The 61,374-nt window shown below is 36.0% G+C and overlaps 2 long non-coding RNA genes across 5 annotated transcripts; one reads left to right on the top strand and one right to left on the bottom strand.

Moving 5' to 3' along the window:
• Positions 1 to 13,827: 13,827 nt before the first annotated feature.
• Positions 13,828 to 47,276, top strand: LOC149786513 (uncharacterized). 4 transcript variants are annotated; one of them, XR_016424945.1, is made up of 6 exons: positions 13,828 to 13,936; positions 16,691 to 16,870; positions 18,703 to 19,238; positions 21,251 to 21,362; positions 22,438 to 22,515; positions 44,557 to 44,772. It is a non-coding gene; the product is annotated as an uncharacterized LOC149786513 (long non-coding RNA). The 4 variants fall into 4 exon arrangements; XR_016424944.1 differs by having other exon boundaries at positions 22,438 to 22,520; XR_016424946.1 differs by lacking the exon at positions 44,557 to 44,772 and having other exon boundaries at positions 22,438 to 22,521.
• On the bottom strand, positions 20,013 to 23,343 carry LOC149786514 (uncharacterized). The gene is made up of 2 exons (XR_016424948.1): positions 23,105 to 23,343; positions 20,013 to 20,439 (listed from the first exon to the last, which is right to left on the bottom strand). It is a non-coding gene; the product is annotated as an uncharacterized LOC149786514 (long non-coding RNA).
• Positions 47,277 to 61,374: the final 14,098 nt, after the last annotated feature.

Below are 61,374 nucleotides of genomic sequence, written 5' to 3'. Positions count from 1 at the left end.
GAAAGAGTTGGGAGGAGAATATAGTCTGAGTACGACATCCAGAATAGAAACCTCAAGCAGAAAGTGCAAGACAATTGGTGCTAGGGGGCGAATAACAACATACCTACACACCTCCACTTCAGACTCTTTCAAGCAAATTAACACACACACACACACACACACACACACACACATATATATATATATATATATATATATATATATATATATATATATATATATATATATATATATATATATATATATATATATATATATATGGTTGTGTCATCATTCTTTATTTTTACAGATCAAATCATGTTTCATTTTCAGTGTAAGTCGCTCCGGAAGAAACCACTTTTATGCATTCCATCTTTCTTTCCTCCTTTCATAGAAAAATATGTCATTAAATTCCCTCAAGATCCTCCCCATGTCCCTATCTACACACTTTCTCAATCTCATTATCCAAGTATTAAATGCCATTTCGTATTCAAGTTTTGATATGGTGTACATAAACTAGACTACTGCTCTTGTGAGTGTTTCAAATCGTGTTCCTCTCAACTAATTTTGATGGACACGATTCAACCAAACGTCAGTTGGAACTGCATCAGAGCTGTATGTATTGATGTGGCAAAGTTTGGATGCAATACACTCACGGGAAGTCTGTCACGATGGCGGATTTATGCACCAGTGCATTGTCATAGATTATATGGATTCTTCATGAGGTCCGGTAGTGTTCAATATCTTTCCGCAACACTTTGGAGTCATAAAAATATCCCGTAACACTTGCAGAGTCAGGCACAGGTACGGACCTTTTGCATCGAAAACTGATTCGTGTCAACCTTCATGCATAGTCCGACTACGCCCAGCGATTTAAGGTTTCGGCTTGTTTTGTCAGATGTAAACTTTGTTTTTTTCTTTTGAGTCGGTCCAATAAAATAAAGACTTGTTTCAGCACCGATGAAAATCTCATTCAAATGTCTCTTTGTAACAAAAACGGCACCCATCTTGTACAAGCCGTTATGAGGGTCAAATTATTCTTCAGCATATAAAAATACGGCTGACGTGTTAATAACTATCAATGTCTCTTCATCAATTGCACTCTTCACATCAGCCACTTTCCGCTCGCTAATCGCAGAAAATGGGCTTTAAACATAGTTTATATTCCATGGATTTGCAGTTGTCTTTCAAACGAAACAACCACCTCAAAAGTGTAGGATACGACAGAAACTTTACATCCAAAAACTTTGTCCAAGTGGTTCTTGAAAATATTTGGATAGAACCCAAATGAGAGAGCCTATTTTACAATATGCTCTTTGATCAGTAGCAGATTTGTTCGTCTTCTATGACATCTTTACATTACAGTTATTTTCCCAATTATAATTTGAGAAATCTTGCAAATTTGGTTCGGCATCAAATCTTTATTGACAAATTCTACTATGCACTCTACCACTCTAGTGGTCTAAGTGGTTAGAGAGTCCGCATCGTATGCAGGAGGTCGCATGATCAAACCACGAGCGAGTCCAAAGAAAGTCTTATAAAAATGTTATTAGCAGCTGCATCGTTTGGCGCTTAGCATTAAAAGGCTAGTTTTAGGACTTGTCGGCCTGGTGTCAGGGTAATGTGACTGGTTGGGACATGAAACATTATTTCAGCGGTATGATGCCCTAATGTCAGACATCGTAGCGATAAGACTCAGATTGTTAAAAAACACGCAGACTCAGAGACCCAGACCCTTTCTCAGACACACACACACACACACACACACACACACACACACACACACACACACTGCTTTGCACTCTACACCAAAACATTGGAATAGTCTTTCCCTGAAATAAGGAATTACCAATTCGACCAAGCAACTTTGTGTAGATCCTTTTTATCTTCTCGTGCTAGTTGGTTTAAAGCTTATCGTCTCTATTCCAATTATACAGTCACTTCTTAGGCATTGAAAAGACGTCGATGACGGATCCTTCAATTTGAGTGAAATGCTTTTGACAGAAATAAAAATATGTTCAAGAGATTTGTATTGGAATTTGTGACGGGAAGTTATATGTTCATATATGTTTACGTTTTTTCCTCGAGTTGGAGTATTTTCAGACCAGAAGGACTATAAAACCGAATTGTAATGAATGCACGTTTCATAATTTCGCATCTGTGGGAACCAGACAGCCAAAGTCTTGTTTGTATGAGACAATCAGCAAAAGCAGACTTAAATGTATTCCATTGGCTGCTCATATATCAAATTGCGGATATATTTATGGTTGTCAACCGGAGTTAACTGTAAACTTTAATTCTTTTTTATTTATTAATGACAGGTGTTACTTGAGGAAAATTGGCAAGCGCAATCAAAGAGAGAGAGAGAGAGAGTGATATGGATTTTCAACGTAGCTTTAACAATTTTCCAGTCATAATGCTACAATGTCTGCAGTGTGCTAGTTTATAGTGATGTCTAGCTTATGCCGCAGACATGTAGCATGATGTCCCACCCAGTCACATTATCCTGACACCACGCCGACCAGTCCTAACACTAACCTCTTAATGCTGAGCGCCAAGCGAGGCAGCTGTTAGTACCATTTTTATATGTCTTTGATATGATTCGGCCGGGGTTCAAACCCATGACCTCCCGCATCCGATGCGGAAGCTCTAACCACTAGGCCACCGCAGCGGTAGAGAGAGAGAGAGAGAGAGAGACAGAGACAGAGACAGAGTTGTTGATGTAACTAAATATCTTTATTATTAATTACTATTTATACATTTTCACGAGGACAATGTTTGACTTTTTACTATTCTAACATATTGCAAGTTTCGCTGTGCATACGAATGTGGAAGTCAGCTTAAATTGTGAAATATTTCAGCATCAGATGTCATCTACGACGGAACTTTATTGTGGATCTGTACGCATGGGCGAGAGATTTGGTTTGTGACGATACATTTGTGGGATAGAATCCATTTTAGTACATCATTTGATTTTTTATTCCATTATATATATATATATATATATATATATATATATATATATATATATATATAATATAATATAATATAATATAATGTATACATTTTTATGTTTGTAACAGGATTAGCTGGATTTGTATTGGATTTAGCAAGACACTGAAAGCAATGTCGTGAATAAGATGTTAATTTATAATGTACTTTGAGGATTAATGATCCTGATAACATACTCGCAACATAAAGTCCATCAATGGTTTTAAAAGAAACTGATATAAGCAAATGATATCGTTCCTAACAGGAACTAATCAGAACACGCAGCTTGAATGGGTAATCAAACATGAATCGACAAATTTGTTCTTGTTGTAGGGTTTAACGCTATTTTTCAGCACACGATAGGGCTATACATGGCGGCCAGTATTAATGGTGGAGGAAGAACCCGTGAAAACACCGGAAAGAACCACCGACCCACGAGAAGCTACTGGCAAGCTTTCTCACATACCCACATTAGCCGAATCCGAGACTTGAACCCACGCAGACAGAGGTGAGATGGCAGTGATCCGTAACGGAGAGCGCTTTAGACCACTCGGCCACTCGGGGCACAGAATCGACAAAAACAACTTCTAAACAAATATGATCAATATTTAGAATTTAAAACACAAAGATGAAAACTTTATGATCTCTCGCCATGGGTATCAACGTGTGGGATTTATATACAACTACGAACAAGATATGATTTCGTTACCAATGGTGATCAAAGCAACGAATATATAAAAAAACATGTGAAATAATGTCTCATCTACAAGAATGATATATGTTTTGTTGATTTTCGCTCGTATAATGATACAGAACTGTTGATTTCACTCATATGGTGATATTAAATTGTTATGTATATTTACTTTAATTGTTTGTTTGTAAGTTTTAGATTTATTTTATTATTCCATTTTATGTTATTGCAATGTAACATTGTATGCTGGACTTGACCTTGTCCAAAACTGAGTTCGTTTCTTCTTAACCTAATTGTCTTTTTTATTTTTTAAAATTTATTTCATTTATATAAACAACTTATAATAGTTTGATTATTCTCTATGTGTATGAGCTTATTATCAGGATTATTATTCAGGTAAACAAAGAAGGAGTAAATACGTTGATCAAGGTCAGAGTTTTGGAGATTCCCAGGTGAATGTGGTGATATTGTGTTGTAAATAAACAATGCTCATTAGATCATTCTAGAAGGTTATTTTCCATTAGGAAATGGTTGATTTTAGAAAATGCTAATTGTGATCTAAGGTCAAGCAGAGAACTATATTATCTTGTAACAGTGTAGATTTCACCAGCCGTGTTTTAATATCTACCACTTTAAGTCGTATTATGTTGTGACCGGTTTGGGATGAATTTTATTTTCTTCAAATTGTTGAAATCAAGTGATTACTTTCTCTGGATATAAATAAAATGCTCTGATAAAACTCTTGGATAAAGACATTCACTGGAATTTATGCTGAATTCAAGCCTGTAACTCTATTGCTGTGATTCAACAAGAAACTGCTGAAATATTAGTACTTCGTAGACTATAATAGACACATCATCGCCGCCTTCAATCCTTCAATTTTGGATCTTCTCGGGACTTGAAATGAGTTTCATTCAGGACTTTTTATTAATAGGACTTGCGTCTTTAATTCTTGGTTCATTTTTGGATTTAATTCACAATGCCGTAAGTTCTTTTTTCTCATTGTTCACTTTGTATTCTAGAGAAATAAATTATTTGTTACATTTTACAAAGATTGTAGTCTTCACTATTTTCTGTTACTTATTTTCAGAGCAAAGACTCGTAGCAGAATATTGATCAAAATCCAAACATGTGCACGTCATGGCATCTTTTGACGATAACGATGCATTTCCGGTTCCAAAGCTTTCGTCGAATGGCCAAGGAGCCACAAAGCATTACCCACCTATCCAGTTTGCTGAAGGATCCCTCAAGAGCCTAAATGTTCCATGCACATCTGTTCGTCAAGAACCTATGGTCATAAACTGCGAGTACACCAAAACCTTCCTTCGAGCCAATGCCACCATGGACAGCAGCATATACGAAATTCAAGAGTTCTGTAACTCCCCATACGAAATTAGCTATAATATAATGAATAGAGCCGCGTAGTACACGATGCACGGTTAGGTACTAATGCAACAACCTACGTTACACATACACGCACACGAATTTGTTTCGTGATCATTTCATCAGAATTACCTCATGAGATTAGCATTGTAATAACCATGGACGTACATTAATCTGTATCCGACAAGAACAATATCACTGAATTATAAGATCTCGAACATTACTTACCCTTTAATAATGCAACATATAACTGAATTCAATTTAGCTGTTCATGTGTAAAATGGCTAACTGTAAACATCCTATAGTCTCGCTGATAGCATAACGTTTTATGCATAGGTTGAACTATTTAAAATTTGTAAGAAACACTGGACCATCCAAGTATCAAATAATTCTATCACACGGATAGCGAAAAAGAATGTAATTTAATATGTCACATTACCGCTACAGCTGACGATTGCGCACGTAAAGGCTATTGGTGTATGTCTTTATCAACATACCATCAATACCTGGTAAGGTTGGGCACATGCCACTGGAAGGTCTTTTGCCATACTGGCTTTTTGTTGGTCATGAAGCCATCCATAAAGGTTATTGGTGTGTGTAATTTTCAACATACCATCAATACCTGGTATGGCTTTGCAGATCTTGCTGTTATATATTTTGCCTTACAGGTTTTTTGTTTTTTTTCTCATGAATCGATCAATAAAGGTTATTGGGATATATATTTCTCAACATACAAAATAATACCCGGCTTGTCTAGGCAGAGCCCGCTGTAAGGTATTTTGTATTACAGGCTTTTTGTGGAGATAGCCAGAACATGAAGAACATATAATCTCCTGTTTTGCTCATGACCTGGCTGAAGGAATTAAGCGCTGACACATGAACATTGTTTTGGATGTCAAAACGATCACCCCAGTCAGATTGAACACGATAAATGTATGATGATGACTCAAGAAGAAAAAATTAGAAGAGTATATGGATGACGCTTATGACCTCATCTCCGATACGAAGGTGTTGTGACCATTCTTTCCATCCATTGACTTTTATGGATATCCAACAAATCGATGCTCCCTTGTCAAAGAGTAAGGAAACGAAGCGTAGAGCAACTTTACATAAATTTTCAAGGAAAAAGCTAGATGTGAATTGATGACACATTATTACATGTGAAATAAGAAGGGATACATGGGAACGTCACTACCTTCTGACTCACATGCCGTACACAAGCTTCTTGAAATCCTGTTATTTACGATTCCACGTCATATGCGACCTGGAGTCCAGCTTCCCTCCATCAGCCAATTTAGTCACCCTGCCTCCCTGAGAGAGTGCGCATAGGTGGACCCTGCTTTGGCTGTGAAAGCAAGCCCCGCCACTACTACGTTGTACCATAAGGTGGCAAGTTTGGTTATGCGCAATGCAACTTAGTAAGAGGCCAACAAAACTTTACACCAAATTAACATGTACAACTCAACACAATTCTATGCATCCTATACATCACCATGAAATTCTAACCTATATCAAATATTTACCTAAGCTCCGAAAGTCATGCTTCAGACTTTTCCCCTACATTGCTTGGTGCAGTCCCCAAAATTAGACCAAAGATTCATAAATTAGGCATAGGATATGAGCACCCAAATATAAATACTATAAGCTGGTCAAAGCCCAAGACCATCAGCCCCAGCTGCACAATGCCGCACCTAACACATAGCTGATAAAGGAGTAGGCTCCCATATTAACCAAAATATAAGGTGGTAAAGCCCAATATCATCAGTCTCGCGCACAATGCGGAAAACAAACTTAAAACGTAAATAACACAACCTTGGAACCGATCAATTGGTATAAGTCATGACCTTAAAATTAGTCTAATTTAAGTTGGCTAACGCAAAAACCATCAGGCCCGGTTGCATATGCAGCAACATTGGTACAAATTAAAATTGAAAATAAATAGGAAAGATGGTTGATATCGATGCAGAACTAATAATATGGGACTGAGCCAATTCTAGTCTGCCGACAAATCACAGAGATTCCGTTTTCCAAATTCATGCAGGAATAATGTTTTTTTTTTCTTATGTCAGCCTCATCAATCAAAATTTACCCATGGATATCGGAGGCCTTCAAGCGTCGGGGTGCCTCCCGTGCTCCCCTTCCCTGCTTTCACCGGCCGGATATGGTAATACAGAGGAGGCTTGGATTCCCATCCTCATGATAAAGTGAAGAAAAAAAAAACGGTGTGGGTATTAACTAGTCGCTTATGCAGAAAGGGGCGCATGCGACCTTAAATTCAAAAGAAGAAAGAAAAGTCTGGGAAATTTGCGTGGAGTAGAGCCAGCGAGCACGTTGCGATGGAAGCATGAACCTCAAGACACTGCATGGCACCAGTATAGCTGTCATCTCTTACTGTGATACCTACCCCTGCAATTCGGGCCATTGAACCTTCTCGACATTACAAGAGTTAGAGAGCGTGCCCAAGAATAAGCTTAAGTCATGGCTATGGCAGAAGCAGAAGCACAATCTCCAGCTCAACAACGGACAGGTGAGACAGAAAATATAGTTGAGGATAACGAAACTGACCGGCAACGACTTATCGATTTTGGCTTAGAATAAGCACTTGATGACTACAAGAAGGCCAACCACTTCGTAAGTTCAGTGATGTACCTAGCCTGGATGCAATTAAACAAGTAAGCCAAGACCTCAACAATGACAATTTGGGATATGTATCATCACGCAGTACTATTAAGAGGTGTACCAAGAATATTCCTTGACCCCTAAATGAAGCCGTAGAACAGGTGACTCATCAAAGTCTCAGAACAGCTGACTCATTTTTACGTATTCGATGCTTTACCGAAACAGCGGTTCACCGAACCACGGAGAGCACCGTAGATTAAAGAAGAAGAAGACCGCCGCCAAAGGGCTACAATTAACCATGTTTCTTGTTATTAAAGGGTTCAGTTTGGCTTGGAAGCCCTACTTGACTATACCACCAGATACAAATTTGATCTCATAAAATATTAACTAAGGAAAATCAGCTAAAATTGTCATTATCACCGCAAAAATGAGTACATCGAAGCGTTATTGCTTATCATAAAACATGAAATCAAATGCCAAACAAGTTCAGACAAATATCAAAGCAATCGGCGAAAAACTATCTAACTCTTCTCCAAAAATCCCAGGTGCAAATAAAGAAAAAATCAAATAAAGTAGATAAACACATTGAAGGGATGAGCACTACTTTCAACTACTCTATTAAATTCCAAAATCACTGGAACAAGGTAGAACGAATATCTTCCCGTCTGTTCGCTTATCATATACCACAAACATATCCTTTAAACATAGATTTCACTATGTATAAGTGGAGAAAGGCACTCAACACGAAAATAAACTTCTCCAGAAAGAGGATAAATTGGAATATGAAATCTATAAGATTCTTTCTAAAAGAAATTGAACTGGTGATATTAGGCATGCTAAATGCAATCTGGAAATCGGAAACATATACATATAATAAATTGGCAGTATATCATAGTTATTCCTGTCCCAAAACCTGAAAAGGATCTTGCAGACTTAAACTCATACTGACCAATTTCACTAACACATAACAAGATTACGGAGGCACTGATTAACAATAGACTAAAGCATCATTTAGAAAGTAATTACTTATTATCCGAAAACCAAAGAGGCTTCCGCAATCAAAGCTCAGCACTAGATCAACTAGTAAAGTTTGAATCAAGCATTACATTGACATTCAATCTAAAGAGGAAATGTGACTTTAAACTAATCGCGGTTTTGTTCGACCTTGAGAAAGCCTATTATCTAATACGGACAGTGTGCCTGATTGCGAAATTAAACCACTATGGATTAAATGACCGCATACACAGATGGATAACCAACTTTCCAATTGGTCGTAAATCAAAACAAAAGTGGGAAATCAATTATCGGACATATTCGATCTGGAAAATGGTACACTCCAAGGGAAGTTTACTGAGTCTCATCTTGCTTAACATCTAGGTCGATGCCCTTGAACGAACCTACATGCATTAACATACGGGACCAAATAAGTACTACCACTGGTAATGAGGACAAAAATTCTCTAAGAGATAGACTTGAGGTATAATTGATTTATCAAAATATTTACAGGTGGCTACAAGTTATCTAACTCAAGGAGAACTGCAGTAATTCCGGTGGCAAGACCCTCCGATGACTGCTTCATACATACTATGCAATTTTCGGTAATCCATGAATCCCTAAAATGGATTCAACCACAAAAGCAACAAAACATCGAATATCAGCAATTCCCTCAGTGTACTACACTCTCCGCAACCTGGTAATTCCAACGGTAGAGAAAAGCTCGTAAACAGTAAACGTTTCTCTCAGAAACATTTTAATCCAGCAATTGCACAATACAAATCATGTTGGTTCCCTCCCTTGTAGATTTTATGGAAATCAAAGGGCGCAAAAGGAAGGAAAATACAGAATTGAAGAACCTAACCTAGTCCAATTAGATTATAGCATCCAGGAAATATATAGCACAATTAAACCAAACATTCACGAAAAATTGTAAAGAGATTATCATTGTCAAGATTCCTTCGCCATTATAATTTTTTTTCTCTCGCTCTGGCACTAGAATGATTGCACATAGATCATTCATCTTCGTGTGGAGGTATCTTGTTACATATACTGGTCGAGATTACTGTTTAGACTACCAGTGGTAGGTAGTTTATTGGATAGTGTGATGATAACAGAGCTTGATTTAGATTGCTCGGTTTTAGTCGACCAAACACCCTTCGTCATATGACTGTAATTCAACAAGTACAGTTAAAACTTGACCAAGCACTTCAGTTACTAACTCTCATCTACCACTGTTCTCTGAAAAAATCGTGTACATTTAAAACCTTAATCTTACGAAGAATATCTCATCCACCACTATCTATAAACATCTGTAAGCAGGTTACAAACCCAAATGATCAGACCCAGTAACGCAAGGTGACAAAGGCTGATTTATAAATAATAATAAATATTTTTCATAATTATATTAACAATCCAGTAATCTTATATCACTAAGGTAGTCCAAAACCCTAACCATCATATCCAACAGCACAAGGTGGCAACGATTACCAAGAACAAATTACATTTACACGATTAGTTCCTTAAATTTGGAAATTATTTGGTGGTCAAAACTTTAGACCATCAGGGCCCTCCGCACAATACGGAGCAATATTAACCACATATTGGAAAGTGTGAACCCAGCTGATTGTATCAACAAAAATTAGCCCATCAAAATTAGCATGTATGAGGTGGTTCAAGCCCAATACCATCAGGTCCAGCCGCACACGGGTCGTCGATTTCATAAATAATGCCTAAGTATACTTACCCATTAAAAACAAATCCTTCATTCTCTTATTCTCCATCTATGCACTAACATAGGCACAGAAATTCAAGCCTATTCAATGTTGCAGTAAGACAACACCTTCATATCGGGCCAATAGGGATCAAAATTATACCCTTGGATTAAGGCCTGCCTTAGGTTGACGTCGGTACAGCTCTCTTGCTCCCTTTGATTCCGTGAGGGTTTGGGTTGCTCTTGACCCATATAGGCAAGTTTATTTATTCCTTTCCTTTGAGCGGTCGATATGTTTGTACTATACAAAATATTCAGGCCCCACATGATCCCATATTTTAATTTATTTAATTTACCTGTTAAATTTTTTTATGTGAATTGTCCAATAAACAATCAATGACATTATCCATTTCGCCTATGTGTAATAAATTTATAAGCTTCGACTGTGGTCAAAATATCTCACCTCCCTTTTAAGGTCGCGATAAGTCTGATGGTTAAATCTAACTGAGCTCTCATATCATCTAATTTGCTAATAATGATCTTCAAATATAGACCAATGTCATATATAATTCATGCAAATCTTACTACTGACACAGATAATGCAACACGTATTGACATTTGCGTCAAATAAATTATATAAGCCTTATTAGCAGTCTGGCTAAACGTGAAGCAAATGATCTACTAATTGTACCTTAAATGAACAGAATGTGTTTTTGTTTTTGTTTTTAGATCACATTATTTTATTAAGGTTTCAAATGGACACAGATGTGTGCTAGTGCATATAATAATGAGTTAGAATCTGTGGACACTGTAGTTTAGTGCTGTCGAATTCCTATATATAAGTGGTTGTTTTTTGTTACGCTAGTGCACTAAATATTTTGGATTTTTGTTTTCTGGTGCAATGGTATCCCCGTTTATTTCCTACTTACATATCTTGGGGAATTGAATTCAATTGTGTGATTATGAATTAATTTAGAAACTTGCAAATGATGATGAGATTGTTCCCATATACTTGTTTATGCAAAGTAGTCTTCTCGTCTGTTTAAATAATTGTTTTACGCGTTGGAATTTTTCGGACTTTTCCGGTATCAACCTACTCATAACCATTTAAGCCGCCATCCGATTCTCCAAGAATGCATCATCAAATGTGTTTGTACTTGGTGTACATTCAACCTAAAATAGTACTTGTTCACAGTCAGCCTAATATAGTTTCATTACATATGACTAAATGTGTTAAGAACAAACATGGTTTAAGGGATATTAGTGTTTTGATTCACAGTAAAGTTGTCACTTGAATAAAACCCCACAACTCCAGTAACAATTACAATACATCAACCATTTAAACAATTGATAGGACTAGATCAATTAAATTGTCCAACCAAACAAAACACTAACCAATCAACAAACAAACGAACTAACAAGAAAGAAAACGAAAAGGAAGAATAGAAACGAAAAACCAAGGTTTCCGAGGCATATCTGTATATTTTAAGGAATAAAAATAAAATGTTTTAAAATTGTGTGTTACGATTAAAAGCAAATTGTAAGACACCTGAACAGGTAGTATATGACTTTCGTATATAATTCATTGATTTGTTCTAGTCAGTGTTATTATGTTTGTCTAATGTTGGAGAAAACAAACACTGGACATGAAACTGGCTAGCCTAATTAAATGGATGGAATTCCAAAACGTTTATTGTAAAGGTACTTTAAAGTTGCTTATATGATATTAAACTATTTCCGGTTTCTCAGATTGAAATCGGAAGCCTCAATAGTTCCTTTGGTAGAACGTCGCACGTTCGATACCTTCCTTGGACAGCCAGGGTCTGCTTCATCGAAGTGTCCTCGGGGAAGGCACTTATAGCCAATACTGTGCTCAAAGTGACCTCTCTAAACAAAACATTGAATTTCAAGATTTATATTAAGTTATATCAAAATATTTTCGTTTCAGAAGCATGCAAAGCCGTAAATCAAACTGAAAGTCGGGATTGTAAATATTGCATTTAATTACAATATTCCTGAAACCATCTTCCTTCACCCACTTCATTATGTTGTCATATCTGTAATTGTGTCTGATGCATGCAAGCATTAGATGATTATTTCAAAGTATCTGTATCACGATAGTATAGTCAAATTAAATCACATATTTAAAACTGACATTTTACGTGATACTAGGAAAATGTCCATGAGAAAGAGAGAATTTCCAGGTTTCATGTGCTGGAAATACGGAGGGAAGGTTTATGTCAGAAAGAAACAAGGATTCGGAGTTCCTATTTGAGGTTTTCTCCACAAAACCCCGTCCTCATAATGCACGCTATGTAATTTAAGGGATATAACTTTATATATTTTCTATCAAGCATGATATTACCTCCCTTGTATGTTAGTGGGTTTTTCCATATTTGCAGCAATTATTAAGGGGTCAGGGGCAGGTTTTTATGCACAAATTTAACGCCGCAATCACCGGCGAGGCATAACAATATCACAAAAAATAAAATACACAAGCGATGTCAAAAATGTCCATATTTTTGGATACCTATATTTAAATAAAGCATAAGAATATTATCCACTTCACCAGAGAAGTGTGTGTGTGTGTGTGTGTGTGTGTGTGTGTGTGTGTGTGTGAAGGTATCAAAGTTTGCAGGGGGCAATGGTCTGAATTTCTAGGTGCGCTGCTAAAGTCAAATGGTCCTCAACACGTGAAACAATACTCACATTATTTACTCATGGATTTTCCCAAATTATATATTTTATATCATGATCTCGTCATCATCTTTATCATCATCATCTTTATTTCCTTCCATGGAAGATTACATGATATAAGAACAAATCATCTGAATACAATCAATAAATATTTATAAAAATATAATTAATATATATATATATATATATATATATATATATATATATATATATATATATATATATATATATATATATATATATATATATATATTAGAATCCAAAATCTTTACACAATATCAGTCAACAAAGTGTTCGTCAACTGCATAAGTTGCAAGTTTCAGTACCTTATTTACAGAAGATAGCTGCACACTGCATGACAAAGTATGCTGCATACAGGACGAATAGCTTGGAGTTTTCTTTGTCGATTACTCCTAGTGGCAACTTTTTATCTAAAAGATGTTGTAGCTGCAGCTCATTTTCTGCATTAAACAACGTGATGTGCAGGCTCAGGGGAAATTTATCAGCTAGGAAATCCCAGAAAGAATTTCTAAAGTTTGACATATAAGGAAAACTAACACAACAATGAAGTATCAAGTCTGCATAAACATTCCCACATCTAACACACATATCAACCTGTGTTTGTCGACTACTCTAAACTGGTCTTAATTTCTTTTGAATAGCTTACATTGATTCGGATTACAAGTGTCTCATTATCACATGATACCACTGCGCAGTAGGAAAGTATTGTGCCGTTTCCCGCACTAGGTGGAAACAAATCTCTGCATGTCCCGCACAGCTGGAAGCAATTGCCAGTTTCTCTTATTCCTTTCAAATGCTATGGAGATCAGTGAAGGTGTACTTCTAGTATGGAACATAAATCTACTTCCGTAAGTTTAATATCTATTGTTCTTAAAGTGTTATATTTACGTCAATACTGTAATATATTAATTTATTTACATAACCCATTTGTTAGTTCCACTAATTTGGTGATCGAGTCATTATGCCTATCAGGAGAGCTTTGCTTACCTGTAAAAATAGCTTCGATAAGCAAACATTAATCACAATCATTTCACCTCTAATTTTCTGTGTGACATATATTTCCAATCATAACAATGTCAATAATGTAAACTAATTAAAATGATTATTTAGTTTATTTATTTTCTAAGGCGATTTTAGTGAGCAATCCACGTGATAGTAATCATTACCAACGTAGTGTTAATGATAATAACAATCATCGGCTTCGTATCCCTAAGACATCGCTATTATTCGCCTCATCTTCATTTCTCTCGTCATCAATAAGCATCATTATCACAATTATTATTGTTGTTATTAGTTCTGATCAATGCCTCACGTGGAAGCTCTATGTAATTTTATATTGTCATTTCGTTTTGACTATTGCCGTGTAAGGGACTATGTTTGCTTCGAGTTATTCACAGTTGTCACTCTGAACAGATAAATAGTGACTTTTTGTTATAAGTGTGGGATGTTTGCTTAAAAAATTGACCTTGTAAGTTAGATAAACAAATAACTTAACTAGGCCTCAAATTAAACCTTATGTGAATATTGTTTGTTAAAATAAATAGGGTTGCGTTGATGGATAAGTCTCGCTTTTTATGAGTTTTTTTATATTTTTATATAGCAAAATAAAAACAAATTAGTTTGCCAAAAACCTTTAACGTTGAGTTGACTTCAACCGTGATGACAACACTGGTGACGGACGACCTCATACATGTTATGTCTTGTTTTCATCTGAAAAAGGAGAGCCATGAAATGTAAGATGTAATATCAGTTGTCTTTTACAAAAGAAATGGCAACATTATGCGGAGGTTTGAATTTCAGGACCTTTTTTGATCTGCTTAGTAAACTTAATTGATTACACAGCTACGGGTGATATGCTAAGATATATACGTGTGACATTCTACCCCACTGAACGAGAAAATCTGATGTCACGTACACTGCTTTCGAGAGGGATACTTACTTACAAAGCACAACATCTATTTTAATATTTTAAAATGCTGCTATAAAGTTTTGCAATATAAAGGGTATTTTAGATGCAGGGCCGTCGTAGGGGCGGGCGACCTTGGGGGTAAGGGTGGGGTGGAGGTAAAGGGGAGAGCAATTTCGCGGAGCTTATGCAAGTTGTTGCAGAATGGAAGGCGCCGTTCGCCCAGCGCAAACTTGTCAAGACCCTGATTAGATGTTTTCGTATGATGGTATTGACCCATTTTGAAACCTGCCTTTATTGAACATTTAAAGGACATGCCTGTTGTTCTCCGTGGACACGAATCTTTTATACACAGCAACTACATGAGTATTTTCTCTTGTCGTGTCTGTTTATTCGTATGGACACAAATCTTGTAAAACTATTATACTCCGGCGTAATGGTTCGTTCCGCTTTAGTCATTAGCGCATCATATTGAAATATAATTAAGCTGTCAACATGTCTTTTTCTCTGCAATTGAATTATTCTAATCAGTATTGTGTAACATGGTTCAGCGATTCATCAGCATTAAACAGTTATATGAAAATTTATGTTAACATTTTAAACATTGTTTATTTTCTCTTTTTAAACCAGTGCCTGCATCTATCCAAATTGTATTTGTATGGTCTCTAAGGATTTCGTGTGGATAGAAAAACAATAACAAAAAACATTAACGATAGGGCGTTTTAACAGTGAAGAGTTTGGTTGCTCTTGACCCATTTAGACAAATATATTTATTATTATCTTTTGAGCAGTCGGTACCTATGTACTATATAAAATATTCAGTCCTGTCATGCACCCATTGTTTACTGTGTCTATTTTTGTTCAAATTTTGTTTGTGACTTGTCCAATAAACGATAAATGACATTATCCATTGCACCTATAGGTCACGTTCTGTGTTCAACATGTATGCATCAGCTTTCTTACCTCCCTGTATTGGTCGTTGAGAGGTCTGATGGTTAAGTCCAATTGAACGTTCACATAAACAAATTGTGACACTTTTGTAAAATAAGTTAAGTAAGGTTTATTTGTATATTAGCGGTATTTGTGAATGTTGGACTTCATTATTTTGTCATGTCTGTTCATGTATCTGATGTTGATTACTTCTGAATTACTTTATCGAACTAGTTTTGCCAAATTAAATCACAGTTCACTTAAAAGAGAAATTTATTTCCTTTTGCCTCTGTGCTAGGAAAATGTTACTAGAGAAAATATGAATGTCATTATTTTTCTTTATATTGAACTGACAGTGTTAAATTAGCGAAAATAACAAAAAATCGCAGAAATTCGTTTGCAAAATTATAAAGGATCTTTAATTTTTGTACAAAGTAATCGAAAGACTGGTATCTATTTTACTGCCACATCTCTTGAGATGCATTAAAATACATTGACAACGGAATTTGAGTGAAAAGCTTTTCACATAAAGGAAATATGTTGAAAGGTCTTGTAGTGGAAATATCGAAGGAAAACCAGTATCGTACAAGAAAATGGAGTTCCTTTGGGCTTTCCGTTATACTCCAGAATCATATAATGCACGCAAGCTAATCAAAGGGATATAACTCCCTTGTTCATGTATTTTCCGGAGTTGAGGCAATTCCAGATGGCAGGACATAAAAACAAAATTGTATTGAAAGCAGGGTGTCAAAATTTGTTATTTCAGGGAACATGACAACCAGAATTTCATGATGGAAGACATTACCGACACAGCTGCATAAAAACAGTTTACGACATTGGCCACTCAGAGACCAATATGCGAATATACACGCCATTATCTGGATATTTGGTTGCAACTGCTATTTTATTTATGTATTTTCTTGTATGTTTTTATTAAAGAGTGCAGGTAAGTCCATCCATCCATCCATATATATATATATATATATATATATATATATATATATATATATATATATATATATATATATATATATATATATATATATATATATATATATATATATATATATATATATATATATATATATATATATATATATATATATATATATATATATATATATATATATATATACACACACATTTGGAAATAGATGCCTCTATGATATTAATATTAATTCCTTTTTATCCTGGTATTAAGTTGCTGGAACTGCTGTAAGGTAAGGCAGCACGTTGCTAATAAAAATATTTCGGCACAAACCATTGAATATTTCAGCAACGGATAATTCAAATGAATACACACACACACACACACACACACACACACACACACACACACACAGAGACACAGACACACATACACATACATAAATAAATACATACATACATATATATATATATATATATATATATATATATATATATATATATATATATATATATATATATATATATATATATATATATAAAGTTTGGTTTTCGACATGAAACTTTTTGGGATATATATACGTTAATATTTCATATGGTGTTTTAATGGCGAGAACAGAATAGTATCCAGGAATTTCATTTTACAAATGGACCAATGACATACACTTCAGGCAGTGTGTTAACATATGGTTAACCATTGGTCAAGCTTCATTTAGTATTGTTACACACAGGTGTAAGATGCCTTTTATGCTTTAATGCTTCCTTCAGTTATATTATTATTATTATTATTATCATTATTATTATTATTATTATTATTATTATTATTACCATCTAGAGCTTTAAATTAGCTATACACCTTCTAGCCTGTCTAGAAAACGATCCCATCACGGTCTTCGGTCGCTCGTGCTTTCCTTTTCAGATTCGCTTGCAAATTTGAGTGTAATTATTATCTATGTCAAATTTATCGATGGTCAAATGTCATTATAATCAATATAATAATAATAATAATAATAATAATAATAATAATAATAATAATAATAATGATGATAATAATATCAGGGGCGTATTAAGGCTCACTGGTGCCCTAAGCACTGACAAATCTTGGTGCCCCCCTCCTTTCCACGTACACCTGGGAAGATAACCCCAGGGTGCACCATGATCAGAACATTATGATCAATTTGCACTAGTTTTATCAATTTTTTTTTACAAATCTTCATTCGTTTTTTTTCTTTTCACTCTTTTCTCAACTTTGTGGTGCCCCCTTTGGCCCTGGTGCCCTAAGCACGTGCTTAATTTGCTTAATGGTTAATAGGGCCCTGAATAATATTAATAATAATTTTCGTCGTCCTTGGTATTCACTGTTATTAATTATTTTCCTCCTGGTCGTGTCGTCATCAGTCGTCAACATTATTATCTTTGCCTTCATGATCATCGTTGAAGATTTTATCTTGATCGTCACCATTGTTTGTGGTACTTTTCTTCCCATATTTGTTATAAAAATCTTCACCTTCTTGATCATTAAAATTTTAGAAAATTGGACTCGAATTTCTGATAATCATAACTTGTCTGGTTAATTTTTCTTTCTTTTATAAATACAAATGTAGTTAAATACTGCAATGTATCACTCCTGTTCAACTTTTATGAGTGGCACTTTATTGCTTTGTAGGCCATCAGACAGTTTTGTGAACTGAAATACCATCCGAACTGTTTTAGATAACTTCATGAAAGTTTATCACTGGGTATTTTGCTCGTACAAACTCTTTGTGGAGATTTTTTGAACATCTTTTCTTTGGATGTTTTATTTCAGTTCGAAATTCTATTCTTTAATTTTTAAAAGTTTATGAATTTCAGGCCAGGACCTGTATCTTCGTGCAAGGTCTGCATTCCACGACAAGTCCCGCATTCCAGACAAGATTCCATATTCCTAGGCAAGTCCCACATTTGAGGCCAGATCCCGTATTCTAGGACAAGTCCCATATTCACTCAACGTTTTGGTAACAAATACAAAAGCTCAAAGTAGAAAAGATACTGACAGTATATACGTGCATTTGAAATTTAGCATATTATCAGACGAACATGAGAGGATCTAAATTTATAAATCTATTGGTCACATGCCAGAAAAATTAATGAGATACCTCCTTGTTCTTCATCGTGCGTCCTTTTCCTCCACTAGAACACGTTTGTTATCGCTACTACTCTTAAACTACTTTGAGGATTAACATGAAATTTTACGAACACATTTACCCCAAGGTCTAGTTGGACCTAAATGGTAATGAGTCTGCTCAGAGATCCAGCATGGTTACCACAAGCAGCCATCTTAGAAAATCTTGTTATCGCTTCTACTCGTGAATGGATGGGTCACGAGGGTTTCACTAAATTAAAAGAAGGTAATAAACTTATCACACTGATAAGAATTGCTGATGAAAATTACTATTAACTTCGGATTGAACTTTTCCAATGAGATTTGTAGACAAGGGACTCAACTCTGTCGTATTTATCAAAGTAAACTCTGTTTACATGATTTTCTAATATTTTATCAACGAGTTTTGTGTTCATTATATAGCTTCTAAAAATATCAATAATTAATTCGAGAGGAAATGCATTTATGTATTTTTCATCAAAGTGAATCTGTTTCGTATCAAGAAAATTCCATGGAGTGGACATATACAAGTGTAAGGAGTTATTCTTGGTTTCAACGAGTCTTCAACACATTTTGGCCTGTATCATGCAGAGTAAATGAGAGAAAGGTGTCTTTGCCAAAGAAACACTAAGTCAGCCAACCTAGGTTGCCTGGACGGCATCGAACCAGCCACCAGTGAATTACGAATCTGACACTCTACCAACTACGTTACCGCGACTCCCTTCATTTTTTAAGGAAATTAATATAAACTAATTTAATCACTTTCATTGCTCTCAGGCTTTTGTATGATTATTCCCAGTCTTTTGCGGGGTCATATTCCGATACTGTCCGTCTGTCGGTCTGTCTTTAACTATAACTATGACTTCTAGACTGCTGGGTGAAAATTCATCAAATTTCGTACACAATGTGCCTATGTAGTAGCGGGAGGTGGGGTGGAGTTTTTTGCAAGAGTGATGTAAAACCACAACAGCCAAAAAAAAAAAAAAAAAACAAACAAAAAAACCACTACAACAACAATACAAAAAGTAACAAGAACATTGGCTTTATTGAAACAAAACGAATAAGTGTTGCGTAGAGTTTGCTTCAGAATGAATTACAGTCATTTAGAAAGCGATGATACCTTACTGACGTGGTCGTAAGACCTATTGAGATTATGGTATGGCATTTCATCAGGAGGGCATCATCTGCTGCTTAAGATCAATTATCAAAAATCATTGGACGGATTTCAACCAAATTTGGCAATGATCATCAGGGCACAGAGGGCTTCCAGGCTGGTACAAATGATGCTGATCCACCTGTCAAACGACAGTCGTTACTAAAAATAGGGCAACCATTAAACGATTTCTTCTCAGAAACCGGTCAACACCCGTTGACCAATCTTGGCAGAAAGCATTCTTGCATATTGGTTTTGAGGATTTGTACAAATGATGCCAAACCGCCCTCAAATACTGAAAATAAAAAATAAAAACGTTTAAACAGTTTCTTTGCAGCAACGGCTTAATAATGATATACAAAATTTAACTGAATGTATAATGATGTGAAGGGCTTTCACATTAGCCAAAACGATATCCATCCAACATCATAATATGACCATCTTTTACCAAAAACAGAAGAAAAGAACTTACAATGATTTCTCTTAAACGGGTCAACGGCATTAGACCAAAATTAGCAGAAATCGTCTTGGTGTCAAGGGGTTTATAATTTATATAAATGATCCATCCTCAAAGATGGCTGTCTTTAACAAAGACGGAGTGAAGTTTAAATAATTTTTTCTAAGAACAAGCAAAACACAAATCGTCGAAATTTGAAGGAAATCATACTGACATAAACGGCATTCAAACGTTTTAGCAAAATACACTGCTTTTAAAATATTTAAAATATTTAAATCAGATTCTTCACAAAACAGCCTAACAAGAACTTGACCGAATTTGATGGTGTGTATTCTGGAATACAGAATTTACAACATTTTACAAATGGTGCGGATCTGTAATCAAATATGGATAACTTTACTAAAAATAGTAAAATGATTAAATTATTTCTTAACACTCAACGAAATTCTGTCAGATTTGACAGAAAACGCCATGGCATAAGGGAAGTTCTATTTTACACAAATGATGTTAATCTGTCAACAAATGTGGTCGCTGTTTTTAAAACTAGAGAAGAAACATTTAATCAATTTCTTTCTGGCACAAAACCCTTTGCTGCTATGCCTTCGAATATAGTTTGGCATGGTTTTGTGTGTTTAACGTCATTTTTCAGCACAGGATGGACTATACATGGCGGCCAGTATACTTGGCGGAGGAAGAATAGGGGAAGACTCCGGAAAGAGCCACTGATGCACTGGAAGATACTGATATGGCTTCAAATATGGGTGAAAATACAAATAAAAGAAAAATTTAGAAATAACTGATTTAAAAACACATGCAATCAATGGCATTTGATGAAATTCGTACTGATTCCTATTGATCCAAATTTCTTGGCCAATTAGCACGTGCATTTGGGTATTAGAGGGATGTCACGCAGTTGAGCAATTTCGGATTCACTTTGACCTCTCGTGTGTGGATATCTGAGCTTATAGTCAAGACAAACTAATTCCCGTCATTATCGAAAGAAAGTATGACATCATAGTATTTTCGTTTGGAGAGAGAGAAATTTTTAAATACTTTGAATTTGTCCCAGTTATAACGTGTGTGTTTGTGTGTGTTGGAATCAGAAACAAATTAGAAACTGTTATGTGACAAATTTACATTTTTAGTCTCTTATATCTGACATTTACAGAGAAAGGCAATTTACTGCGAAGAAGCAATGCATGACACAATTGTAATATCACATCGCTGACATATGAGACTAACAGTTTTTCTTTTACAACGGCTCACAATCGCTACTGTCTGCTTGGAAATTAATGTTTGACTGACTCACGATATGTACAAGGCGCCTATAATTAGCTCTTCTGCTGATTTAGTAGAGTGAAAACAGAATCAAAAGCAATCGGACAAAATATGCATGTGCATGTATGTGTTAAAGGTCATTTAAAGTACGTGTACAAAATGATATATTGCTTTCAGTCCAATAATGTTATTATATTCAGCATGACATCAACGTTCATTGTCATTGTATCTGACGAGAAGGCCACTTAAGTATTTTAATACATCTAAAAATAAATTTAAGTCAAGAAACAGTGACGTTTTTGCAGTTTGCTTATATTTATGTTAGAACAACCACAGTTGCCCTCTAGTTAAATCGCATTTCTGACACAAACTACAAGTGAGAAATCTGCATTGATATATGTAATTGTATTGGTGTGTTACGAAGAACTAGGCTTTAAGACCACTTCTAATGAAGAAAAAAAATCTTGCTCAAGAATACATCACAGATCGCGTTGAAATGATTTACATCTTGCTGCAAATGCGATTTTTCATTCATGTTTATTGTTTTATTTATTTAAGAACCAGGAGGAAAAATGATTACAATCAAACGTGTCCTGCACACTTTTGCGAGACCCGTGATGCAATTCATCAGTCAAGGTCAGGTAGGCATAACTTCTAATCCTATACGTCTTTTATCTTTCTTCAGTGTTGCTTTAATTGTGCCAAAAACGAGTAACAAAATTACTGTACTTCCTTGTATAAATGTTGCAAATTCACGGCAGATATTGGTCATTCTGAATGTGACAATTTATGTCTACAAGTCAGCTTAATCTATCTACTGTTACATATTCGACAGCACATGTAGACCCTACATGAATCAGCATTTAAGAACCCATGTTAGCTTAATTGGTGTATGCATAAATACAAGGATCTCACCTTTTCTCGTTGTTTGACCGTGTCATAACAGTTTCTGCAATATACAACTGTTATATTAGTCTAATATCATCATATTTTGCTTTAAATAACAATTTGTTTTTGATTGCTTCGACAACGGAATAATTGTACGTCTGTCTTGTATTCGACCTCTTTGAAAGTCACACCTTTTCTATAGTATACCTCTGTACCGTGGTACTGCAATCCTTTTGGTATGCAGGTGATAAATTTAGTGGAAGTTAGACACCCATTATGAAATTTGCTTGACTTCCATGTCACTGAAATAATGTAGTTTTAGTCCCAATGCACTCACCCACACCGTTCAGTTAACAGCTCTACAGCCTGTCCACCCATTCATCCTTCTTTCTGCCATCCATCTATCTGATATTGGATGATAGCTCGTTCCAGAACAGTCCTAATGGCTCATAACGAGTCATTTGTAGTATCTAGTTCTATACAGCTTAAACGATTTTATTCGGGTGAATGTCTCTTCGATTCAATGGACATTATATTTATTGCTTTCATTCGGATTGTATAAACAAGTTTACCCAAATCTGTAAGAGATGTTGTAAGTGAAATATTACAATCAGTTAGTCTTTCTCATCAACAAGTAATTCATTGTACAAGGTGTGTTTATAACGACATCTTGGCTCCTTTCAAGGGCATGTCCGTAACATATACATCGTACAAGGTGTGTTTATAACGACGTCTTGGCTCCTTTCATGGATATGTCCGTAACATACACATCAGATTAGTGGTTAGTGCCTATAGGGAGCCATTAGTTTACAACAGAAAAAGAAAAATGTATATTATTCAACACCGTTTTCATGTTTAGTTTTGTGCTTGTATTCTGCAAATGTTCTGAGTAATTTTTAGTTATTTTTATTTTATTTTTGGATTTCGTTAATAACTACTCATATTTGCAGGAATATTTTCAGTGATTACTAGCATAGTATTCTTAACTACTACTGCTAATACTACTACTGGTGCTACTACTACTACTGCTACTACTACTAGTAATACTACTACTGATGTTTCTACTACTACTACGACTTGTACCACTACTGCTACTACTACTATCACAACTATATCTGCTACACCTACTGCTGCAACTACAATTACTACTACTGCTAAGACTACTGCTATTACTACTACTGCTGCTACAGCTACTACTACTGCGACGATTACTACTATTACTGCTGCTACTAATTCTGCTGCTACTACTACTGCTACTACTACTATTATTACTACTACTATTGCTACGACTAATAGTCCTACTGCTACGACTAATACTGCTACTACTGCTACGAATGCTACTAATGCAATGACTACTACTGCTAATACAACAACTACTACTACTAGTACAAATACTACTACTACTACTACCGGCACACTGATTAATGCATATGTCTAGTGACGGATAAGAGTGAATTTAACCGGAGTTCACGTTGAAATGATAGATGTGTGTTTTAGTATGCTACAACCACGACAATGCAATGGCAGAATTATATAGCGTCACACTTGTCCATCCGTTCTTAACACCTTTATTACGTTCAAGTCATTTCAGGCACTGGTGGGGGGTGGGGGTGCATTTACTTCATAAATATATTGAAAGAAATCTGTGAAGGTCGCCAATAGTTACTTGTTTAACCGTATTATGCTTTATCATTTGAACCTCAAATGCAGACTTCCTGTGGGTTTCCCAGCAGGCTAGTCACAGGTGCGTACCATAATGCCTCCATACTTTATTTAGTAACAGGCCGTGTTCTATTAATAAATCCTTGTAATGTTTGTATGTGCATATGTATGAGAGCCACTGCTGTGCTGAACAAAGAATACATTATTTTCAATAAAAGCTAAAAAATGTAATTTTGACGTTTCATATTTGTGGCTGCCATTAGACCAAAACTAGCGTGTTTGCATGTAACGTTCCTTTTACTTTTATTTATGTCATGTATATATAATCTGTTTTTGTGATCTCTCTCTCTCTCTCTCTCTCTCTCTCTCTCTCTCCGGATCTCTTCTCAGAGATCTTCTCAATTGTCTCTTCGCGGCTTACACTACATTGGCAAAACTAGCAAATGCTTGCGTTTGCATTTTCGCCCAGCTGCCTTCCTGTATAGCAAAGTTAAAGTACTTTGTCATTTTACACGCATAAATAACATTATGAGGGTATACCTATCTGTATGTAAATGTATGTACTAGGTATAACCATACGTTAGCACAACCATAGGTATTAAATGAACGTTTAAAAAAAAATTAAAGTGACAATTGCGAAGAGAATCCCTTTCAAAATATATTTAAATATTTAATCCTTCAAGATGAAGCAGAAAAATCTTAAAATAATTGTGCAAAAATAGAAGTTAGTGAGTACAACAATCTTCTCGACATGGCGTTGTTTTGGACTTTTGTTGGTGTTGTTGTGTGGGTTTAATGCTATTTCTCAGCACAAGATAGACTATACATTACAGCTAATATAACTGGTGAACACAAGAAAGGCCCTGTTATGAGCCGCTGACCCAAGGGACGTAGCTTTAACAATTTTTCAGTCATATCGCTACGATGTCTGCAATGTGGCAGTTTATAGTGATGTCTAGCACTGGGGCATCATGCCGCAGACATGTAGCATGATGTCCCACCCAGTCACATTATCCTGACACCAGGCCGACCAGTCCTAACACTAACCTCTTAATGCTTAGCGCCAAGCGAGGCAGCTGTTAGTGCCACTTTTTTAAGTCTTTGGTATGACTCGGTCCGGGATCGAACCCACGACCTCCCGCATCCAAGGCGGACGCTCTAACCACTAGACCACCGGAGCGGTCCCCGATCCAAGGGCAGCTGTGGGCAGTTTTCATACACATATTAGCCAAGCCAGAGACTCGAACACACGCAGACAGATGTGTGGGATGGCAGTGATTGGTAAAGGAGAGAGCTTTAGACTACTCGTTCATCCGGGACCCTTACCTGTTATTAACATACACAAGGTATTTAGTAGTATTTCTGTAATTATCGAGTTTGGGTGATATTAGTAGTAATTACAGTAGTCAGATGGAATCGCACAATTTATAATGCAACAAACTACAAAATTAATGGATAGACAACGTTTGAACAAAATTACAACGCTTCATTAGACCTCAATATTTGATGGAATACTAAACTTTTATTAGCAACATAAAAAAAGACACATTCAGCTATATATTCAATGACTGACGAATCAATGAATATACTGGGCGCAATTACTCGTATATTCATCTTTATAGTTCATGTTTGAATTACAGCTAAATCTAACTTACTTTATAGTTACAGGGAGAACAGTGCAAGTGTATCCTTAAGCACTGCAGTAGGGGATTTACCGTTATGTCTATATTTAGATATTTTAATGTGTTCCTAAAAATAGTCTATTTTTCCTAGGGAATAACCCAGCAAGTCGCAGCTGCTAACTTTTATCACGATTATCACTTACTTTTACCTAACCATAGCTATTATTGCTTAGTAATCTATTCCAGAAAGTTTGGAATTCCGTTTTATTGTTAATGTGTCTATAGGAGGAGTGTTGCTGAGTCGGATTTCCGTCGGTCGCTTTTGGTAAAGATTCCTTGAATACATCAAAAATTGTGTCGATATCCCGGAATAGATAACAGGTAAGTCGCTCTATAAATATACTAGAAATCCCCGCATATCGTGAATGCATAATCAAGTTTCGGGAGTGTCGGGCTAATTTTCATGTGCAATAATCTCTGACTTTTTCCTTACTGCGCTATTGTACCTTAGTTATCAAGAATGTTGGAATGGATTCTTATCGATGTGCATCGTTGATGTGCAGGTTGGGCAAGGTTGCCCAGTCAGATCTGCGTCAGCATTATTTTATTATTATAGAAAATTAAAATTCGAGTAATGCAGCATACATTTTGTCGATAGCTCTAAATAGATAAAAGGTCCAACGATCAGTCTGCTAGTTTCTTGTATGGAAATCTCCGCGTGCCTTGAATGCATTATCCAGTTTCGGGATTTAAACTCTGTAGTTTCGTCTCCTAATGTAAAACTTGCGCCAGCTGTAATACAAAATGGATAAATTTTCAGAACATCTCAACAGAAGAACGCGTTTCATTCATGTCATAGCATGTGGCGTGGACAAAATAAGTCACCATTTACTCAAAGGAACCACCGCATTCATAGTTAAACCATTCAATATGTCCCTTATTTCAAAAGTGTTCCCATCTTAACGGAAAACAGCGAAAGTAATGCCAGTGTATAAAAATGGATGCACGACACTGATCCTTCAAATTACAGGCCTAGTTCATTATTAAATTGTGTTGGGAAAGTAATGGAAAGAAACATTTTTAAGCATCTTTTAGGGATAACAAGCCAAATTTAAAATTTCATCTCAGGTTAATAAATTTGGTATTTTTAAGAAGGTCAAACCATCATAAATAACAAATTAGCAAATAAAGTATACTCCTTTTCATGGTTTTGCTCATAGCAAGTGCAAACAACTTATTTTATTGTTTGCAAAAAAAAAAGAATTCTCCAAAAAGTGAGCATTTATGTACAGTGTATATATTGAAAACAAATCCAGTAATGGAAATAATTTATGGGGTTAATTAATGAAGCAGTAACAAGAGAATATAACCAGACTGTTCTTGAGGCATACTTTACAGATGTAGGTGGTATATAAAATGAATTTTGGGGAAATGTGCCTTGGCCAATCCAGAATTTGCAGCTTTAATTACTCAGAATTTACAATTATTAGTGTATGTCCAATCCAAACGCCTCTTTATGTATAAAGTTTGTTTTTATTCATGTTTTATTCATGTGAAAGTGAAAAAAAGAGATTAGTAATATCTGCCTCCTCACTTTTTAAAAGAAATCTATAAGGACAATGTAACAAGGCAATCTAGGTATTTATTCCTTTTAAATGCCTACCTGTATTAGAATTTGTTTAGACTAATTCATCTAAAAATATTTTTTTTATGACCGAAAGTTTACATAAAATATTTATTTTTCTCTAATATTTCTTGTGAAAAGTTAAATACAGTACTGTATATACTTATTTTTAAATATTTATTTATTTATTTTGCAGTTGCTTTATGGCATAGTTGGTTTGTGCTGGCATTTTTTGTCATAATAATATTAACTTATTTTTTAAACAGTGTAAAATTACAATAAAATCACAGATAAATAAAGATTTGTATGCAGGGGGTATGGATGCAACAACAGCCTGAACTGTGAGTAACATTAAAAACTTCAAAAGTTTCTTTTAAATTATTACATGGTGGGGAGTCTTATTCTTCAAACAGAAAACAATCACATCTCATCTGTGAAGATACAAGTATAAATTTGTATTAATCTTTTTTACTACTATATTAATTTCATATCTAAAGGTATCAAACAGGTTTTATATTATTTTGTAGCAGTAATAATAAAAACAAACTGCTGGTTACAGGTAGCGGTAGCAACGATATTTATATTCATTGAATATATAGTTGCTACCGAAGGAGTCTGACTTTTTGTCGGTAAAGTACCTTACAATAAATCACCTGAATGTACTGTAAATATATGTATATTTATTATACTGATAAGGTGATTTCGTGTTGTCTCAGATGTCGTTGTCCTTTATTGATAAAAGGCCAGAATCTATGGTTGATACCTCTACCAGGTGCTCAAGGGAGAGAACTCACATTTCCGGTTAAAGATGAGACAGAGGGTATGTTATAATACAAACCTATTCCCACGAAACGAAGATAAGTACCATAATATTCTTGGCACATTCTATATTTAGATACATAAATAAAACCTCTCCCTTATGAAACCCTCCATGATGCACACGTTTTGTGGATTTTTCATGAAAATATTCTTTGAGCCGTATCAAATTCTTACCAATAACGTATAGTTTAAAATAAAAGCCAAACGGTTTCCTTTGCGCAGGTTATCACGTACAATTTTCCCGCTATTCGTGAAATTATCCGATCAAAATTAAAAGAATGGGATCCCATAAAGAGGGGTGCCCTCTCTGTACAAATAGTAAGATGGTGGCACTCGGCCCGACTGAAGCGCCCTCTAGTTACGTTGTTATCGCTGCATCTTTGTAACCACCTATACTCTAGTGATCTATTTTAAAATATCAATCCGGCCCCCCCCCCAACAACAACTCTACATTAATTGAGTTTATAGATGTATACCATATCATAAATACTGCGCTTGATAACAAGAATGACACATGTGTGTTCTTTCTCGATGTATCAAAGGCATTTGGCTGAGTTCGGCGTAAAGGTTTAATACATAAATTAAAGTGCAAGGGCACTGAGAGCTCTCTTGTTGACTGGTTCTCTGACTACCTGTCAAATAGACTCCAAACAGTTGCTGTATATAGTGCCGAATCCAATAGCCAGTATGTTGCGGCTGGCGTACCACATGGCTCTGTTTTAGGTCCATTATTATTTATTGTGTATATTAACGATATAGGCGATGACCTCTTGAGTGCTACGAGACTCTTTGGTGATGATAGCTCACTGATACTTACAAAACAGAATATGTACTGAACACTGATTTACAAACGGTTGACGTTTGGTCAAGGCAGTGGTTAGTTGATTTTAATATAACCAAAAATAAAGAAGCAATGCTATTCTCACGTAATCCAGAACCGTTTTTCCCTCAGCTAAAATTCAAAAACGAAATAACCTCTTTTGTTGAGTTTCACAAACATCTTAGCGAAACTTTCAGTAGTCTAGGAAACTGGACCAAGCATATTGATATTATATTTATGTCGTCCTCAAAAAATGATAACTGCACTATAGCACTTAAATATAAATTTAGTCGAAAGACGTTAGAAAGGATATATATAACATACATCAGCCCATTATTAGAATACGCTGATGTTGTATGGGATGATTGTTCGGCAGAAAACTATCTCGAATTAGAAAAACTACAATTGGAACTATGGGGAATTGTAAATGAACTTACTAGAAGTGTGTTGTGTCAATAGATTTATGAAGAAATTGGTAAGGTCGACCCTGTTAGATAAACGAAAGTTCTATAAACTATGTTACTTTCATAAAATTGTATACGGGAATCTCCTTCTTATCTTGCTGACCCATAACCACCACTGGTTGGTGAGAGATAGGAATAAGTATAATCACATTAATGCTAGACTCGAAATAAGCAGAAACTCTTACATATCTTGAACCCACTTTCAGATTCATTAAAAAGTAAAAGCAACTACTTGATCTTCCGAAGTAAAATAGAGACTAAGGGGACACAAGTGCCTACCCATTTCTTTTCGTTGGAAACAGGAAATTATCCATTCTGCATACTAGAATTAGAAATAATTGTTGTGATTTAAATAATGATATATATTCCAATCATCTGAGAGACAGTCCATTATGTGCGTTTGGTGATGATATAGCAAGTGTAAACCATTACATATTTGTTTGCAAATACTATATTCAACAGCACAGGAAATTGGTTCAGAATCTGAATAATCTCCATGTACATGCGAATACTAATAAATTGTTACCCAGATCATCTGACTATACAGCGGACGTTAATAATAGCTTTTTGTGCTTGTTCCAATCATATACTAAAAACACAAAACGCTTTGCTTAATTAAGGATTATTAAGAATTTGATTTATCTACTCTATTAATTACAGCTAATTTTAATTTTTTTTACCCCAAAAAGACATGATTGTCTTATTTTTTAGCGACCGATTTCATGTTGGTGTATGTACTATTGTCAGCTTCTGCCGAGATCATTAATTCATCAATGTATTAACCTCTCTCTCTCTCTCTCTCTCTCTCTCTCTCTCAGCTATCCTGAATGAACCATGTATTTGTTCTCGTAATGGTATAAAATCATATTGATTTCCTGCCGCTATCCATATAATTTCATATTGATTCTAGGGGAAGTCTAAGTCGTGAGACCTTGTAACCCGACCCCATTTGAAAACACTTATGGTAACACAATATATCTAAAAATAAACTCAAAGGCTCATTAAAAATGAAATTAAGAAATCGGTCAATGGATAGAGGTCTAGAGGTCCAGACCTGTAACAATATAACACAAGGGAAGACACGATTGCTTCCCCTCGGTATTTCCAATCAAGCTAACCTGTCCTGTTTTCGCCTTTTAATGTAAAACGTACACCAGCTGTAATACAATATGAATAAAATTTGATAACATCTCAACAGAACTGGTTTAATTCATGACATATTGGAGAAAATGTGACATTTATTGTCAGTTTTCGAAGACCGATAAGGTGGCGCTCTACAGTTTCTTATTTTGCATGGCGCTAAATGTTTTCAAGAAAAAGAATTTCTCAGCTTTTCTGACTTGTTATCCTGACTATTTAAAAGATAACCATGTGTATCTTAGGTATTGTAAAAAGAACTAGTTTAAAGTCCCTTTATTTTGGTGCACGATTAATGAGTGTAATTTGTGGCATATAGTATGCAGCTTGGCTTTACTTCAGATGTTTATGTTTGAAAAGTTACGCTAGCTCCGCTTGGTCAGTTTCATTTCCTGGACTCCAAAGGGATGTAGAAATTTCAACAGTAATTTTAAGAGAGTTATTTTTATACTACCAATGTACATACGTGATCGATTTGTGTATTCCAGCTGAGATGATGATTAATGTGCATACCAAGAAGATTTTATATATATATATATATATATATATATATATATATATATATATATATATATATATATATATATATATATATATATATATATATATATGAGACTAGACACGTTTAAGCAATTTTGAGTTATAAGGAAGTCTATGCTAGTCGATAGGCGCTGCTTTCTTCCGATTGTACTACATTTCGTTTTAGAAATATTAATATGGATTCTGTTTTGCTGACACCAAAACTGATATATTATTCAGATCGATTTGAAGTGTTTTTTCAATGGAGTCAAGAGATTTAGCAGATGAATGCAATGTAGTCAGCGAAAAGATTTGTTCTTGAATGCACTGGTTAAAAGGCTAAGTCAATGATAAACCGTAGAAAAAGAATAGGCCGTAAAATAGATCCTTGAAGAATACCAGTTAAAATATGACTTGATTCGAGAGTGTGTATATCTATCTATCTATCTATCTATCTATCTATCTATCTATCTATCTATCTATCTATCTATCTATCTATCTATCTATACATTACAAAGAACACATGGTCTGTTAGTGAGATACAAGGTGAAACAAGCAATTGAGAGTGAAGAAAATTTGTAAGCTGAATTTTTTTATAATGTGAACCAAAACTAATGGTTTTTTTTAAAAAAAAAATAATAATATAAAAAATATCATTAAATATTGCGCCAGAAAGATTGCCTGATTCAATCGCTTTTAGCCACTGTTGTGTAAGTTTTGTCATTGAAATCTGACATGAGCCTCTATTGAAAACTGATTGTGGATTTTTGGAGGAGTTGGTACTTGTTACGGTATCCGAAAATATGTTTGCTGACATGTTTTTCAACATTTTATGAAAGTACAGATATAACTGATATGGGTCGATAGTTGCATGGGTCATTCTTTTCATCTTCCTTATGAACTGCGAATACCTTTGCTAATTTCAATGACTCCGGAAATTTACAGGAAGTCAGGAAGTGATACTACAGTTAATTACTTCTTTCAATGTCTCAGAGATTGGTAAAGCCGACATTTGCGGATTTTGGGGGTGAATTCGATTTAGACCCGCTGTTTTGGTAGCGTCTATATTGTTGATAATATCAATGGTATCAGTTAATTTTATTAGGGGTATACTGAAACTAACATGGTCAGGTACCCTTTCATTCACGAAGGCAGTTTGTTTATGTTCGGCTGTGTAAATTGGACCTGTCAAGTGTTTGGAATATAGTAGTAATAAAGAGGTTGAATTAGTTTGCAATATCGTGCTCATCAGTGTAGTTGGTACCATTAACTATAACTTCACATGGAGTTAGAGGTGCAGGTTTCGTTGAAGTTAGCTGTAGCAAGGGAATCCAGATGAATATGTTATCAGAGTTTGAAGTGATGACTTCTTTGAAGAAGGAGCACTTATGTTTTACAATGAGAGATTCGACTTTGTTCCCCAATAAACGATAATTTGTAAAATCTTTATAATTTATGATAGTAGTTTCATTTACGTTGCTCCTTATCTATTTCATTAGTATACCATTCTGGTTGTTTTTATCGTGTAATTATTTTGATTTGTTTGGGAGCGTGCTTATTTAGGATAGTATGAAAACAGTGGTTCCAGACAGACAAGTCATAATATGTGTATGTATTGAAGAAAGTTAATGTTGTGATAGCTCAGAGATAAATTTATTTTCAGCATTTTGTGTTAGCATCGGTATTACATAATTACCTGATGGTTATAAGATAAAGCAGCATCTGCCTCGTATTTCGAAACCTTTTCTTCTCTTGTATGTTACGTTATTAGTAACGTACACAACTATCCCTTCTCATATCCTATGGTATCGATCTCGTCTTTCTGTTGAAAAGTTGTTAGTATAAACAGCACAGTAAGGCACAGTACAACTCGAAACGTTTCGCATAGTCCCCGGGTCGGCAACCACATTGACATGTGTTCTCTGAGTAGTGAATCTGGTTTTCTTCAAATTACTGCAACATTTACAGATTTTCGATCGTTGTTTTCACAATAAATATTTTGAGAAGTTTTTTCTTTCTTCATTTTTCTATAAAAAAATTACGTGACTTTCATTTATATGTTCGATTTGTTTTCCTACAGCAACACTAGAAATTGTTTATTGTTGATATCACGTGACTGTATGACCTCTAATGTCATTGTCATGTAGGTTGCGAGAGTTGTGTAGTCACGTGAATAGGAATGCAAATGACCAGATCCAGGTCAAATTTTAGCAACGACGTACTTTCGTTTCGTGTTTCAGCGGATTAAAGACAGAACGAATGCTATGATCACAATTTCTGAGAAAATAAATCATATTCCTATCGATGTCATGCAGGTGTATCTCGATGAAAGGTCGTTCAAGTTTGCTGGGCCGGCTAGTAAGCGGCTAGCCATGCCGACGAATTCCAACTTTTCGATAGGGAATGGACTCTGACCCTACACCCCAGCATAAATATCGAAATATCAAAATAGAGTGACAAGGGTCAGAGGAAACTCGGACTAGACTATTTTGTTTTCTCTGGTTTTGCGTGTTTTTGTGGGATTTGTTTTGGACAGCAGAGATAATGGATAGACAGATTATAAGATCAGATCATTGTTCTTTTTTCTTTATTCAGCACAAGGAGGGAAACAAAATTCCCCCACTCTCACTCTTATATCGAAATTTTAGTTCAAACATCCCGTCTATACCCGCTTATAAGCATAGACATAGATCTGCCGTTGCATAATGCGCCGTATCATCCGGAGCTATGCAGTTATGAACAATAAGTATAACAAACAACATAGACCTTAATTATGCGATGGCAGAGCAGGGTCCATGTTTTGTGTATGCAGTTGGACCCGACTTATCAGCGGATCCTTTTTAAAACTCAAAATAAAGGGATCTGACTCAAATTATTGCAACATTAATTGCCCTCTTCCACTAGTAATTAATACATTTCAGACAAATACTTACTACTTGGGTAAAGTGCATAGAATCGTTATCATTTTAAATTATCGTCTTATCGATTGGAATTAATCTTCATAAATCTTTTGGAGTGATTTAGATATTTTGATAAACACCAAAGATGATTATGATTATTTTTTGGGACCTCAAATTATTGTTGTTGGTGTTGTTGTAGGGTTTAACGCCATTTTTCAGCACAAGATAGGCTATGCACGACGGCCAGTATTAATGGTGGAGGAAGAACCCGGTAAAACCCCGGAAAGAACCACCGACCCACGAGAAGCTACTGGCGAGCTTTCTCACATACCCGTATTAGCCGAATCCGAGACTCGAACCTATGCAGACAGAGATGAGATGCCAGTGATCCGTAACGGAGAGCGCTTTAGACCACTCGGCCACTCGGTGCCCCGACCTCAAATTAAAATGTCATGGATTAATATAAAACTTTAGAATGACTCTTTGTTTCATTTACATGCTTTTTTGTTTCAATTTAAATATTTTCCAAGAAATCTGACGAACATACGCTGTATTACAAATATAATGGCAAAAGCATGCCTCTTTCTTTCCGTCTATGTTTCTTTCTGGATCTAAATTTTATAAGTATCTGTTGGACTGATTCCTTTCATCCCAATCAGCTTATCCGAGGTGTTCATGAAAGATTTCATTTTATTACGTTCATTTTTTGTACTTTTTTGTTAAGTTTCCGAATCCGCGTTAAATTTTGCAAAATTAAGTCTCAACACACTTTGCATAAGTATGCTTCATTTCACGACATATCACTTTCGGGGGTAAACTATCAGAGAATATAAACTTTAATATAATTTGTTTCTTTCTTCACCTTCTTCATATATATAACTGGTTTCAACACGTGCCGCTCCATAGCTGCAAAATATTGCATGGTACAACCATTTCAGTTTAATTATATCTTTAAACAGAAAGTGAGTATCATAAACAGAAAACCAATTGTGCGACCATATTGAAAATCTCAAAGTCTCCAATAGCAACAGAGAGAGAGAGAGAGAGAGAGAGAGAGAGAGAGAGAGAGAGAGATTAAACAGGAAAGGACTATATAGCTATTTAGTTGGATTTTTAAATCCGATATTCGCTTCAAATTCGGCGAGGCCGTCACAGTACCACTCTCAACGGCCGCCACCAAACTGGTCGGCTCTCAAACGTCTCACAAAGTTCTCTGATTAGTTTGGCACAGTTGTATGTTAACATCATAAAGCCTTTTAGTCCATGTAGACATTTGTGGTTTGTATTTTGTTTTCATCCACTTCTATGAGACTACAACAAATGTGACAAACGCTTTTGAAACGTATAAAATATATACGAGTGTTTCTGTCGTCGCTGTATATACGGTGTCTTTGGGAGAATTCCACTTAAACAGTTAGGGTTAGTTGTTTTATTTATTGGTTCAGAGTTTAAAATTCTGAAAACATATATTGAGTACTACATACAGAAAGTTATTTATTGAAAGTGAATGAAATAAAAGTATTACTTGGGCTGCATTCCTACAAGAAATATTAAACAAATCTGTGTTTAGTGAAGTTTGGATGTTTCCTGATTTGCGAATTGCTACAAGATTTTTCACATTTATTGGAGCTAAAGGTTAACGATTTTTTTTTCAGACAGGAAAATCTATCTTTCTATCTATCTACAAGAAATATTAAACAAATCTGTGTTTAGTGAAGTTTGGATGTTTCCTGATTTGCGAATTGCTACAAGATTTTTCACATTTATTGGAGCTAAAGGTTAACGATTTTTTTTCAGACAGGAAAATCTATCTTTCTATCTATCTATCTATCTATCTATCAAGTTATCTATCTATCTATCGATCTATCTATCTATATATCTATCGGATAGCTTCGGCTGGTGTACAGCTAACGACCAATGGAGTTTCTACGAACTGAGTTAATGCGGCTTCCGTCACTAAATGTTCTTAATACTATTAGAAGTAGTTGAGATGGTTCAGTTGGGGTCTTTAGTTGGATGCGTGACATATATTTACTGTATTTGTCACCACACTCCCTCTTGAGCGGTTGGTATAGTATATATAAGAATACAGAAAAATGAGTTCTGCTTTTGTTTTGCGCAAGAGGTTTTCAGCGAAATATTTTAGTCATTAAGCATTTGAATAAATAAGGATTTGAATAATTCAACTTATTTCAAGCTCTGTTGACACAATTATGATGTACCCTGTCTAATAAAGTCCTCTTAGACATATTAATTTGGATGTTAATTACTAAAATTTTTATATCATTGTTATGGATTTAACTGATGTGTAATTGCAAACTGAAATTATTTCACTATGTACTTATATACTATGCATACCGCATTTCATCTCTATCGCATTATGCATTGATCTTTTTAAATTTAGTTTAAAATACGGCATACCGCCAGGAACAAATGTGTTGTCTTACGACTTTTTTCCACATAATGGTGGGTATATCTTTTAAATATACGTCACTGAATATGAGCGTCAATTATAAACTGAATTCAAACTCTTGACTATCGATCAAATATTACTGGACGGCCACCAAAACATTGCTTTAATCTATGAATGATTAATTGTTAACATCATCTTTATAGCAAAATGCTGTCGATCCATGTCGCTCCATATCGACCCTTGTACATATTGTTGACCTAAACAGTATTTGCAATAAATGATCTCTCGTGAATGAAAGTTACCATAACAAGTAAGATCAAATGACCAATGAAGGATCTCTTTACATATGTTTGGTAGTAAATAAAGCGACTTTCATTATGACTACATGGATTGACGAAATAAAAAACTTGTGTGTGTCAGTGTTATAATTTGGAGAAACTGACATTCGGCAGGTGTTGTTATTTTCTGAGGCACCGATAACTATTTACATTATTTACCTAGGCAAATATAACAAGCAGTCTACTTCGGTCATTATTATCAGATGCATTCAGTCAGATAGCGATATATATTCATAGGATCGTTATAAGGCAAAGTGGATCGACGACTATTGGCTAGTGATGTTGTCACATCGCTCAATTCTAGTTTGACCAGTTTTGTAGCTTGCTGCATTTAGTCCCGTTTTATTAAACATAGAATGACATGGAAGTATTAAGCTGTCATCGTCATGACGAAATATGTCTTTTCAATATGTCATCAAGACGACGTCGTATACGTCAACGTAACTTGATACCTACTGCAATTTATTGACATGTTTATGCAGAAACGACAAAACATTTACATGCATACTGTTGCTATATTGTGGCAACATGTGAGTAAGAAAGAAATTTGTCCAAACAGTTTTATTACGAGCAAGATCTGTACATATTAGTAAAATTTTTGCGCATTTAGAAGTACTTCTCAAATTTTGAAATTGTAACATTGGGATGGGTTGGTGGAAGGCTGATACTTTAAAAATACATGCTCGCTCTATGTCAGTCTCTTTTGAAACAAGGGAAGTAACTCCTGATTGAGACTATTGAGAAGCACAGGTTTGGCGTTGGAGAATTTTTTCCTTGGGAAGATCATGAAACCAGATATTAAAATTAAGCTGTAGAGTTTGTTAATAATTTAAGTAGAAACATATTCAGTAATGAGCAAATTAATACACTTTAGGAATGAAAATAAATAACGTATAATTTTTAAGTGAAGAAAAGTATCAAAATATAAATATTGTTGGAGAAATGAAGCTTAACTTTTAAAGAGTTTGAATTACTTTTTTTTGAACCTGATATGGTGTTTCGCTTGTGTACAGGGTCTTTGAGATAGGTAGATTTGTTGCACAGACACTTTTATTACGGCTGTAAATATTTAGACGAGTTAAGATCAGCGCAAGTTGAAGATCTGGAGTGGTTGGAGTAGAGCTCAACTATGTAATCACGTGCCAGTTTGGGAACAATGCCGCAAGAAGTGTAAAAGATGGTTTTAAATTTAGGAATCATTTCATTTTAACATATAGGGAACTGGGATTCTAAATTATTATTCTACACACTGGCCAATAAATTCTGCAATGGCTGAACAATCATTTGGGTGGGATTTTTCATATCCTGATTTTTCTTTTACAAAAGATTAGTTTGTTTGAGTTAAATATCAAATTAGTTGGTGGATGATGCTCGTGTATGGGATAAAACTCATGCTTCAAGGTTTGGCATTTTCAAAATATGTTCAAAATATGTCTATTTGTAACAATTTTGATGGCATTTTGTGTTTTGTTCAGTACTGCCATGAAGAAATCCTATTATGCTGTAATTCTTATTTATCTCAGCGTTATTTTAGGGTTAATACCTTGGACTCCATGATTTAATTCAGCATTTAGGGAACTCTTTCTTTCTTAACTCTCTGGTTGTATGTTGAAATTACGTAGCTTAATTTCACCATGTACGTAAGGCAGATGTTTTCTTACGTTATCGGCGATAACATACTTATTCACTTCACAAATCACTCGTAGGCTATGACGTGGCTATGTTACCAATGAGTAGCATGACTAGAACGCCGGAAACTGCATAACTAGTTAATTGCAATGTCATTCTAATATGCCCATTACGTAAGATATTTGTTTCCTTTTGGTTAAACACTTTTCGAAAATTTATGTCAATAAAGAGAAACGGTTCCTCAGTACTACTTGACGAAATATCAAACAAACATAAGACGCAATTTTCTAGCTGACCCCGGAGAAGAAAGAGATTCTCAAAGTTAATTTGGGGGTCACCATATTATATTATACAAGTCTTACAACGATGTCCAGTTATTAAGAAACTTTTACATTTTCAGTGTGTTGTATTATGCCCTGGGACCAATTACAAGATCGTCTTTGTGATATTTTTAATATAAATGTCGGTGTATATCTTACGTATGGGACACAAGGTTGCATTAAAGGCCGAACAAATGCAGCAGTTGCTTCAGGTCCCTGCAACGGAATGAAATGGTTTATTAATTTTTTTATTTATTTATTAGGTGGGGTGGGTTGTTTTTTATATTGCTCCAGGTGCCCATACCACCTTAATCCGATGTTGACCGGACATGTTATCTTCCTTCAACACAGCATGAAACATACAGAACCAATCTCTTGTAATGTGCAGTAGTTTTGCAAATTTGTAATCAATATGTAGTGCATATTTTATGTGCAATATGCCATGTAATTTTTTTGGAAAAGAAATAACTTCTCATTATCATAAAAAAGTAGCATGATGCTTTACAGCACTTTTTCAGAATTACTGTGCACATGGTTGTTTACCACGATAACGCTTCTTTTGTACAAAACATTGGTTCTTTAACAATGCCACTGCTTTTTTGGGCCTTCCAAAGGATTTCCTATCATCCGTTGAATGTTTTCGTTCTAGTGAATACTTTAGAAAAGGGTCTTACCTGTGAGACGCGGTTGTTACTTTAAATAGTGTGATACTATGTACCGTAACGTATCCCAGCCAATAACATATATTGTAAATGCACTGCTTAGGAGTATGATATAATAAACGTAGTGTCTGAAGTACAATTATAGCAATATACTAAAATTGCAACGAATACAATACAAGTTTTGGAGGATTATTTTCATTAAAGGGTTATGATATGAACTGCCACATTTATTTCTTGTCACTAGCCTGTAGAATATTGTGTGTTTTACTAAGTAGGACAAAAGCTATCTGAGCACTATTTCTTCAAAATCAATGCCTATTCATTCTTGAAAGATATCAGAAAGTTTAACCTTTTCCCATACGTACGTATCATCACACCATTCATTCAAGTTTAACATTGTATCAGTTATTAGGCTCAGGTTATCTTTTCATGTTCAAAATAGGTATAATAGATATTACTGAGTTTAAGTATATCGAGTTTGATCCTTTTCATCAAACCTTTGAAGCTCATTTGGTCATAAAATGGGGGCCATCAGCTTGCACTGGCTTGCAAATATAATTCTCATTTTCAGTATTTTACCTCTCTAATTTCTATTTTTATTGCACAACGCATGATTCCAAGATGTTGTAACTCTGAATCCATTTTTCAGCGGGTATTTTGAAACTTAGTATTTGCAGCACATATCAGCAACGAAAGATTTGAATCAGTTGGTAGAGACAAATTTATTTATCACTTATCATTGTTCAGTCACATATAATACATCTGTGGACTGACTTGATAAAGATACTCATGTTACGGATTAATCCAATCGCATCTCTTTCCAATGTCTTGTTCAAGTCATTCATTAGCTATGTGACTCGACCTGACATCATTAGTTGCGGTAACTCAATGATTGGGCGTCAGTCTTTTAATCCGAGGTTCGCTGGTTTGATACCTACACAGTCCATCCACCGTCAGCTGTCTCGCTTTGTCCGTGGGAAAGGCACTTAGCTTCCATTTTTTTCTAGGTATTAGAGACTGTAATTGAAAAATGCATGCTATATTTAAAAAAATATATAAATATCAAATATAAACATTTTGAAATATTGCAGCAAAAGCTCAGCTTGATATAAAATAATTTATAATTTAAAATGCAGGAAAGAAGTACTTTTTTGATGATCAGATTTTACTATGTTAGAGTTATGGTTTTTATCAACTTATAAGAGTCCATATTTGTGAACACTCCAGCTTGCTACATGTTTAACAAGGCTTTGGATTATTTATTTTTTTGGTTCAGCACGTTGTGAAATATTTTACAGAGTTGTTTCCATTGATTAGCTTATACTTTCCGTATAGGCTTACGGAGAAAAAAACCTTTAATTCATTAAAAAAATTTCTTTATAGCACTTCAAGTATAAAAGCACATTACGCATCAGTATTTTAGCGACGAGAAATAGTATATATGATACAGGTAATTTCTTGCCTTATGTTTATTTACGCGAGAACAAAATAAAAAAGGAAATGTTATATGAATCGTTGTGTACTTACATTACGTTACAAACAATTTTGTTCTAATATTGCAGATAGTTTTTGGCCTTAAAAACAATATCAACGAATCTCTACTGGAATATTACATTTCACTGACGCAGTGCAAAGTAATTTCAGATGGCAGTCTCTTTATTTGATGACGCACCAAAATGAAAATGTCATACGGTTTCTTAGTTAAGAACATAATGAGGATTGCTTGGCACCGGTGCTATCTATCTCAGTTGCAAGACCGTTGAATTGGCATCCTGTTGACAAGGCAAATACTGGTTGTCAAATATGGCTGCCAGTAAACAACGCAATACTGGTTGTCAAACGAAATCTCTGTTGTGAAGAGTTCAGGCCTTGGAACGTTTAAGATGCCTAAGATAAAACTCATATCTCAGTATAGCTCATATTATTCTTATTCTTCTTAGTAAGAACAACAGAGAAAACAAACATTACTAAGTATTGATTACGTAAGTTAAGGCGATTGAGATATGACAGCCCAAATGTGATATTCATGCATGTATGTATGTGTGTTTGTGTGAATACTGTTTCTACAATTATCGATCTACATATAAATCTATTCTGTTTTATCATTTTGTTAATTTGTTTATCAGTATATCTGTCTATAATTTAAGCGCAATCTTGTGCCAATTTTTAATATTTTCATGTATTTTAGATAAGCAAAGATTACTGGCGCTATAATTTAATTTAATTTTTTAAAATTGCCTTTGTCAGAATGGTCTACATATGCAACGCTTCTCGGGTGGCGACAGTGTCAAAATTAAGATTCAGTGATAAAAGATTGTTTGCAAGTTATAGACTTTAAATTGGGTGCAGGATATATATATATATATATATATATATATATATATATATATATATATATATATATATATATATATATATATATACCTCCTACACTTTAGGGCCTGCACATTTTGAAGCGATTCCTATTTATAAGGTGGGTATAGTCATGATTCCCATTTTATTTTGTCAGTTATGTGTATAATGTACGTTGTTATAAACCGGTTTTACTAAAATGTTCTGTACCCAATGGTTCACCATGGACAACAATACAAGTCGGGAGCACGTGTTATTAATATTTTCATCAGAAGACTATAGATGCCTATCGTCGCCACATTCCAAAAGCACATAACCGGGAGAAAGATCTTAAGATATTTAATATATAAATAAATAGTCGGAATTTTAAGAATTTTCCCCATTACAAATTGTCCGTCTGTCCGTCTGTTACGTTCAGGATAGTTATATCATCTTCACCATTTGAAATCTCTTCACGAAACTTTGTATACGTTTGTATCCTAACAATAATCCGCCATATATAAGAATGGCCTTCGTCAGATTATTACTTTTAGAACTAAGATAGTATACAAGCGCTCGCTTATTTTATTTACAAACACAGATTTTGTTGGAGTCAGAATATTATAATTACATTCTTGTTGGTTACTCTATATAACGCTAACGTCATGTTGGGCTTTACTAAAAATGTTAAATACAAGAAAGGGGAAAAAATTGATTTTGAAATTGGTCATTTTCCATCATAGCTAAATATCATATCATATCGATTCTTTCTACATAGTATATCGATTCCTTCTACACTGGAAGACGCTTTGGTTTATTCATACTTAATAAATAAAATCATGGTGTAAAATTGTTAAGTGATATTTTTCAGCACTGTCGTTATGGTGAAAAATATTTGCGTTTGTACAGCCTTGGTCTCAACGTGACATAAGAGGATAAATTGCACCAACCATTCCTATTATTGGGATTGGAATGGTATTTGTATTTGAATAATTCACACAGTTAACACCTTTCGTTTGAATTTATGACTCACTCATTACACACAGTTATAATTACAGACTGTTTGCCGCACCTTGACTGCCAGTTAAATTGAAAACGTGTGAAAAATAAATGAAAGGTCTAATAAACTGTAAAGCTGTTTTGAGTAGAATTATTAGAATGAAATTGGACATGTAAAATGATTTCTAACATATTTTGTATGCATCTAACGCAATTGGTTGACTATACGGGAAGAACAGTCAGTAACACGAGTTGTTAATTGTCAAAATAGTTTACTGTATGTGGATGAGTTGGTATAATGACTAGGGCCAGCATCAAAACCCAATGTTCGTCATGACAGTTTACTTATGCGGCAGCCAACCGTCTACAGGGATTGGAAACTCCCGATCGTTATGACGATGCCACAAAGAGGTCACACACACATTTCAAAGAGCGAGATCAAGCTGGAGTCGAGAGAAAACAGCGGACAGAATGCTGCCAGTTTTAAGACGAAATAAATATCATTAAAAAAGTAAAAATGCTGTCCTTTCTTTTTTTCAAACTTCTAAAACTTCAAACGGGATCATTTATGTAATTCCTTGTAACAGATCTTGGAGAAAGGTTGAAAAGTGGTCGAAAGTGAACGACCTTCAAATATGGACGTTAAAGTCTTTGTTAGATATGATATCTGTCTCCACATAATCCACAATCTTCAAAGATACAAAGAAAAATACAAAATAAAATCTTCGTAATAGGTTAGCCCCTACTCCTGGTAGTTTTCACCGTTTACAAAACTTCCTAGTTATTTGGCAATTTCAGTCTTGTAATAAGCTGTTTTGTAGTATGAACAGTCAGTGCTGATTTGACATGGATCAGTTTTTACCCATGTGATAAAGGCACTAAATGTAACTTTTGAAAACGTATGAGACCTTTGGCACATATCTTTAAGACCTTCATACATGCGCGTGCTGTCTTTTTTTTTTTTCCTGCGGGGGGGGGGGGAGGGTCTTATGTACAGATATATTCCAACTAGTTAACCTGTGTATTTTATTGGGACAATGCCCGTCTTAAATCTCATATACAGTCTATTCTCAACTGATGGAGAATTATAAATAACAATGAGCTTTTTAATATTAATGCCATTTTATCATTCATATATATATATATATATATATATATATATATATATATATATATATATATATATATATATATATATATATATATATATATCAGTGGTAATTATTTGTGTAATAATTGGTACGTTTGGTTATACTTACTTATCCGATCTCCAGTTATTGTATTCCAAAGCATTTTGCCGATTAACAAAAGACAATAATTTCGTCATGTGTCATGTACCCATCCATCATACCAGTTGGATCTTTTTTCACATGTTGAATTTGTTCCAGAAGAAAACAATAAATATTGTTGTAAATAATCTCTGTTAGTTTTAATCGGTAACCACATGATAGCATATTTTCATCCAAATTCTTAATTGACCAAAGTGATTGTCTTGTTTTAATTTTCCCTGTCTGTTTTTCATCTTTGCAGGAAAGAAAGTATTGGGCAGTTCAGCTTGTAGGAGCCGAAGAAGATGATTAACTTTGACACAGGAAAAAATATGCATCTAAGAGAGCTGGAATAAGGTGATGTTTGCACGATGATTCTTCTAGTGAACTATGATTTTCTTAATAGAAGCAGTGTTACGCAAGGATACTACAAACGAAAAAAAAAAAAAAAAAAAAAAAAAAAAGGAAAGCCAAACAATGCCTCCAGAACGAATGATATATAGCATTGTAACCAATATCGTTTTCTAAAGATAAAACATATTTGCAAATTACATCTGTCAGTTAATGCTGAATTTGAATGGCTACTTGCTTGTGAATATCATTATTGAAATGTTGCATATTCTATTTTGGTTGCCACGTGAAGATGAAAACAACGATAAGACAATCTTTTATTCTTTTTCTGATCCAGAAAGTATAAGATATTGGAAACTTTTGTCAATAATCTGCAGAAAGATGTACAATTCTATTTCTTTCAATGTAGCTTCTATAAAGGTCGTTACCGTTGTTCCACCACGCCTAAAATATTACTTGTGACTGGCCATATGATAATCAACGATATGAGTGGTTAGTATGGTCATTATATGATACCCAAATTAAAGGATTAGAATGGAAGGTGACAGATGGAAGGCGAACCCTCTAAAGAATATGTACGGTCCTTATGCTATAGTGCGAACGAAACGACAGTGATTGTAAGAAAAATACCCAAGGGCACAAAAGAATCTGTAAATCGATTTTCAAGGAAACATTTCTTGAGAATTCCCTTATTATTGGAAATAGTTTAAGAATATCATTCCACAGATTTCGGTCAAGAAAAAAGCGTATACTTGTGAGGAGTGTGACTGGGAAATTATTTCAGGAGTGTGGAATCGTGATACTTGACTAAAGTGAAAATGATGATTTGCAAATTCAGGAAGGAAAGGAAGTGTTTCAGTATTTTCAATGATTACAAAAAAGTGGAAGTTAATGTCTTCGTTCCATTGGGAATAGTTCAGTTATTCGTTTGGAATGATGGAATTATATCGAAATATTTGTGCCATCACACATCTTCATATTGGCTAAGTCAGTTTTTTGTCCAGGTAAGATATAGAATAGTTTTACTGAATACAAATCTCTATCCTTTAGACAACAATGGCTGTGGAAGGTATCTTTTTCACCCTATTTAAAATGACAGATGAGATGATATACAACGAAACGTATGGCCCTAACTCAACCGTCTTCTGGAAATATGTAGCTGAAATAGTTTTTCCCTCTTGATCTATTTCGCAGTAAAATGGAATATTTTGGATGTTTCATCGAGTACATTCCATACATGCCATCCATAAAAAAGACGAAAATACTCTAAGACAAACGCTTTTTAGGAAACTGTAGGTGGACAAACATGTCTATTTCGATTGGAGTTTGAAGTCGAGCCACTGTAACCAATTTCATATGTATTTATCTCTCTACCCTTTATTTTTACGTGATAAATTGCAAACGATCGTCGCCAAGTAAGGCAATCGATCAGCCCAACTCTCTCTGACTGCATGTTTGTCTGTCTGTCTGTCTGTCTCGCTTGTAAAGAAAAACAGTTTTGTATTGTCCTTTTTTCATATTCTGCTTCAGTCAAGGGGGATTCAATACTAGGCGAATGAACTTGATGTCTTTTAGTACAACCCACCATTAATGATAATCAAGATAGCCAGTAATAATTATATCCCCCATTGGAGCATCATCGACATTTTCCGTCAAGTCGAGAAAAAAGCGTCGGACGTAATTCGCAGCCACTGAGAACCATATTCGGCGCGACTTTTGGTTACATGACACACATGGTGGCAGAAGAAGACAAAGTTACAACAGTAATATCATCTACCTTTTCTATCGGAACACTCTATGGGGGCGAATTATTTCATCTTTATATTCCTGACAAGCTCTAGTTGTTATTTCTTTATTTGACAGAAATGCCGAATTTTGTTCTTATCGTTACGTTTCATTAACATATAATCTCGTAAGAGCCGCAAACCACAAAACTCTTTGTATAGAAGAGCTGAAACAGTCTGTTATATGGAAGATAAAATATACGGGTGTGTCATTAGTGGCAAACAGCCATAAATTATAGGGAGTCTAGTGGCAAGACACAATATAAAAAGACGCCTAATCTCTTTAGTTGTGCCCAGAAACCATATGGTTGTTTAAGCTTATCACTTACCTATAACGCCTGAACTAAGAAATGTTTCAGCATTGTGATTACATCTTTAGTTCTTCAAATCTATTTGCTGACGTCTTTAAAAATGTGTTCTGTTTAAAAAGATTAGAAAAATGGAACAACCCTCGTTAAACAAAACGTTATCTTATTAAGTGGTATAATTGGCCTTATTATTTGGTTTCACGTTTGCAATAATATCCGTGTGTTTAAATTTTGGTAGTATATTTTCCTTTTCAAAATCATTGTGTGTAAAAAGTTTGCCCGGTACGGTCCGTTTTGATATTAGTGCTTATATGAATTATCATATGGTTTCTTTGACAATTTTCTCTATACTAGGATGATATTCATGCAATATTTGGTTGGTATCAATTCCCTTTGATTCAGATTTGTAAGAACCCTATATAAACATTATCCACTCTTAGTCTACCACCGAAACAGTGATGGTATTTAAAAACATTGTTATTCGTGCCATCAGGAAGGTTCGTATAACAATTAGCCAGAAATAAAATCATCACAATCGTTGTGCTACAGGATTTATTTTTTTTACTTGAGACTCTCTACAATACTCTATGCTGAGAAGGTTAACCTATTATTCACATTATGCAGTATTTTCTTCCTCGCATGGTTCCTTGGAACAAAAGGCTGTGTAATCAAGATAATTAATACAATACCCTAAACAAACCAGCTGATTACACTGCATATAACATTCAACAACTCCATGCTCAAAAGATTCCATTGATCACTGAAGCCGATCGTGGAGAGTTCAAGCCACGATTTCCGTCCTCTTATTCTGTACAGGTTTTTCAGACGCCTCTTCTGTACATGTGATTCACCAGTGATTCGTACGGAAATTAAATCACGATTACCGTAAATGACGTTTTAGTCATCATTATAATCTTTATGTCCTTAAATAGAAGAGATCATGATACTATAAATAAGTATAATAAATCATTTCATTACAATCAGATAATATTTATATGATTAATAAAACCACTATGATATATGATACAGACTGATCCCGTAAAGAGAGCAAAGAATAGGCCATGGAATCGACATAAATAGAAACATGTAGTAATCATTCAATTTTGAATGTACTGAGGGAGTTACAGGTTATAAAACATTGTTTTTTGGCAGAACACCAAATGACAAAGTGTGCTGCATATTGCATATATAACGTGGAGTTTTCTTTGTCCAGTACTCCCATTGGTACTGGAGACTTCGCAGTTATATACTATTTTCTGCGTTAAATAACGCAACATGTAGGCTTAGTGGAAAATTATCTAAAAGAGTTTCTGAAACAAGACATATAAGGACACGCAACACAGATATGATGCATCAAATATGTATAAATATTAACATTCCAAGTGTAGTGTCTGATCATATATGGGTTGGAAAACCTTGTAAATATTTGCTAAAATACCTCAGAGTTTCATCGAAAAAGTGAGGTCACCGTGTGAAATAATATGCTATACTTCGCTACCGTAAACTTCAAAGGAAATATTACCTCATCGATCACCTTGGCAGCATCAAAAGGTGTAAATTATTTGGTTTAATGACAATAACAACAGACCATAAAAATGCTATTTTCCCCTTCTTGGGTAGCGGGTGACCATGTGGTCTAAGGCGTTTGCCTATACAGATCACTCACACATCTCACATCCATCCGCGTGAGTTCGCGTTTCGGCTCTATCAACATGGGTATGTCAAACAAACCGTAAATGATTATTTCTCCTTCTTGCATGGGGCTCCGGGTGACCCTGTGGCCTAAGGCGCTGGCTTTTATAGATCACTCACACATTTCACATCCGTCCGCGTGAGTTCAAGTCTGAGCTCGAACAACGTGGGTATGCGATAAAGCTTGCTAATAGCTCCCGTTGGTTGGTGGTTCTTTCCGGGTTCTTCTTGGCTTCTTCCTTTGCCAGATGTACTGACCTCTCTATATATCTTATCATGGGTTGAAAAATGTTGTTAAAGCCCACCAAACCAATCCAAAGCAAAACATTCCTGCTTACTTCGACTATTACGTCATGTGACGGTAGCTTTGAGTTAATCCGGTGTCCAGTATGAATGCGGAAAGAACAACAGGCGAAGATGACCACCCCTAATAACATTTTATGCTCACAAAATTCTGGTATTCTGGACAGAAGATAACAACATATAACGTTTGACACTAAATTCTTATCGCCACTTGTTACTATAGGCGTATGCTGTAATGTTATTTGCATTGGAAAATAACGCCAGTGTGCGATCTATTATATTTATACATTACACGATATCAATACCGCTGTGAAGAGGAGACAAGACTGTCTATTTCCCCATAGAACTTTAACCCCAGTGAAGGCATAGCAGCTGTTTCTGTTTATCAATTCTAATCTAGAGTGCGTTTACTGCCAAAAACAGGTGTTGGATATTTGAAATAAATTTGATTAAGGATAATATTACATCAATCACCTTTTGAAGATTGTTAGGATATTCAGCCAAAAGTGAAATATCATCAGCTACGGTTGGATTAACACAGCTGTGAATCCAGGTTGAGGAGATACCACACCTCTAACATTCCAGCTGAGTATATTAAGATTCTCGTCAACTGGAGATATAGGCAACTTAATAACATGCATTGTAAAAGCAGGACAAAGAGTAGGACGCACGCTACCTTGGGACAGACGTAAGAGCAACAGAATATGTCGCCCTAGTCACGTGATATCAGCACCCTGAAAATTCATTTGCCATCTGATCACGATTATTAAACATTATGCCAGGACTGATTGTCGTATCATCTCCTTACATCAAGACGTTTTGGCCATGACATTGGATAAACTTTACTGGTAACAGTTCTATCTGGTATTCTTCTTAGGCCCTAGAATACTTAATAAAGCGCTTAACCTTTTAAAATGCTCTAAGCTCTGTTCATCAAGTTAACACATAAGGGCTAAGAACATTAAAAAGATGCAATTTTTTTCAACGCCATCAAGATTATGATGATATAATACGAGTCAGTGTTTGGCACATATAATGAACAATTTCGATCTTGAAAGTGGAGTCTATTGCATCCTATGGTGCTTGCATTATTCGATCTATCTCGATATACTTAGTACAGCTATTTACCTGATAGGCGATGACTTTGTTGTCTTCTTCTTTACCGGGAAGATTATAACAATCACCGAATGATCGAGACCACTTTTCATCGGGTAACGCTGGAACAGCATATCCCCACATGCCTATGTAATATTCAAAAATTGCGTTGTTTCTGTATGCATGAGTTTGTAGCAGTTTGCTACTGTTGGTGTGGTATTATGAGGTTGTACCTTTTTACAAGGTGTCCGCGTTATTTGTCTATCGTTATCGAGAGGGTGATCGCCCTCGGTATTGTTGTTGCCCGGATCGAGTAAACATTAAAATAAAGTGTGAAATTATAGATAGAATAAATAGAGATCCAAGCAGATATATAGAACAGAATGACACGAGCCACCGTACATGAAAAAATATTTTTTTTTAATCAATTACATAAACAACTGGGATAATACATTACATTAGGAAGATACATTTCTATTATATTAGGAAGATACAATTCTTTTGAAATAAATTTTTCACCGAATTTCAAACACAAATATATTTATTTAAATAGCCGATCTGTTTAAATCATAGAATTTGTTCATCTTATAATCGAGTGAGCGATCGAAGAATTGCCTTGTACAACTTCATATCCTGCTCCTTCCCGTCCTCTCCGACTTCACTGTGGTGGTTCCTCCAGGTCCTTTTGCTATTTTCCTTTTCCGACCTCCCTACTGTCTCGCCTCTTTTCGGCCCTCAAACTTTGTGTAAGTAGTTGGATACGTAAGTAGATACTTCCGTGGATATGTCCGTGGATACGTCGTTAGAGCTATTTCCCCTTACAAAATAAACAGAGATGCGACCTAATATTGTGTCAGTTGTCCTACTGAGAACATATCATTACTACCCTCTCGTTATGTCAGATATCGTTCTATCGGAATTCGAACAGAACAGAACAAAAGCTATCTGGTGAAACTAAACATGGCAGACCATAAACAAACCTAGTTTCACAATAATAATGTACTTCCTAATGGCTATCTCGTTACTGATTCCTATTAACATTACACGAGGCATAACGGTTCCGTTCTCGTCTCAGTTACACAGATGAATGAATGAAATACATTAAATAGTTTAACTACGTTATTTTCAGCGAATACACACATTCAAGTCTTTATCATACATGAAATCATCTAAGATCGGTGAATTCAACTGATTCTCGTAACTCTTATCAACTAAATTAATGCATAAAATCTTTTACGAATTCAGATATCTCAACTCAACACAGTTGTACGCATATCAAGAATTGATCTACGAATTTAAACGAATAAATACATGCAAATGTAAACAATCAAATTCAAGCAAATCATTATATTGGTATCAACGAACTACAAGAAATTGACGCAAGTACAGTGTGCTGTCAAGCTCTGTTCGTTTCTACCACCAAAATTGTGTCCGTTGACTTTTAAGACATCCGGTCCCTTTGACCAGTGTTTTACGAGAGAATTTCTTCCAAATTCAGTCTCAGAGTCCCTTACATTTATTCTATCATTCATAATATATGCACTAGTAAACCGGATGAAAGAAATATGCATATCATAAATAAGGTAATCTGAACGTTCGGTATTTATTATCACCACGAAATAGTTCTGAATAAACCACGATAATTACCACGGTATACAGCAATCATATTAGGGACCATCAATTTAATGTTCTGGGAAAGTGACGTGACACTTTAAAAAAAAATTCTTTAAAAATATCCAGCTCTAATCCAATGCAAAACTGCTCCTTACTATTTCCATTATATTATTCGAATAAAAAAAATCTTGAGATAAAATAAATTAAAATATCGCAGCCTGCAGCCCCATCAATGAAATGCTCACTATCTTATTGTAGATGAATTTACTCTGTGTGTGTGTGTGTGTGTTAATTATTGTATAAGCTGTAATCTAAACACTGTAACTAAATTGGGATGATTATGCTTACACGATAGTTGACGTCCCGTGAAAGGCATTCTGCTGACATTAGAGAGTTTGTTGATAACAACAGGAAGTATCGAGACTTAAACATACAATCTGCTAGCTGCACTACTGATATAATAGGATGCGAAACTTTGGGTGTGGTGGCAACACCCATGAACGATATTCACGAGAGAGGGCCAATAAACATAAAACTCGCTTATTCGACAATCGAGAAAAAAATATTTAGTGTACTTGAGAAATTACGTAAACTTCTAACAAAAAGCAACGCCTTTCCTGCAAATCTTAGTTGATTCACTGTTTTATAAAGGAATACATGTTCTTGACAGATTGCTATACGCTATTGAATAGCTACAAAAATACAATTTTAATCCGAAATATTTCCAAAAAATGGATTTGACCTGAATATCTTTCACAACATCCCATTTGGCAACCCTGTTAACGCACAATTAAAGGATCATAACTATAATTATAGTTGTACAATTCAAAATTAATTTGTGACAAATACAATTGTTTTGTGAAAACATGATAATAATATTCTGAGATATTTTGTGATGAAAATGTAAAGATACTGTTAATATCTATATTTCATAACAGTATTACTCGGGGATAACCCTACATTCCTTCCTGACGGAAACTACGGAAGTACCCGTACATTGAAAAAGTACCGTGGAACCTACCAACGGAAAAAAATATCGCGGTAATCCGGTAATACTGCGCACCTCTGTTGTGTATCTACAACACACCATAACCTTTGCCCGATAAAGCAGTTACTTGCTTCTAAGGACGTTTTAATTTCACTGTAATCGATGCTTGGTTTTGTGTATTTCAACAAAACTTGGCTTGAGGAACTTAAACACTAGTACTGGCATTATACACAATCGTTGGAAATTTTCATTTTAAGTGATCGATAGATCAGTCTACTATATACCATTATAAAACTACGTATATTTGGTATAGCAATACACAGATAAATATTCATATTTCTTTGTTCACATTGTATGTACTCGGGACTATTGAATCAGTATATAAAATGTTATTGGAATGACCAACGGACAGAGTCGTAAGTTAACTCATAGAAGATCACTGATTAGTGCTTCGTCCAATCAGATACTTATACATACATGCATATATGTACAAATCCCTGGTTCACACACAAACACACACACACACACACACACACACACACACACACGCATGCTAACTCCTCTAAAATGATACGACAGCAGCTCCAAGATGTCTATATTATTGACCTGCAAATCAGTGATAAGAAAAACCATTTCTTTTAAATACCCCAAAATTGTATAGATGTAATTATTTAATGTAATACTGAGAAAATGAAGATGGCAAACTGGGCGTGAAGAAATGCTAGGAATTCAATGACTAACCTAAGGCATGTTAAGTTTACGTACCTTTTACAAAATAAGGGTTACATCATCTAAACCATGCATGACTCTCTCTCTCTCTCTCTCTCACACACAAATACACACATACACATACAGCAGCAGAGGGGGCGAATCGGACAATTGGCTCAATCGTCATTTGGCTTAATTATTACTTTCTGCACTCAACGATCTAGTGTCGTCAGCGCCTGGTAAAAAAAAAAACGACGACGTCGTTGGGGGATCGTCCAAACGTCATTTGGTTTAATTAACACCTTCTGCGCGTCGATCCCCAGCGTCGTCAGCGTCCGGTAAGCACATCGACGACCGCGTCGATGTCATCACCCCCTCTGCTGCTAAGAGGTTATTTACAATGAAAATTATTTACAACTAACCGAATATTTGGTCAAGTCCGATACGATATCGTGTCCGGGGGTCATGTAAATTTATCGTTACAAATCCATGTGGGGTCGACTGAGCATGACTAAAAAAGTTTCGAAAAACATTAAAGTCCATGTCACCGCCGCACCATGTCTGCCAAATATTTCGTAGCGTGTGTGTATCAACGCCGTTGAACACAGCAAGAATATTACAGTTGTCTCTAATTACTTTTGGAATCTGAGTGTATCGTTGAGTGACATATATCACGTCAGTGTTTTTATGCCTGCCTCTGGAAAATATCCTAGCTGGGTTTTTTTGATTATCTAACATAACATCATCGTACACGACTAGATTGTTAACGTCGCCATCAATATCATCAATACCCGGTGCATCATTGATATCCGTAATAAACTCAATAACATTTTTTTTAGCGATCGCTGATGCATTCTCGTTGAAATCTTTCAACACCTCGTAGCATCGTTGATCATCCACGCTAGGAGCAACCAAATACAACTTATCCCACTTCATCCATCTCATTATTAAATTGAGTAACAATTGCGTCTTGCCGGATCCAGATGGTCCGATGATAATCATCCGGATCGAGTTTGGTAACGCTGCAACATGCTTAACTGGTTCTCTTGTTTTAGTCGCCGAAAAATCAATTATATTCATATCTCTATACATAAATTATGGATCTATATTGTGTGAAGTGTAGAGTACGTACTGGCACAAATGATATGACAACCGCTACAACAAGAAATAACAGATCGGCGCTTACTGGCAAGTGTGTACAATGCGGTACAAAGAAATTTAGATTTATTTCTATTAGACCCGGAGATGTTTTAAAAAAAAGCGAGGAGGTGACATCGCAGCCAAATTGGCAAAACTCCCCGGAACACCGTGGGCAAAGTATCCAGGAGAAAAACACCTCCCAGGATATAGCTACTGTGGCCCCGGAACACGATTAGATATCAGACTCGATGATCAAAATCAGCCCAAACCCGGTGAGTATCCAATAAACGCTATCGATAAGGCGTGTCATGCTCATGATGTTGCTTACAAAAGTAGCGATCTGCAACAGCGTCATATCGCGGATGTAAAATTAATTCACGCATTAAATGCTATTCCTGATAAATCCGTCAAAGAAAAATTGGCCTCATGGTTGGTAAAATCGGCTATGAAAGGTAAATTAATGATTGGAAGCGGAGCTTCTCGCGCTGGTAATTGAAAACGCTAGCGTTTATAATAACAACATGGAATCCATCTATTATTCTCCGAGAGGATACTGGAAGGGGAAGGCCGCAATTGGTAAGCTTACAAGCGCTGCAAAGGTAACAAAGACCACTGCGGCTAATTGGTTATCCAAACAGGCTATATGGCAAATCTATCTACCACCGCCTAAACAAATCAACTTCTCGCGCTTTGATGTCAGCGTACCTAATGAAGTTCATCAGGCTGATATATTATTTCTGCCGCATGACAACGGTTACAAATACGCGCTAACCGTAGTTGATGTTGCGAGTCGATACAAACAAGCGGAGCCGTTAAAAACAAAGTCGGCAACTGAAGTAGCCGCCGCGTTTGAAAGAATTTATCGAAGAGGCCCTCTGCGCTGGCCAAATCTATTACAAGTTGATCCCGGTAGTGAATTTCGCGGCGCTGTTTTATCAACGCTGAAACATCATAGCGTCGCGATACGACGAGGTCATACTGCGCTACATCGTGATCAGGCAATTGTTGAACGATTCAATCGGACTCTCGCTGAACGGTTATTTGGATATCAATACGCGAAGGAATTCATCCAAGAAAAACGATCTCGTGAATGGGTTAAAAGGTTGCCAGGTGTAATTGCAGCGTTAAATAACGAGATTACCCGAGCAATCAACATGAAGCCCAGCGACGCGATTAAATACGAGTATATACCCGGAAAATCAAAAATAAATAGCGTTTCCAAGCCGATTCTTGGCGATGTCACTGTTAGATATCTGTATGAACCAGGAGAGCTTGAAGGCGGTAAAAAAAGAGCTACTGATCCTATTTGGAGTGTTACCACACATAACATATCAACGATAACACGATCAACTGGTAGACCACCGATCTACAGACTGGATTCAACTGCTCCTCAGCGCGGATTTACACGCGAGCAACTACAAGTGATACCTGACGATACTCAATTACCCCCGCGTGGTCTTAACTAGCGCCGTTGCGTCTATTGCACTCAAGACAGGTCAACCTCACATTGTTTTTGACATGACCGAGACTGTTATCGATCCTATCCACGGTAAATTGGCGAGTGTCTTTATCCGAATAACGCCAACTCATTATACAATTGCAACTCGCGCAGTGATTATTCTGTTGTTGTCGTAGCGAGATTATTAATTCGGCATCAATATCAAAACGCCGCTGTTTTTTTTTATCCTGTTGGCGGTAACCCGAGAGTTTTCTATCAATGACGCTTGCATCGATGACTTCGTCAGTGACTTTGTCACCGGCTTCGTCAGTGACTCCGTCACCGGCTCCGTCAATAACAATTCTTCGAAGCTGATTTATCCTTCGTACTCGGGACACTGCAAGATAGACTAGATTCGACCATTCGATGCGATTATCAACCATCCAAACAATTGTGTCCGTGATGGTCAGTCCCTGCGAGGAATGTATTGTTGTTGCGTATCCTAGCGTCCACGGGGATTTATCAGCACGTAGCGCGTCCTCGACGACACCGATATCAACGAGCACGATATCATTCAGCACGAGAATTTGTTTTTTTGTCCCTGACGCTGTCGGGCCCGGGATTTCAACTTCAATGTTCTGCCGCCGTGTGTCAGCGGGTCTATAACACAACGGCACTGGGCGCGTTGGAAACTTTTCCTTATGCAACGTAAACAACCTCCGCTGAAGTGTGTCTCTGACTATCTTTCTACTCGCTACAATCAAATCATTTGGTCTCCATGTTTCCCAGAATTCATTTAACGGCGTTTCCGGAATCACCTCGCGGATTATTTCACATTGAACTCTATCCGGCTGTAATCTGATTAATTTCTTAACCTCGCGCAGTTGTTCATCAAGTGCTCGGTAATCGGTATCGGTTTCTTCATAATAGTCCACAAAACCCTTTAACCAATCATGTGGACCCTCGCCGACAAATGGTGGTGGTTGGCCATGATCTCCGCACATTATCACCGCTGTATTCGCGCGCAGCAACCACTCAAGAAACATTTGTAAAACATCTAACGAAACAGTACATATTTCGTCCCAGATGATAACCTCAGGAATAAATTTTTCACCCATTCGATCAGGAGTCCACTCACCGCCGCTGTATCGAAAAAAGCTGTGATAAGTAACGGCGTCAACACTTCGTTGTTTTATCTCTCGCGCTAGTCTATGGGTCGGTGTAAGCACGATTATACTTGCCCGCGTTCGAAATAATTCAATTGCCCGAGTCGTCTTTCCCGACCCGCCACAGCCGCTTAAATAAACCGTCTTGTGTCTACAAATTGGATCAGAACACGGTGGTGCATTAGACCATTCTGATAATTTATCGCCGCGTAGGTAATTGTTCTCAACGGCGACATCCGCTGACGGGGAATAATCGCGTCGTATTTCATTTTTAATTCTCCATGTACCCCAACTCTCGTCCGGACTAGTAAACCCGGCTACGTTTTCCTTGTACGCTACGTCTATATAAAATGAATCAACGGCTACTCTAACCGCGGTGTCGGGGAATCTATTTATCATCGAGAATAAATTAATAGCGGCATAACCCAGCATAGACGCCCTCAAATGCGGGTATGCCGGGCTGTCTCCATCGCTGTAGGTAACAACTGTACCCAACCTTGTTCCACTGGACAAGAAAGCTGTTTTGCAGTTCACGTATCTATTTTTCGCCACTGCGTCCTTGATTACGAAATCATATTCTGCGTCATCTATAATCAGCCGTGAGCAATATCGTTTGTAATCGCAGTTTTTTCCACCTTGTGTAAACTTACCAATTATTCTTCTACCGAGATCTTTTGCCTCGTGGTTTCGTTGGTTGAATATCCTCCTGGACCATTCGATGATATATTCCTCGTCGGCATCAATGTTTTTTCTGGACTCGTCAATTATGCTGTCTAGACGCTCCGGTTCTGGTAACCAGACTTCAGTCTGCGCCCGGTATGATATAATTGCGTCACTGACAATCAACGAAACTAGCATGCTACAATCAATCATATACCGTAGCAGCGCTATTGGCAGCCACTTCTTTTCAGCCATGTGTCTACCGATCCAAATATAGCAACAGCGATGGAGTCCTGCCGCGAATTCAAATGATACTATGCGAGCGAATCCGGTTAAATCAAAATCAGGCAGTGGTCCATTAATAGCAACACGAGTCATTTCATGACTGGGGTGTCCAAATCGTTTGAAATACTCAGCGGCGGATCCATACCCGAGAAAACTCGCTGGATAACAGGCAACCATATCAACCGAGATCATAGCGTCGCGGTTGTATTCAGTGTTCCATAGTCCACCGTGATAGTATTCCAAACAACTGGATTGTACATCTGGTAAAAATTCCCTGCGCGTTGGTCTCCACGCATTTTTCCTTGCTGCAACATGAGCTACAACCGATGGAATCGTAAAACAATTTGTTAGCAGTTGTTCATCATGCTCTTCAAATTCCATGGCGGTTTTTTTCATCCTGTTGTGAAATGCTTCAGTGCGATATAATTCGCCGTTTGGTCTTACAAACTGATCAAAGGTATCCGCATCGTTTTCAGCGCTGCGAAGTAACCACACTGATACAGGGTCGTTTTTACACAAGTAGGCAATAGCATCAAATAGTTTCCTCTCCGCGAGAAAACCGTCCTTGGAGAATTGTTCTCCCAGGAATTCTTCGGGTATATACTTTACTGTTCTATCCCGTGGAAATATTGTGATCGCGGGCGTCCATGCGTGTTCGTTATGATCAATAATTTTGATTGGGGCTCCCTTCGATTTGTACTTTGATTCGTATAATACTTCACCGGTTATTGTTGTAACGGTTATTGGAAATCTCAGCGATGTTTCTAATCTCGCTATGTCGCTGATGGTCGCTCCACGCTCTTTTACGGTTAGTTCCCACTGGTTGATTTTGCTACGTCGTAAATCAGTCAATTTGTTTCCTCGACACGCATTTGTAAAATGCTCTATTATTCGTTCTGCTACACAATTTATCCCGGTTGACTGTTTCATCGGTTTCAGTTTTCCGATATCAGGTTTCTTATTTAACGGGTATATTCCATAAACAACTGCTGTTTCAGGATACGCTCGTTCATAGTATGGTCTGTCAATTCCGGTTAACAACCCCGGCTTGGAGTCGCGGCTGACAATGACTGTTTTCTTGTCGCTGAGAACCGGTTCAAATTTATCACGTATGATCCAATCGCCTGATTTCACCCGGACAATGAATTTTACTCTGAAGAAATATCTTTTACCGTCAAGTTGTGATATTATCGTTGCTGCGCGGTTGTCGTTCATGGTAGCATCAACAATGCCATCAATTCGAAATGTTGACCAACTGTGAGATGCGCCATCACGCTTGAATTCATTGATACAATCGCGTATTTTATTCAACAGGGTTTTATCGTTTATTAACGCTTTTGGTGTGTCCTTGAGGACTCTATCGAGATTGAATTTAATATTTTTCCGGGGCTTAATTGCTGCCAATCTCTCAAACTCATCCATATAATTAAAACAAGTATTTAAATGAAAGAATATAGTATAATGAATCACTGCAAATGGTTGATGATTGGGTCGACAACCCCGTGCAATAAATCATGTAGAGGTGAATTCTGCGGATACCATTTACAAAGCGTTCGTAATGGTTCTCTTGGCCCTCTCCCGTGCTTGGTTTGCCACGTCGGTGTAAGAGGAAAATCACAGTTATGTATTAATTGTGGCGGAAAGCGATACAGGGAACTAAAACGCTATTATGACAAGCGAATTAAAAACGCCGTCATTGACCCTACCGCAGACTTCGTCATCAAAACCCCCCAAGACTACGTTGAAAGATTTATAATTAAACCAAATAATAAATTAGACAAATAGTATTATTATACAAATGGACCAAGAATTTCAGCCGCACCCCCTGCTCGTCAATTACGAGGCATCTCGCGACGGTATTGTTAGAAACCGCAGACTGAAGAAGCCGGTTGGATGGAAAAACAATCACGGGTATTTAATGTTTACTGCTGGAGGGAAAAAATATCTCTGTCACAGAATCATCTATGAATGTTTCCACGGGTTGATCAAAGATAGTCTCGTTATTGATCACATTGATTCTAATTATCAAAATAACAGACTGTGTAATCTGCAAGCCATCTCTCAGAGTCAAAATACCAAAAAAGGCCAAACCGGTAAATACCCAAAGAAAGCAAAACCCGTAAAGTCATTTGATACAACAACTCACGAGGAAAAAATATTTCACTCCATGTATGCGGCAGGAAAATACTTTGACATTTGTATCGCCTCAATACAATTTGTTGCAGAACGAGTATGTCAAACAGCAATCTCAAAAAAGACCGGGCATAGAATTCGATTTTCATATATAACAGAAATCAGCGAGTGACGAAGTCACCGTGACAAGGTCACCAGCGCCTATGGCGCTGACAAGGCCACCGTGACGAATTGTCTGTTCCGGAAGAAAACAAAGTATGAACACCTCGGAATTGATACACGAGTTTTCATTTTTTTTTATTTAAAAACAAGATGTTTTATAAGAATAATGAATATCGAAGACATCAATAATATATTAACTGAGATTTCAAAATTAAAAAATCAAGGAATTGAATTATCTGATGGTCTCGACAGTGAAAAAATATTATCCGATTATGAGATTATTAACGAACAATCGAAACGGGGGCGTTTTACCCTGGCCCGCGAGTACTTTTTTATAAAACGATTACAACATACGATTAATGAAAACTTGTACCACAATGACGCAAATGCATTCATTGGACTATTTACTGCCGTTGAAATAATACGAAAAAAACTCGGACGTGTTTATGAACGACGCCGGGAGATTTCTAGTAAGATCAAAAACATTAGAAGGATTATAGACGAAAACTCCGGCGAGAAATTAGAAATTGCTTCGCAATTGCAATAATGGTAGGCGAATCACTTACTACTCGGCTAGCCAGAGAGCGGCTAGCAGCGCTTAAAAAGTTTATACCGTTACGAGACAGGGTCCGAGAACAACTTCAAACGCGGCAGCAACTACAAACCGATTTTACTGTTGGAAGCGAACAACTCTTTGCCCCGGTAACTAAAGCGACCAAAGATGTTACGGCGGCAACTGTGCCCGTCCTCGATGCGCTTGAAAAGATAGCGGCTCAGACCGAACAAACAAAAAGGTCTTTAGAAACACTTCCTGCAAAAATAGCGGCTGCTACAACACGGAGGCCACCACCACTCGCTATAACCGAACCACAAGAACCTTATGTTACAATGGCCGATGAAGAAGAACTAGGCGCTACTGCGAAAGAACCAGAAGAAGAAATACCAGAAGAAGAAATACCGGAAGAAGAAATACCGGAAGAAAAAGAAGGGAATATACCCCGTATTGTACTCAAGAAGAGCACAATAGATCAAATTAGAGACTTCAGCAACAGGGAAGAATTAATTAATTTTACTGCCAACAATTTTGCTAAGAGCATACGAGATAAGAAGCATATCAATAGCGGTTACAAGAAAAATATAAAGTCGTTAAAGGACTGGGCAAGAATAGTGTATTTAGCAAGTAAACATAAAGATGCATTACCACATCGTAGTAAATCCGATTACGACGCATTCCACAAGGAAGTTAAGAGTAT

The sequence above is a fragment of the Sinohyriopsis cumingii genome, chromosome 12 (assembly GCF_028554795.1).
Source record: "Sinohyriopsis cumingii isolate HCF-2022 chromosome 12, ASM2855479v2, whole genome shotgun sequence".
NCBI classification, from domain to species: Eukaryota; Metazoa; Mollusca; class Bivalvia; order Unionida; family Unionidae; genus Sinohyriopsis; species Sinohyriopsis cumingii.
This window is presented reverse-complemented; position numbering and strand designations above follow the sequence as displayed.